Source organism: Lactuca virosa, chromosome 7 (assembly GCF_052849685.1).
Source record: "Lactuca virosa cultivar CGN04683 chromosome 7, Lactuca_virosa_CGN04683_v6, whole genome shotgun sequence".
Classification (NCBI taxonomy): domain Eukaryota; kingdom Viridiplantae; phylum Streptophyta; class Magnoliopsida; order Asterales; family Asteraceae; genus Lactuca; species Lactuca virosa.
The window spans coordinates 35,957,003-36,029,091 of record NC_136432.1 but is presented as its reverse complement, the minus strand read 5'-3'; the positions used below and the strand labels follow the sequence as shown (position 1 = coordinate 36,029,091).

At 35.0% G+C, this 72,089-nt stretch overlaps 3 protein-coding genes across 3 annotated transcripts; 1 reads left to right on the top strand and 2 right to left on the bottom strand.

Moving 5' to 3' along the window:
* Positions 1–26,069: 26,069 nt before the first annotated feature.
* LOC145126542 (uncharacterized) lies at positions 26,070–27,062 on the top strand. Its single transcript, XM_079061890.1, has one exon. It carries the CDS (start codon positions 26,070–26,072, stop codon positions 27,060–27,062), a length of 993 nt encoding a protein of 330 aa, XP_078918016.1.
* A 13,974-nt stretch (positions 27,063–41,036) lies between these two features.
* LOC145126171 (vesicle-associated protein 4-2-like) lies at positions 41,037–43,899 on the bottom strand. The gene is made up of 7 exons (XM_079061572.1): positions 43,483–43,899; positions 42,680–42,750; positions 42,518–42,599; positions 42,287–42,405; positions 42,051–42,128; positions 41,757–41,876; positions 41,037–41,407 (listed from the first exon to the last, which is right to left on the bottom strand). The coding sequence occupies exons 1-7, from the start codon at positions 43,748–43,750 to the stop codon at positions 41,348–41,350; spliced, it is 798 nt and encodes a 265-aa protein (XP_078917698.1). The 5' UTR covers positions 43,751–43,899; the 3' UTR covers positions 41,037–41,347.
* A 7,593-nt stretch (positions 43,900–51,492) lies between these two features.
* On the bottom strand, positions 51,493–52,783 carry LOC145127872 (receptor-interacting protein). Its single transcript, XM_079062991.1, has 2 exons — positions 52,427–52,783; positions 51,493–51,756 (listed from the first exon to the last, which is right to left on the bottom strand). The coding sequence occupies exons 1-2, from the start codon at positions 52,682–52,684 to the stop codon at positions 51,592–51,594; spliced, it is 423 nt and encodes a 140-aa protein (XP_078919117.1). The 5' UTR covers positions 52,685–52,783; the 3' UTR covers positions 51,493–51,591.
* Between the last annotated feature and the right edge of the window lie 19,306 nt (positions 52,784–72,089).

The window sequence follows — 72,089 nt, the reverse complement described above, 5'->3', positions numbered from 1 at the left end:
TAATTGGACGGGAAGGAGATATAATCAAAAAGATGTGCGAAGGCACCAAAGCTCGAATTCGCTTACTCGACGCCCCTGTTGGTACCTTGATCGCATTGTAAGTGGTTTACAAATTCTTCTCTTCAGTTTCAACCTGTAAATCTCGAATCTTTTCATTGAATTCAAGCGTTCTTTCATCTCTACTTAATTCGAGAAGCCCTACACTAATTTAGGGTTCATAATTACGCAAGTTTTACTTTCTGTATGCGAGATATAAACGTAGTTAGCCATAATACTTGTGGTTACTTCATTAGATCTTAATCTATGGCAAAGAAGAAACAGAGGCACCTCTCTCACCTGCCATGGATGCTGTAATAAGAGTATTTGTTTTTGTTTGAAATTTTGATAGAAATCAAAGGGAAGAATTTGTGTTTGGTTTGATCGTTTGACAGAAAACGTAGAAGAAGAAGAAAAAACACAGAAGTGATTCGATTTTTTTTTCTTTTTGTGTGTGGTTTTAATATTTCCTTTGTGTGTGATTTGGGTATAAGTTTTTTGTGTATGGCTTTGGTTTTGGTTTAATTGTTGAAAGTTAGGAATTTGATTTTTTTATTTCTAATTCACAGATGACATCCTTTAGTGGTTTAATTTTATTTGGGACTAATATACATATCAAAATGAGAAGTTTTTTGGCTGCATTTTATGAATTGATTCATATTTCAATTTATGTTTTTTGTTTTTTTTTTTCTGATTTAACACTTCATTTATGTGGACAATGCAGGATTTTGACAAGGTTGAATTCTAAAAAGGTATCAAGTATGTTTACGTAGATGAGTCAATGGATGATATTGGTGAGATTCCAATTCTACTGGAATGGAATCACGAATTCCAATTCTGTTGGAATGGAATCACAAATTCCAATTCTGTTGGAATCACAGAAGTTGATGCTTGAAGAACGGACCACAAAATTGAAACAGACCACATTATTCTTTTAGAATGTATTAGTCGTTGTTAGATTTTGATGTTTTCTTTCCCGTTTTGAAAGTTTTTTTAGTTTTATTCATTAACAATAAATGTAATTCTTAACGATTGTTACCCGTATTCTATAAGAAATAATGTATTTTTTGTTTTTATTCTTCAATTGATTGTTCTAGAATTTGTTATTCTATAAGAAGTTTTTAAAGTCATGATCAAGAAATAGGTTAAGAATATTTTTATTATGTATGGTTCAAGAATATTTTTATTTTTTGAATATACTTATAAACATATTCTGTCAGAATATCCGAATTAAAAGAATTATAATTCGTAAAATCAGATTTTTAAAATTAATAGAATCTATGATCCCTTAAAATATGCAATTTTCCTTTATTAAATCTATATTAATTGACTAAAATACCCTTGTAATTAAATTAGACGATATTTTCAATTATATTTAATTCAATGATATATATTAATCATTTTCTTAAAATAAACAAAATTGATTGGCCCACATTTACGCATACAATAACACAATAATTACTTTAAATAGAATAACCTAAGCCTATATATATATATATATATATATATATATATATATATATATATATATATATATATATATATATATATATATATATATATATATATATATATTTGAAAAAATGGTTGGTATTTGCATAAATGTTTCTTCTAACACTTTTTTTTTTACCTTTACTTTTCTATTTACGTAGAAATGGTTGCTTTTTTGCATATATATTTTTGTACGTTTGTAAAAACGGTTAGTGTCGGTGGGAAAATCTCCGTTTGGTTTTTCTTCTTTAAACTTTTTGCTGCATTTACTTTCTTTTCCAAGTTAAATCAAAATTACTCTTGTTTTTTTTGTACATGGTTTGAAAATTGAATTACTCTTTTTATATAGATAACTTTGCAATTTATATATAGAGTTCCATAATAGTATTTTCATAAGTCTATAAGGGTTATTTTTATATAGAGTTCCATAATAGTATTTTTTGTATATCCATATATATTATATAAAAATTAGCACTCATTTTTGTAATTGATGAAAAATTTATCGATTTGTGAAATGTTGTATCATTTTTTTTGTATATCCATATATATTATATCATACATATGTTGAATTTTGGGGTGATAATTTTCGACACGACCCGCGACACGATAAAATTCGTCACAAACATAAAAAGGTTGGGGTTGAGACTTTTGGCCCGCCACCCGCCAAAATAAACGGGTTGTGTTCGGATTAGTATTTGGGTTCACGGGTCAATCCACCAACTCATATAATTTTTTTAAAAGTTATTACCATTTTGAAGCAGACTCCTCCGGAGGTGGTTACGAGTTGGTGGTTCGTCGTATAATATTTTAGATTTATGTTATATGATTATGCATATCAACCTATGCGTGTTGCTTGTCATGAATTAACCAATCCTCATTATTATGCAAATAATATTTGAGTTTATGAGTTTAACCCACCAACCCATGACATGAATCTAACCCAAGAACTCATATACCTAAACGAGTTAGACAGATCGTGTCCATGTTCATGTCTCCAATCCACCAACATCTGATACGAATAATTATATAAGTCATGTATAGATTGATGCATTTTGACGTGTTAATCCATCAACCCGAACCCGACACAATTGTCACCACTAATTGAAATACTTTGTTAATGGATATTTCCATTTTATATGTGGAAACAAGTTTGATAACAAACTAATGAGATGTGGTGGTATAACTTATATTATATTTATTATAATATTATATTTTTATTTTCCAGTTATGACATATATATATATATATATATATATATATATATAGGTTCAAATATTGATGACGTCTGTTGTTCGGATATTTGTGGACAATATTATTCTATAACAATGATTAAGAGAATATGTTTTTTGGTAATATGAATATGTTCAATACCACATAACTATTGTCATTATCATGCATTCTAATTAATTCTTATTCTTTTTGTTCTCACACATCATTATTTGCTCGTTCTCATTCTATAAAATACGATTATCAAGAACACATTCTGTAACATTTTGACAGAATGAGAATCATAAAAAAAGTCTGTACTTCCCTTATAGACGATTTAATTAGCGAGAGTGTGTGATAATGACAACAGTTATCCGAGCTTGAACGTATTTACATTACTAAAAACCTATTTTCTTAATCATTTTCACAAAATAACATTATTCACACAAGTCCGCACAATAGATGTTCATCCACACAACCTATATATATATATATATATATATATATATATATATATATATATATATATATATATATATATATATATATATATATATATAAAGTACGATGTCATCACATGAAAAATAAAGTCTATATAGATGTCTTCCTGTAGCCTTGAAAGAATTTTTAAAGGCATATAAAGGCACGTATTTTGAGTCTTCCCTTCGTATTGTTGAACGAAATTGCCCATGTTTCATTTTAGTTATAGTTAAGAGTACATTTCTTTTATTGAAATGGTTTTACTATCTCTACCTAGATGTCCTTTTAATCCTCCTTCATGTAGATATTTGATTATCGTATCTACATGAATATTCTTTATTTTTATTAGTTTATTTTAGATTTTTAGCTCTTTTTATTAGTGTTGGATTATATATTCTTTATTTTCTTTATAATGGATCGAATGGGAGACTTTTTTATTTTGCATGAGGAATCTTGGCATATCATGCTTCATGATTGCTATAACCAATTTGGGATGAATGATAAGCTTCATGTTGAATCCTAATGATAAACACACAAATGTTCATTGTGTTGAATTGCCTTGGTTAACCAATTCTCACCAATATTTGAGCATCTCATCATCTTGCTTAATTGCAAGTTTTTTAGTTATTCAAGTCTTTTAGTTTTCAAGCAATCACAACACCCCCCCCCCTTTTAGTTTAATTGTAGTTAGTTAGTTTATTTACACTAGTTCTATTAGATTGCATTAGTAATTGAATACAACCATTTCCCCGAGGATCGATACCCCTTTTTACCATTATATTACATTTTATTTGCAAACAAAGGGTGTAATTTGCTTGGTGGACTTGACATCCCACCAAGTTTTGGCGTCGTTGCCGGGGAAATTGGTTATTGTTATTTGATTGTTTATGCCTAGGTCTACAAGAATCGGTGAACTACTTTACAATCCGGAAATTGAAAAAGAAGCAAAAAGGTTGAAAAAGTTAGCCAAACAAGCAAGGCAACAACAACTCTTTCAAGCTTCTTCATCTTCTCCACTAATCAACATAGAAGACCAAGTTCATACTTCAAGTGATACCGACACCGAACCGAGTTCTCTAATTGTTGGTCATTCCTTTGAAGACATTCCGTTTGAAAACTACATAGCCATGAATCACACTCCACCTCACAATCCCAACCCAAACCCAAACAACCAAGATGCCAATACCTCACCCCAACAACCAAGACAACAACACCAAGAACCTCTTATATATATGCCACCTTGGAATCAACCTCCTCCTCACCCAAATCAACACATTTATCCACAACCACCACCACAAAACCAAAACTTTCATCAAAACAACCAACCTCACAACAATGCTTTTCAAGTTCAACAACCGCAAGCTCATCAACCAAATCAACCTAATTACCAACACCCTCCAATGTACCAACCCCCAATGTACCCACAACAACAACTCCCTTACCACCAATACCCTAACTACTAACCTTATCCACCACAAATAAACAACCAATACCCACCCTACCAACAATATCCCAATTACATGCAACAATATCCCAATCATCCCTTTCCACCCAATCCCCCTCAAGAGTTGACACTTAGACAAATGATGGAGACGGGTGTTACTCATATACCTCTTGCTATTGTTTATCCCGCAAACCGTCGAGGAATTGAATTGAAGTCAAGTTTCATACATAAACTTACCAAGTTCCATGGTTTGGATATAGAAGATCCTCAAAAGCATTTGAAGTCCTTTCATATGATATGTGTTAGCATGTTACCCGAGCATGTGACATTGGATGATTTCAAGTTAACCGCCTTCCCGCTCACCTTGGAAGATAAAGCTAGAGAGTGGTTATTCAACTTGCCACCGAGATCTACTCACACATGGGAAGAGTTACTCAAGGCCTTCAATAGCAAGTTTTATCCCACATCCCGGATATCAAGCCAAAGAAGTGACATTTTGGGGATTCGTCAAGGGGAGAATGAGACTTTTCATGACTTTTGGGAGCGATTCAACAATTTGTGTACAAGTTGTCCTCAACACAACATACCCGAACAACTACTTCTTCAACAATTTTATGAGGGAATGAATGAAAAAGATCGGAGGATGATTGATGCTTCAAGTGGTGGTGACATCTTCAACAAGTCACCCCAAGAGATAAGATCACTTTTTGGAACCACTTCTCAAAATCAAAGGAACTTTGGAACTAGAAATGAAATGAAGAGAAATTCTCCACAAGTGGTTGGTGAAGTTAGCAACACCCAACACTTGGAATCAAAGCTCTTGGATTTGACTAATGTGCTAAGTCAAATGGTGGTGGTAAGTGGTCAACAATTAATGGTGGGTGGTATTTGTGCAATGACGGGACATTATACGGATAAGTGTCCCTCACTTTGTGGCAACCCGATATTCCAAGTCAATGTAATGTTCAAAAAGTCAAATATTATAATCTATTTGTGGAATCAATAAAAATAGCGTCAAAAATGAAATGTTCAAAAGTCTCAATTGGGATACATAAAATGTGTAGATATTGTGTCCAGGTTTTCATATATATAAAGAACACTCAAATCCGAGTTATAACGAAGAAGTTATGATCAATCAAAGATCCGCGACAAAACCGGTAAAACACTGTTAAGCGTAAAAAGTGAAATTTCAATAAAATACTTTTTAGCCTTAACTATCTAAACGAAAGTCGTAGATAATAACAAACCGTGAGCGTACATCAAACGAACGTCCAAATCTGACTTCGTATGAGGAAGTTATGATTTATCTAAGTTTCAGAACGGCAGTAGACAGCTAAAAACTCGAAATAAAGATCGAACGATTTTTAGCCAACGCAACCTAAACGAGAATTGAGGGTCTCGACAATAGTAGTACAACGGTAAAAAGACAGACGAAAATGGACATCAGATGAAGAAGTTATGAAGTTTTAACGGATTTTTCCTGTCCCGGCCTATTAAAATTATATACTGAAAAATAAAGTCAAAATTTTCCGATGAAGTCTAAACGAGAGTTGTAGAGTATATTCTCACCTACGCGTGGATATAAAGAACGTCAAAAACGGAGCTCGTATGCGAAAGTTACAGATTTTCAAAGATTTGGGCACACACTTCGAGGCTTATCCGAAGGATTATGCCCCGCGTACGAGGGTACGCCCAGCTTATGCAAATGCAAGGCTTCGGATTGGCCACGTCTCCCCTATGCTACTCTACTCCCGTCCCATCCGAAGACCGGCGAGCGATGATGTCGTCATCGCTGACGTACGTCCCGCGTACTTCGGAGTACGCCCAGTGTACGAAGCCTGGCAGCCCTCCTATAAATAGCATGCGAGACTTCCAGGATTTAATTGCTCATTCACCATTTTCTCTCCCGAGTCCCATACTTCTACTATCTCGAGACTACCCCGACACCCCGGTTTCATATCCAAGCTCCGACGAAGGTCCGAAGCTCCGAGATTTCCGAGAAATCGACTTCTTTCCTGTCGAAGTGCTGCCCGAGCAAAATCTCCTTTTCTTCAAATCACCACACTTTCCAGGTGAGTTCATACCCCTTTCTTTTCACGTTTTTACTATACTTTAGGGGGGAAATACAAGTGAAACACAAGAAAAACTTATGTGAAAATACAAATCGTTACATAGGGTTCAAATGCTTCGTCCACATTTTGTTTATAAATGTTAAACAATATTACGACTAATGTCACACTTTACATGTGAAATTAGTAATACACCAAGTTTTATCATTTTAATGGAACGCATTTTCGAAAAACTATAATAGGTATAGTTTTACAAGTTATTCATGACATTTTACATACTATGAACACTATAAAGAGGAAATACTTACATTTACAAGGAAAATGGACTTTTCATTTCGTAAATCTATTGATACTAAATTTTGTGAGACATTTGGCTTCACCATACTTTCAAGTATGCATTTCAAGTCCTGTATTATAAACCATAATCTCTTGTAGGGAGAGCGTGATACTTGTGTATAGATCTATACGGGATTGACAATCCCGCACCTAAACTGTTAGCTACAGTTAGACCGGCAGGTCTGGGGTGACAAACGTCATAACACTTCAACGCCTGAAGAACATTGTTACAGGCAGTCTGGGTCAATAGCATGGTTATAAAACTCACATGGAGTATCAAAACATTTTGATTTACGGGGCTATCAAATGCATTAGTGATTATATATATACATATATATATAAACCTACTTACACTATTTTAGGTATGAAAAATACTTATGCATTTCAGTCTTTGGAACTTTTCAAACTACCACACATACATGGAAAATATTGGATTTTCTAGAAACAAGCTCAGTTATTTTATACAGAAAGACATACAATTCTAGTACAAAAACACTTAGGAATTCACCAACTTAATTGTTGACACTTTTTCAAAACTACTTGTATTTCTCAGGGATTCAGTAATACAGGTAAAACATCAGCTTTTGGAGAAGGGACGCTAAGGCGTCAGTTTTCAAACTTATTAAATCATCATATTGTAATTTATTTTTGAGACATGTATCTCATGCAACAATGTAACTTTTTAATTATATTTATGATGGTTGTGTTTACTTTCTTTACAAATATTCAGCTGTTATGATACTACATGAAGTCATCCACCCCCGAATGTTTCCGCCATTCTGGTTTGGGGGTGTGACAGATTGGTATCAGAGCATTGTTTATAGTGAATTAAGTATATCGAACCACATAAGATATACAAACTATAAATGCAAAGGGACTAAAACCCTCTGAGAAAACGTTTTCACAAACTATACTTTTAATAAATTAAAATGCTAGTTTTATAAAAGTATAAGTACATGCATACATCGGTCTAGTATCATAGTCAAAACTATACAAAAGTATTAAGACAAGTTGGACACTACGTTTAGGCCTCGGGGTATGTGATCAAATCAAGAATGAATATAGCCTGATCAACTATATTTATCCAAGATGTGACCAACGGATGTCGAGGAATAGTCATAGTGAGCAACAAGTCAAAAACTTACCAAAGAAAATACTAGAATCAAACTTACAAATTTGAAATACTATAGGAGTATTTTATAGAACTATAAGAACTGTAATAATCGTGCGAGCCTCAATATTTAGTTAGAAATAGGAATCGTCAAATAAGTAGAATTATGCTTATCAAAAATTACCCTTTTTACTCCCAAGTTTTATATATAATTCTCTTACCTCTATTCTCGATCAGACAAAATGGCAGGATTTCACATTCCCGGGGATCCCTACTACCCCAGGGAAATGGAGGCTGGATCGAGGAGGACCCAGAAGAAGATCCCGAAGAGATTCCCGAGGAAGAGCCAGAAGAGGATTCCGAAGAGGATCCCGAGGAAGACCCAGACAAGGATTCAGAAGAGGAAGGAGATGGTGGGAGCACTGACTCGAAACCAGAGGTCTACAATCCTCCCCGAGGAGCAACAAATCCCCAAAGGAACTTTCAGGGCCCGGCGCCCCGCTGGGCTGTGGATCTGAAACGATGGAGCAGGGAACAAGGACAACGCCCACCCTACGGCATGGGACGAGGCTTTTATAACCTCAGAAACAGATGTTCGGCTGACAGGGCACTCCCTGTCATGGTTCGTCGCATCGCCAACCAAGGCAAGCAAGCAAGAGTGAACGCCGACCGACTCTTGGACATTGGCGCCACCGCTGTGGTCACTGCAGTACGTCTTCGTCGTCTGGACGAAGAGCATGAGCGAACAATAGAGCACACCTTTTCCCTTCAGAAAGACATTACCGCTGCTAGGGCCGAAGTGAGGGAATTCCGTAAAAGCCAAGCAGCAATGGAAAGGTGCGTCATCGAGGCTGAACGTCAAGTAGCCTGAGCTCAGACTTCCACGACCGCATACCATGGTCCACAGTGTACCACCCGTTCGGAGTAGAACGCGTACTACTTGCACTATGTTATAGATTAGACTTATCGAGTGAGCGTTGGTGCTACTCTTTCCTTTATGAATGTAAACCCGAAGGATTGTGAGTACACATTTCGGGGGTCTGAATGCTGTCAAATTTTCCCACTTTCATTGATGTACCCTAGACCTATGTAAGGTCAAATTTTCCTGATCGTTGTATCTAATATTAATATCAATGAGATTGACACACATTATTAATTCACTGGGTATTTTCGTTAATGTCTAAAAATACTAAGAAATCATGTACTTATTTTGTAAGTTTTCCATCTTGGCAATTAACTTAGGAATTCAATAATGTTCAGAACATAAGGCATATAATACTAGAACTCTCTATAACCATTTCTGAAGACTTATCAAAAATTCGACTTTTCACTTATGGCAGAATCATGCCGCCAAGGAGGAATCCACGACGCGTCAATACTACAGGAGCACCACCTCCACCACCACCACCTCCATCAATGGATACTGCTACCTTTCAGGCTGCTGTAACAGCTGTCGTAACCGCAACAATGGCAAAAATGAGTAACAACGGATCAGGAGCAGGAATAAATAGCTCTACTAATGGCCAAAACCAGGGTCGTTCCGGGGAATGTACTTATAAGGACTTCACCAACAGCAAACCCATACCATTTAATGGAACTGGGGGAGTAATGGCTATATCTCAATGGATAGAGAAAACAGAAGCAGTCTTTGAGATCTACTCATGTCCAGAAGGGAGCAAGGTGAAATTTGCTGCCTGCACTTTCTCTGAATGAGCCCTAACATGGTGGAATGGCCATGTTAAGTCACTAACTCTGGTGGTAGCTAACTCCATGGGTTGGGAGAACCTTAAGCAAATGCTAATGCAAGAGTACTGCCCAATGGGCGAGATTCAGAAGCTTGAACAGGAGCTTTGGGGCCTTTCTATGGTGGGCTCGGACATCACAACCTATACAAATAGGTTCAGTGACTTGACAATACTTTGCCCGAGATGTTGGCACTAGAGAGCAAGAAGATAGAAAGGTATATCTGGGGACTGTCACCCCAACTTCGAGGGAGTGTGCTAGCTTCCAAGCCGGTTACGTTCGATAGTGCCAAACAACTGGCACAGTCCCTTGTTGACCATGGAATCTGCCAAGACGTCATGACCATCGTCCCAGAACCAACCAGAGGAAGCAACAACAATAACAACAATGCCAACAACAACAACAATAAGAAGTTTTGGAATAAGAGGAAGAGTCAATCTTCACAAGAATCTTCCAAGAAACAACAGATAGTGGCAGTCCATGCCGCTACTGCCCCCACTACTGTTCCCGTTACCCCTACGCCGGGAAAGCAATATGCTGGGAACCTACCAAAGTGCGACAAATGCAATTACCATCACAACGGAAATTACCGGGAGATGCACTGTAAAAACTGCGACAGGAAATGGCATACTGCTCGTTTCTGTAAGGCACTGGCGCGACCAATCACCCAAGTTCCTGGTGCCGGAGTGAGCCAGGCATGTTATGGGTGTGGGGAAACTGGGCACTACAAGATGGATTTCCCTAAGGCAAAGAATGATGGCGGCGTAGGAAGGGTGCTGGAAATAGGGCAGAACGAAGCAATAGCCGATCCCACGGTGGTTACGGGTACGTTCCTCCTCAACAACATTTATGCATGCATACTCTTTGACTGTGGTGCAGAGAGAAGTTTCGTGAGCCATAACTTCAAACACTTACTTAATCAAAAACCCTAATCACTCAATAAGATATTTACAGTAGAAATGGCAAACGGTAAAACATAAAACAAAAACGATTTGTATGTAGGCTGCACACTAGCTCTAAATGAACACTTTATCCAAATCGATCTAATGCCGATCACTATAAGAAGCTTTGATGTCATCATCGGTATGGATTGGTTAAGCCTTCACCATACCGATATACTGTGTCACGAAATGGCCGTTCGCCTTAATCTGCCAAGTGGCGAAACTCTTGTCATTTATGGTGACAAACCCGGTACCAATTTACAAATCATCTCTTGCGTCAAAGCCCGAAAATATCTGCGCAAGGAATATCATGCCTTCCTAGCCCACATAGTAGATAAGAAACAAGAAATGAAAGACATTAAAGACATTCCAGAGGTCTGCAACTTCCCCGACATTTTCCCCAAAGATCTTCTAGGAGTCCCACCAGAACGTCAAGTCGAGTTCAGAATCGACTTGATTCCCGGGGCTACCCCCGTAGCAAAATCGTCATACCGTCTAGCACCAGCAGAGATGCAGGAATTATCCAGCCAGCTGAACGAACTTCTAAGCAAAGGATTCATCAGACCGAGTTTCTCACCTTGGGGAGCACCGGTTCTGTTCGTAAAGAACAAGGATGGATCTTTTCGCATGTGCATCGATTACCGGGAATTGAACAAGCTCACGATCAAGAACCGATATCCCTTACCACGCATAGACGATCTGTTCGACCAACTACAAGGAGCGAGCTACTTCTCAAAGATCGATTTAAGATCTGGGTATCACCAGTTGCGAGTCCTGGAAGGAGACGTTCCCAAAACGCCATTCCGAACTCGCTATGGTCACTACAAGTTTGTAGTGATGCCCTTCGGATTGACAAATGCACCGGCGGTGTTCATGGACTTGATGAACCGAGTATGTCGTCCTTTCCTGGACAAATTTTTGATTGTGTTCATAGATGATATACTCATCTATTCAAGGAGTAAAGAGGAACATAGCCAACACCTCCGACAGGTCTTGGAAACATTAAGGACAGAGAAGCTATATGCGAAATTCTCAAAGTGAGAATTTTGGATTCGGAAAGTACATTTCCTAGGTCACGTGGTCAGCAAAGAAGGGATACACGTGGACCCTTCCAAAATCAAGGCAATCGAGAACTGGTCAACTCCAAGGACTCCAACGAAAATCCGACAATTCTTGGGACTTGCTGGATATTACCGAAGGTTCATACAAAACGTTTCGAAGATTGCTAAACCACTTACCACCCTGACTCAGAAAGGCGTAACCTTCAGCTGGGGAGAAAGACAAGACGCTGCGTTCCAAACACTAAAGCGAGCTCTATGTAGCGCACCTATATTATCTTTTCCAGAAGGAACAGAAGACTTTGTGGTCTACTGTGATGCGTCAAAAGGGCCTTGGATGTGTCCTAATGCAACGAGGAAAGGTCAGTGTATACGCCTCGAGACAGCTCAAGACGCACGAGGTCAACTACACTACGCATGATCTCGAACTGGGAGCAGTCGTTTTCGCTCTAAAGATCTGGAGACACTATCTCTACGGCACGAAATATACAATCTTCACCGATCATAAGAGCCTTCAGCACATCCTCAATCAAAAGGAACTCAACATGAGGCAAAGACGATGGGTGGAACTACTAAACGATTACGAATGTGAAATTCGTTATCACCCCGGAAAAGCTAATGTAGTAGCTGATGCCCTCAGCCGAAAGGAATACTCGGGCCGCCGAGTGAAATCCTTAACCATGACGATCCATTCACACCTATCAACACAAATCAAGGAAGCTCAGATAGAAGCTTTAAAACCCGAAAATGTGGCGAGTGAAGCCTTAAGAGGGATGGATAAGAATCTTGAAGTCAAGGATGACGGAGTTCGTTACCTCATGAATCGGATCTGGACGCCGAAGTTTGGCGGATTCAGAGACGTTGTCATGAATGAGGCCCATAAGACTCGATACTCCGTACATCCTGGTTCAGACAAGATGTATCTGGATCTCAAGAAACTGTATTGGTGGCTAAACATGAAAGCCGAAATCACTACCTATGTAGGCAAATGTATGACTTGCGCCAAAGTCAAGGTAGAGTACCAAAAGCCCTCGGGATTGTTACAACAACCGGAAATACCCGAGTGGAAGTGGGAGCGGATAACCATGGATTTCATAACCAAGTTACCCAAGACAACGAGTGGACTTGACACCATCTGGGTGATCGTCGACATGTTAACCAAATCCGCACACTTCCTACCAATAAAGGAAACGGACAAGCTGGAGAAGCTAACTAGAACATACATCAGGGAGATTGTACAAGTGCCTGGTGTACCAATATCCATTATCTCGGACCGAGATAGTAGATTCACCTCGCGGTTCTGGCAGTCACTACAAAAATCTCTAGGAACGAGACTAGACATGAGTACCGCCTACCACCCACAAACCGACGGACAGAGTGGGAGAACCATTCAAACATTAGAAGATATGCTAAGAGCTTGTGTGATCGATTTTGGTAAGGCTTAGGATACCCATTTACCATTGGTTGAGTTCTCGTACAACAATAGCTATCACACTAGCATCAAGGTTGCTCCATTCGAAGCCCTCTATGGCCGTAAGTGCAGATAACCTCTGTGTCGGGCTGAAGTGGGTGACACGCAACTAGCTAGAGGACAAGTACCTAACAACACTCTCACTGGCCTGAAAATCATAAGGGAAACAACCGAGAAGATTGTCCAAATCCGAGAACGATTAAAAGCTTCAAGGGACAGACAAAAGAGTTATGCGGACAAAAAACGGAAACCCTTGGAATTCCAGGTTGGGGACCGAGTACTATTGAAAGTCTCCCCTGGAAGAGATTAATACGTTTTGGAAAACGTGGGAAACTAAACCCAAGGTATATCGGACCCTTCGAGATCCTTGCTAGGATTGGCCCGGTAGCATACAAACTTCGATTACCGCAGGAACTCAATAACGTACACCCTACCTTTCACGTGTCAAACCTAAAGAAATGCATGTCCGATGAGACCCTCGTCATCCCTCTGGACGAAATTGAAATCAACGAGAGTGTCCACTTCGTAGAAGAGCCAGTAGAAATCATGGATCGAGAAATTAAAAGAACAAAACAAAGTCGCATACCCATTGTGAAGGTCCATTGGAATGCCAAGCGAGGACCTGAATACACTTGTGAGCGCGAAGATCAAATGAAACAAAAATACCCGCATCTTTTTCCTAGTCCATAAATACTTAATGTAGAATTAATTTCGGGACGAAATTGCCTCTAACGGGGGGATGATGTGGCAACCCGATATTCCAAGTCAATGTAATGTTCAAAAAGTCAAATATTATAATCTATTTGTGGAATCAATAAAAATAGCGTCAAAAATGAAATGTTCAAAAGTCTCAATTGGGATACATAAAATGTTAGATATCGTGTCCAGGTTTTCAGAAATATAAAGAACACTCAATTCCGAGTTATAACGAAAAAGTTTTTACCAATCAAAGATCCGCGACAAAACCGGTAAAACACTGTTAAGCGTAAAAAGTGAAATTTCAATAAAATACTTTTTAGCCTTAACTATCTAAACGAAAGTCGTAGATAATAACAAACCGTGAGCGTACATAAAAAGAACGTCCAAATCTGACTTCGTATGAGGAAGTTATGATTTATCTAAGTTTCAGAACGGCAGTAGACAGCTAAAAACTCGACATAAAGATCGAACAATTTTTAGCCGATGCAACCTAAATAATAATTGAGGGCCTCGACAATAGTAGTACAACGGTAAAAAGACAGACAAAAATGGACATCGGATGAAGAAGTTATGAATTTTTAACGCATTTTTCCTATCCCGGCCTATTAAAATTATATAATTAAAAATAAACTCAAAATTTTCCGATAAAGTCTAAACGAGAGTTGTAGAGTATATTCTCACCTACGCGTGGATATAAAGAACGTCAAAAACGGAGCTCGTATGCGAAAGTTACGGATTTTCAACGATTTGGGCACACACTTCGAGGCTTATCCGAAGGATTACGCCCCGTGTATGAAGGTACGCCCAGCGTACGCAAATGCAAGGCTTCGGGTCAGCCACGTCTCCCCTATGCTACTCTACTCCCGTCCCATCCGAAGACCGGCGAACGATGATGTCGTTATCGCTGACGTACGCCCCGCGTACGAGAGTACGCCCAGCGTACGAGGTACGCCCCGCGTACTCTGGAGTACGCCCAACGTACGAAGCCTGACAGCCCTCCTATAAATAGCATGCGAGACTTCCAGGATTTAATTGCTCATTCACCATTTTCTCTCCCGAGTCCCATACTTCTACTATCTCGAGACTATCCCGACACCCCGGTTTCATATCCAAGCTCCGACGAAAGGTCCGAAGCTCCGAGATTTCCGAGAAATCGACTTCTTTCCTGTCGAAGTGTTGCCCGAGCAAAATCTCATTTTCTTCAAATCACCACACTTTCCATGTGAGTTCATACTCCTTTATTTTCACGTTTTTACTATACTTTAAGGGGAAATACAAGTGAAACACAAGAAAAACTTATGTGAAAATACAAATCGTTACATAGGGTTCAAATGCTTCGTCCACATTTTGTTTATAAATGTTAAACAATATTATGACTAATGTCACACTTTACATGCGAAATTAGTAATACACCAAGTTTTATCATTTTAATGGAACGCATTTTCGAAAAACTATAATAGGTATAGTTTTACAAGTTATTCATGACATTTTACATATTATGAACACTATAAAGAGGAAATACTTACATTTACAAGGAAAATGGACTTTTCATTTCGTAAATCTATTTTTACTAAATTTTGTGAGACATTTGGCTTCACCGTACTTTCAAGTACGCATTTCAAGTCCTGTATTATAAACCATAATCTCTTGTAGGGAGAGCGTGATACTTGTGTATAGATCTATACGGGATTGAGAATCCCGCACCTAAACTGTTAGCTACAGTTAGACCGGCAGGTCTGGGGTGACAAATGCCATAACACTTTAACGCCTGAAGAACGTTGTTACAGGCAGTCTGGGTCAATAGCATGGTTATAAAACTCACATGGAGTATCAAAACATTTTGATTTACGGGGCTATCAAATGCATTAGTGATTATATATATACATATATATATATATAAACCTACTTACACTATTTTAGGTATGAAAAATACTTATGCATTTTAGTCTTTGGAACTTTTCAAACTACCACACATACATGGAAAATATTGGATTTTCTAGAAACAAGCTCAGTTATTTTATACAGAAAGACATACAATTCTAGTACAAAAACGCTTATGAATTCACCAACTTAATTGTTGACACTTTTTCAAAATTACTTGTATTTCTTAGGGATTCAGTAATACAGGTAAAACATCAGCTTTTGGAGAAGGGACGCTAAGGCGTCAGTTTTCAAACTTATTAAATCATCATATTGTAATTTATTTTTGAGACATGTATCTCATGCAACAATGTAACTTTTTAATTATATTTATGATGGTTGTGTTTACTTTCTTTACAAATATTCAGCTGTTATGATACTACATGAAGTCATCCACCCCCGAATGTTTCTGCCATTCTGGTTTGGGGGTGTGACACACTTGGCAGTGAACCGGAGGATGTTAATGCAATGGGAGGATATCAAGGTCAACCAAGACCCATGGGATTTCAAAACAACTACAACCCAAATTGGAGGAATAACTCAATCAACCCATACCCACCAAAGCAAAACCCACCACATGTTATGATGAGACCCCAATTTTCTTAATACCCATCCCAAAAACCTCCATATCCCCAAACATCTCATTCCACTCCAAATTACCAACAACCTCCACAACAAGGCCAATCAAGTGGAAACCATCAAATGAGCCTTTAAGAACTTGTTACTTCTCTTGCTCAAAGTCAAACTCAATTTCAACAAGAGACCAAGAACACTTTCTCCAACATTCAAGCACAAATTGTAGACTTGGCCACCGCTCTTAACAAGATGGAACAAAGGGGTAAACTTCCATCTCAAACCGAGAAGAACCCCAATGTGAGTGCAATAACCTTGAGAAGTGGGAAAACACTTGGAGAAAGCAACCCTAAAAGAGTTTCAAGAGAAGACGAAGATGAAGTTATTATTGTTGAACCTTCGAAAGTTGTAGTACCTCCAAAGGAACCGGTTGTTCCAAACATTGAGCAACCCGAATATTCCAACAACCCTATCAAGCCATTGGTCATACCACCACCCTTCCCTTCTCGGTTAGCCTTTTCCAAGAAGATAGAGGAAGAAAATGAATTATTTGAAACTTTCCGCAAGGTCCAAATTAACATTCCACTATTGAATGCTATTAAGCAAATTCCCAGTTATGCAAAATTTCTCATGGATTTGTGCACCAAGAAGAGGAAATTCAAAGCGAATGAAAAGATTCAATTCAATGCAAACGTGTCTGTGATTATCCAAAAGAAGTTACCTCCCAAATGCAAGGATCCGGGAATATTTTCTATCCCGTGTACCATTGGTGATTTGCATGTCGAAAATGCTATGTTAGATCTTGGAGCCTCGATCAATGTGATGCCATATTCGGTTTTTCAATCTCCCAATGTTGGACCTTTGGAAGAAACTAGAGTAATCATTCAATTAGCGGACAAGTCAAGTGTGTCTCCAAGAGGAGTGTTGGAGGATGTGTTAGTACAAGTTAATCAAATTGTTTTTCCCGCTGATTTTTATGTCATTGATCTTGAAGAGAAGAATCCTTCCAAATCATCTATGATCCTCCTTGGAAGACCTTTCATGAATACTGCTCACACGATCATTGATGTCCATAATGGAAAAATTACTATGGAGTTTGATAGAGAGATCATTCACTTCAACATCTTTGAAGCAATGAGGTACCCTAGCAACATTTCTCCATTGTACCGGGTTGATGTGATTGAGCTAATAAACGAGATAAGCCCTAATGTATGCACACACAAGATTCTGATGGAAGATTATTGCAAGCCTAGGAGAGAAGCTCAAAAAAGATTGAATCCTCCAATGATGGAAGTGGTTAAGAAGAAGATAATTAAAAGGTTCAAAAGATGCAAAGAGAAGAAAAAGGCATTTCATGACAAGCACATAACCCAAAAAAACTTTATTCCGGGTCAAGAAGTTCTTCTTCATCATTCACGCTTAAAGATATTCCCGGGAAAATTGCGATCTCGATGGCACGGACCTTTTATTGTTATAAAAGTGTTTGATCACGGTGCGGTTGAAATTAAGAGTTTGGAAACAAATCAAATATTCAAAGTGAATGGAAATTGTTTGAAACCATTTTATGAAGGCTTTGACATGAGAGAATTCGACAACGTAACATTGGAACCCCCGATTTATGAAGATTGACGGAAGCGGGGCTATGTCTTGGCAAAGACGTTAAATAAATGCATTGTAAATAAATAATCTCCGCTTGAAGTTTTGATGTTTCTAGGCTTGAAGTTGGTCTAAAATAAGCATCTTGAGGTTTAGCAATGATCTTGGTAAAGTATGGAAGAAAACCGGAGCTTGTGGAGCGAAAAATTGAAAAAAAATGTCAAAATCTGCAACTTGCGCGGGTGCCCGCGCAAACGTTACGCAACCCAACCCTAGTCGCGCAAATCCGAGCTCAAAAATTACCCCAACACGGGATGTATTCTGATGTGTGTGCGCGGCTTCCCCCCACCCGCGCAAAGTTTGCGAGGGTACCCGCACAAATATGCCACTTCATAAGAAAATTTCGAGCCATTTTATATGCTTCCTTTGCGCGACCAAGCTTTCACCCGTGTGTATTTAGGAGGCCAAGAAATCCACCACACATCATTGTACGACCCATGTGTTGCTTCCGTACCGTCCTCATGGGTTGCTTCCATACCGTCCTCGCGGGCCTCCTCCACCTTAATCCCGGTACGATCCTTCCTTACTCTCATCCTAAGCATCGAGGACAATGCTTAATTTTAAGCTCAGGGTGAGGTATTCTTTATCTTTTATTTTTGATTGAATTTAGGTTGTTTATAGTTGCATTTAGAGTAAGTCATTTAGGTCATTCATAAAAATTGCAAAAAAAAAAAATTTCAAAAATATTGCATATTTTATTTCTTTCTTTTCTAATTTTCATACTTTTTAGATGCATTCTAGTTTAAGTTCATGCATTTTTGTTCTCTCTTGTCTTCTCATCCCTACAGGTACCATAGCGTTGAGTCATAAGTATTGAATCATAGATTGGTCCCGGGTCTTGATATGGAATTCCTTGTATTCGATAAATGAGACACGTTTTGAGCCTCACATACCACTTTGAGACCGCTTGTGTGGGGGTCAGATGCATGTAGCTTGATTGGGTCTAGGTGCGGAGGGATGTGGTTGGTCATGCCAATGTGTGCGAGCAAAGATTAGCCCGATAAGGTATTTTGAAGACATTGAAGATATTGAATACTCGCATCTTGGTTTTGGGGGGAGTACCCCTTAGTACTCCCGAGTCTCGTCCGAGCCTTACTTAGCTAGATTCTCACCAGCTTTTTAAGATAGGTTATCCTTTTTCTAGGGATCTAGAGTAGATAATTAGATAGATTTTTTTATCACACCTTGCATTGAGGTGCTTGATGAACTTTGAAGTGGGTCCCCCAATTCACATCTTTTGGGACCAAGTCTTTTCGGTAACACCCATTTTTGAGTCATTCCCCACCCTTTTTAGTTGATCTTGGCACATCGTCAATGATCATTAGGTGTTCATGTTAGCCTCCATCCTATGTTACATGGTGAAATTCCTTAGACCTTCAAAGAAGAAAACACAAAAAAATGAAGAAATTGGAAAAGTGAAGAAAAAAAGAAACAATGAAGAAGATTAAAGAAAAGCAACAAAAACAAAGAAGAAAAATGAAAGAAAAAGAGCAACACAAAAAGAAGAACAAGAATCCAAGTTCAAGGCTTTAGTTCTTAAAAAAAATGAAGATTTAAGAAGACTGAATATCAAGCAACAAAGAGGCTGAAGACCAAATAACAAAAGTTCAAGATTGAAGATTTAAACTGTTAGGTTTAGATTTAGGTTAAGTAAAATTTTTATTATTTTATTTTATTTTTGATTTTTGGTGAGAAAATGCCTTGACGATGAGACTGTAGAATGTAAAGGACAGTACAAGGGATAAGCCTCTGAAACCGGATGTTTTCCCGGAGGCCATGCTGCAAAACCCTATTTCGTACTATACACTTTAACCTGACAAATGTAGGAATCATAGTGTGTGAAGGGGCGCCTTTCCTTCGTGCATTATGATCTGCATTGGTGATTTAAAGTGCCCCCACTAGGCGCATCTCTGTTTCCTTTGTCTTGCACACCGCGACTACATCCAGCCATGATCTATTCGCCCATCAAGTGGTTAAGAATGTGGTTTATGGCTCTAAAGCGGGGAACATTTTGAAGATGCGTAAGGTCCATGAAAGACTAATTCTGATCATGTGGACTGATGTTGACCAAGTTCTATGGTATCTTTCTTTTTCCTTTTTAGTTTAGCTCATCCCGAGCTCATTTTAGTTTCGTTCTAACTTGAGGACAAGTTAGGTTTAAGCTTGGGGTGATTTGATAGCTTATTTTATTTCCTTATTTTTATTAGTTTATTTTAGATTTTTAACTCTTTTTATTAATATTGCATTATATATTCTTTATTTTCTTTATCATGGATCGTATCGGGGACTTTTTATTTTGCATGAGGAATCTTGGCATATCATGCTTCATGATTGCTATAACCAATTTGGGATGAATGATAAGCTTCATGTTGAATCCTAATGATAAACACACAAATGTTCATTGTGTTGAATTGCCTTGGTTAACCAATTCTCACCAATATTTGAGCATCTCATCATCTTGCTTAATTGCAAGCTTTTTAGTTATTCAAGTCTTTTAGTTTTCAATCAATCACAACACCCCCCCCCCCCCTTTAGTTTAATTGTAGTTAGTTAGTTAGTTTATTTACACTAGTTCTATTAGATTGCATTAGTAATTGAATACAACCATTTCCCCGAGGATCGATACCCCTTTTTACCATTATATTACATTTTATTTGCAAACAAAGGGTGTAATTTGCTTGGTGGACTTGACATCCCACCAGCAGGGAAGTCCATGTGAGGCAAAAGAAATTCCACCGAATAGTTACCTCTCTAATATCATGCTATTTCATTTGTGTTGCTTTGCTTTATGTTAATTTCTTCCTAGGTTACATTGAAATCATCATAAATATTCATATAGTTCTTTCAACAATCCCAACCCAAACACTTTTATTATTGATTGTGAAAAGGTTGTATCATAGTAAGTATATAAGCAATCAAGTTGGAAAGTCCTAATTTGTGCTCGAAAACATAATTGACTTTTTCCAAATCCTAGCATATTTTGCATGTAAATTGTTCAAATGTTTTCGGGGCACCTGTACACCCCTTGATAGGGTGTATTTGAAACCATACTTAAGAAAAATAGTTTTGGGAATTTCCCAAAACTTCATAGTTTATGTTTGCAAAAAAGCATTTTGGTCCAAAAATAGTACACTTAATCAAGTTTAGAATTTAGCGAGGTTGTTAACAATAAACATATCAAAACAGGGTTCATTCTCACCACGCAGTTCGTGGCATTCTAAAAGTACAAGACAATTTCTAAACCAAGCTAGCGTCTTCAATTTGAATACACAACAAAATAAATTAGACAATGAGTTTGACTAGTGAGTTACCCGATGGTTGATTCATTTAAGAGTAAGGGACGACAAACCAACTAACACAAATCGATCCATAAATAAAACAATAAAAAACACAGAAACACTTAGGTTCAATAACCCCAAATCAAAACAAAAGACCGAACCAATCTATCCAAACGAAAACCCCTAATTTCAACATGTTTATCTTAGCTAACATTTCTTTAATTATACTTATATGAGTTATTATAGACAAACAAGCTTCAATAGCTCACTTATTCAAGTAGTTTTGTCAGGCATCTGTTTGCATTTTCTTTTAAGTAGTTGTCATTCTAGAAATAATTTATGAGTGACCCATCTCTAACAGACGATATGGCCCAATACCACCCCCACTCCCAGAATATTTATTGTGGATTTCAAGAGCGGATTTCGGCTAATTTCCACTTCAATTTTTCCAAGGACTTACATGATACCAAGACACAACAAAACAACTTCAGAAATATTTGGTAGCCTATAGAAGGTATAAAATAAATTTGTATAGTCCTGAATCGTATTAGAGAAAAGTAAGCTTGTGTTACTCAAATACTAACATTTGACAAAACACATAGCCACACGAGCGAAAGTGACCGGAAGAGACGACATCCTACAATGTTTTAAAACAGGGGATGACCTGGTCGATCGAACCGATTGAACCATGAACCGGTGAAGAGATCAGATCAACTAAGAGCGGGTTTTTGTCTATTCATGAACCGGGTGGTTTTACCATAAAAGCATTGAACTCGTGTTGACCCCACCCATTATAAAAACCTGGTTTAAACCTAGTTAAAAAACAATGTTACGACGTTACATATTTATATTTATATATTACTTTCATAAAGGATTGTACATATACATAACTTATATTTAAAAAATGTTATGAAACAAAACATCAAATGATTTTGATTTAATATTCGATTGTCTTTTATTTTGATTTACCATATCTTATGTCAACATTGAGCCCAATGTTCATTGTTCGCATCAATCTTTTCATGTTAAGTAAAAACTTTATTAAATTTGCATATTTTATTTTAGTAAATAGTGGAGATTTTATGGATTCAAAATGTTAGGTATATTTCAACTCGAAAGCATCTTGACATTCAATAGGGATAAGTCTTGTACTTTTTGAACTAATACTACAACTTTTTTTTGTCTTGAAGAACTCCAAAATAATAACTCATATTTGAAAGATTTTCAATAGTTTGAAGGTCCATTAGGACATACACCCTTACGTATGGTAGCTATAGAATATTTTATAAACCGGGTTGACCCGGTGGTTCAACTGGTTGACCCGTGAGCTGTGCGTCACATCGGGTCAATTAAAAAGTCGGGTTTTAAAATATTAACATATTATCCTCCCTAATAAATGAAAATAATTTTGTCACTTGTCAAATTTTTATGCATTATGTCACATGTCATTTTGTGATAAATTTAGATTAAATTATATTCATCGTGTGTCATTTTGTGGTTTTTTTTTCCATTTTATTAAATTTCATATAATACTTAAATGTAATAAATGTAATAATAAATGTATATCAAATTCATTAATGCAACTTTCCTTACAATTTATAAATTTCATATAATACTTCAATTTTAATAATTAACATTTTATTTTTTTCTTAAAAATTTAAATTTTCTAAATTGTCAGATATTAAGATATTAATGTTTGTATACTTTTTTTAAATAAACTCATATAATACATGGGTCTCACAACTACTATAATTTAAAATGAAATTGCCATTTAAGATTGTAAAATAGTTGTGCAAATGTTTTTTACTTATAGAAGTTATATATCGTGTTGACTTCAATAATTTATTAGCAATTGTTATTCGAACTTTTTAAGTTACTAAACTAGTTGCTCATAAGGGTGTTACATCTCATGAATTGATCAAGACAAACTTCAAACAAGAATAAAATCTAGCATCATTTATGTGCTTTCTTGTTATCATCACTTAATCAAGACAAAATTTGATAAAATCTGATGTCATTTAGTATTCTTTTGAAGTTTCCAAAGTACATAGTTGTAACGAATGCTTGATGGATGTGTTTGTAATTTTATAATTGATTTCATTGGTGAGGTTAAAACCGAGATTCTTTTTAGATGTGTATGTTTATCTCGTTGTAGGAAATGAGTTCTATAAATGAGGTAACATTCACCAAGCCGAAATCATCACTAAAAACTTATAAAAGCAATAAGGTTATTGGTATCATGACTAAGATCAATAACAAAACAGTTGTGTGCATGCTTTTCATGATCTTCCTTTTTGCTGGTATCATGACAACCGAAGGCAGAACTGTTTCTCTTGGTAAGTCTATAACACTAATAAATAATCCATATGTGATCTAAAAGTTCCTAATCGTTAATTTTCCATTCTTTTCATCCTAAAACAAAGTGTAAGTTCGAACTAAGTTTATAAATTATAAGAAATGATAAATATAACTACTTATCATGTTATTTTCATCTTGGTGCTAAGGGCAATCATGTATCTCACTTAACCATAAAATATTTGGTTTTCAGGACCAACTCCTCTTTGTTCTTCTGTAGTTGGCGTAAAAACTGGTGATACATGTTTTGACATAGCTCAAAAGTTCAAGTTGAGTTCAGGATTATTTGACTTCATCAACCCGAATCTGAATTGCAAGAAGTTGTTTGTAGGCGAATGGATTTGTGTAGATGGAATATAACTTCAAAATGACGCTATGAATGATCCAACCAATAAAAGGATATGTGAAAACATTTATGCATGAAGGAACTAATATGCATGTATAAGTGATACACCATCAATAAAATAAACTTGCAATATCTTATTCTCGTTGGTTAATTATTTGGAGGTCTACTTATTGAATGTAAATTGAATTATTATAGGATTAAGACAAAGATCAAATAAGAATAAAATTTTGCATCATAACGTTTCTAAGTTTCCCAAAAATCCAAGTTCTTGACGAAACCTTACTAGATCTAGATGGTTGGTTTACCAAGTTAGTTCATTTTGGTGAATTCCGTACTTCGATACCTTGGCATCATCTCAACGAGCCTCTCCCACGTGGTATATTACATTTTTTTTATTAAACAACAAACTTTATAAAGGGACTAACAAGAAGCAAAATCCCAAAAAAGAAAACATGGCCAATTACCAAAGAGAAATCGCAATATCAAATCATATTCTCCAAGTCATCGAGTCTATTTTAAACACACCGGCCGGTCACTGATCAAATGCAATAGATAACACCGAGTCAAAGAAAGACTCCCTATTAGGTTTTACATCTTTAAAAACCATACAGGGTCGCCACAACCTGAACAACACCATCAAAGCAGCTTCTAGGATGACACATGAATTTGGAGTAATCCGCTAAATATTACTATATGGTTTGAAAAGACTCAAGATTGATTTCATTATGCATCGATCAAGAATATAAAAATACAAAGGAAAATAACTACAATACCGTTACACCATTATACAAGGAATGGCTATAAACGAATCACGGATAAAACATCCATAATGCAATGATGAACTGAATGAAGTTTAATAGGTTGATGTATCACCATTTCACTTTTTATATAACTCTACTATTCTTTTTCAACATTGAACAGTTTGGTAGTCTTTGAACTCCATATTCATGGAACAGCCAATATAACATCATTTCAGGGTTGAGGTATTGAATATCAAGTAGGCATTCCACCTCGTTCAACCATTTCATAAAACTAGGCATCGTGGATGCTATAAGTGTTGGAACTTTGTTAAATGAAAACTTTCTCCATGGGACTTGTCCCACATTGGAAGAAAGAGCAAACTTTTACTCCCTTAAAAAGCCTCCTACTAGTTGTTTACCAATTAGAAGAAAGGCTTGGACTAAAGGGATTGGGTTGGATTTGGTGATTGGGCTAATCAAAAGATTGGCCTTGGACCTTGGGGTCTCATTGACTAGTTACATTATTTTATATATATATTAATTCCGATTTTGACTTTTATTTTTATATTAAACAAATCTGTTAAATTCGTTTTAACTGTCTTGACAATTATTTTCGGTTTGCAGTTTTTGGAGGGAAAAACAGTCAATGTTTATCTATAAATAGATCACCAAAGACCAGATTTCGGGTTCAGAAAAATAACACACATATTCCTCATATAATTTCGTATTCCACAAACAATGAAGGGAACATAGTGAATTTCGTCAGAATCAAGAGAAGATCTTGATTGATTGTTGTATCCTCTTGACAGATCCCTACCAGGGAAATTTCTGTCTTAGGACACTACAAAGCAGGCCTCAATCTCTACAATTTTGTGATTGTATTTTCTGTGTAATCATCATACAAGTATGTTTTCAGTAAATTAATTCTTGTATATTATATATATTTGAATTTCGTTTGTTTTATTTCAATTAGTTTTGTTGATTGTACACTTTTGTAATAACAATCTAAGACAGAAATCAAAAAGTGGAAGAATGGATCAACAATCCATCATCAAAACACATGTGGAAAAGCCTGAGAAATTCAAAGGCTCAGATTTACGGAGATGGCAATAGAAGATGTTGTTTTATTTGACAACTCTTCATGTTTCCAATGTTCTCACTGATGATTCTCCCTCTCCTACCACTGGTGTAACCACTGCAGAAGGAGTAACACCACCCACTGCAGCCCAATTGGCAGAACACCAAAGGGCAGTGGAAACTTGGAACACAAATGAATATAATTGCAGAAATTATATTCTGAATGCCTTAGATGATTCCCTCTATGATATCTACTATACCATTCCTACTGCAAGAGAGGTATGGGAATCACTAAAAAAGAAATACAAAACAGAAGTGGCATGTTCCAAGAAATTCGTGATTGGAAAGTTCATGAATTTCAAGATGGTGGATACCAAATCTGTCCTCAAACAAGTGGAGGAAATTCAAGTCATTGCACATGATCTTGAAGTTGAAGGTATGGGTATAAACTCTAACTTTCTTGTTGGTTCAATCATTGAAAAACTTCCTCCTTCTTGGAAGAATTTCAAACTATATCTTAAGCACTTAACTGATGACATGAGTTTTGAGCAACTTGTGTTGAGAATTCGTGTGGAAGAAGATAACATATTGAATGAGAATGCAGATGCAAATTCCTTGGACACAAGTGCAAACTTTGTTGGAGAAGCAAGTACTTCAAGGACAAAGCACAACAACAAGAAAGGGAAGCAAGGCTCCAAAAACTCTTCCAAAGATGGAAAAAATCATGGCCCTAACAAGAAGAATTTCAAGAAGAATTCTAGTCCATGCTATGTTTGTGGAAAAATTGGACACAAGGCCAAAGATTGCAGATTCAGGAGGGGTCAAGGAGGAAACAATGGAGGAAATAATGGAGGAAACAATGGAGGGAACAATGGAAACAATGGTGGTAATTCTGGTGGAGGAAATTCTGGTCAAACCAACATCGTTGAATCACTAAATCAGTTTGTTGCTGTGATTCAAACCAACATGGTTAGCAATTGTGTGGATTGGTGGATTGATACTGGAGCCGCAAGGCACATTTGCAACTCTTGAACCATGTTTTCTACATACCTGAAAGTCTCAGATTCTGAACCAATGTTTATGGGGAATGGCTCTACTGCAAAAGTTGAAGGAAAGGGAAAAGTGAAGCTACAACTGACTTCTGAAAAAGAACTTGTTTTATGTGATGTATTGCATGTTCCTGAAATTACTAAGAATCTGATTTCTGGTCCTATTCTTAGTAACAAGGGATTCAAACTTGTATTTGAGCCTGATAAGTTTGTTCTCACCAAGGGTGGGTTGTATGTTGGAAAGGGATAACTTAGTGAGGGTCTCTTCAAAGTCAGTGTCTTACCTTTGTACTATGGTGTTGAAACACCAAACAATGATGTAACCAATGTTAATGCTAATGCAATAATGGGCACTACTAGCCCCTCTTCTATGTATTTGCACGATCCTTCATTTTTGTGGCATTCTCGATTGGGACATGTCAATTTTAGCTCTATTCAAAGAATGGCAAAAGTTGGCATGTTACCAAAATGTTCATTAGATAAAAACATAAAATGTGAGGTTTGTGTAGAATCAAAGTTTTCACAACATCCTCATAAATCAGTTGAAAAATCTAATGAAATACTTGGCTTAATCCACTCTGATTTATGTGATTTTAGAGCAACACCTACAAGAGGAGGAAAGAATTATTATATTTCCTTTATTGATGATTGCAGCAAGTATTGTTATATTTATTTGTTAAATACCAAGGATGAAGCCTTGAATTCTTTTAAGAATTACAAGGCTGAAGTTGAAAATCAACTTGACAAAAAGATCAAAATTCTAAGGTCTGATCGAGGAGGAGAATATGAATCCAAAGACTTTGCTGAATTTAGTTCTTTAAATGGTATTATACATCAAACAACTGCTCCATATACTCCTCAACAAAATGGAGTGGCAGAAAGAAAGAATAGAACATTGAAAAACATGATTAATTCAATGTTAATTACTTCTGGAGCACCACATAATCTGTGGGGAGAAGCATGTCTTGCAGCAAATTCAATACTTAATAGAATTCCTCATAAAAAGAGTGATAAATCACCCTATCATCTATGGAAAAGGAGGTTACCCTCTTATAAAAGGATGAAAGTGTGGGGTTGCCTTGCTAAGGTACAAGTACCTCTTCCTAAGAGGACTAAACTTGGACCAAAAACCATAGATTGCATCTATATTGGACCTGCCATGAATAGTGCAGCCTATAGGTTTCTTGTGTATAAATCACATGTTGATGATATCCATAACCAAACCATCATGGAATCAGCAGAGGCTGAATTCTTTGAAAATATTTTTCCTTTTAAGGATAAAGGGAAAGAGGTTACCTGCTCTACGAAAAGACCTCTAGATGATGGACTGAATGATACCATTCCAGACAAAAGTTTACAATCAAATGAAGAGAATTCTTCTAAGGTTCAAGAAGAGAACTTAGAACCCAGAAGAAGCAAACGAGGCAAAATAGCCAAAGATTTTGGACCTGATTACATGACCTATGTACTGAATAAGGAACCGCAAACTTATAAGGATGCTATGGATTCTTCTGAAGCTCCCTTTTGGAAAGAGGCAATCAAAAGTGAGATTGATTCCATTATGCAGAATAACACTTGGAAATTGGTAGATTTGCCACCTGGGCAAAAACCAATTGGGCACAAATGGATATTCAAGAAGAAGTTTAGACGTGATGGTACCATTGAGAAGTACAAAGCTCGTTTAGTAGCTAACGGGTATCGTCAAAAAGAGGGTCAAGACTTCTTTGACACCTATTCACCTGTTACAAGAATTACATTAATTCACACATTAGTAGCAATTGCAGCCATTCACAATTTGGAAATACACCAAATGGATGTGAAAACTGCCTTCTTGTATGGTGAACTAGATGAAGAGATATGTATGAATCAACCTGAAGGGTTTGTGGTTAAGGGTCAAGAAAACAAAGTCTGTAAGTTAGTTAGATCACTTTATGGACTAAAACAGGCTCTAAAGCAATGGCATGAGAAGTTTGACAACACATTACTCTCTAATGGATTTAGAATTAATGAATGTGATAAATGTGTTTATGTCAAACAATACAAGAATTCTTGTGTCATCATATGCTTGTATGTGGATGATATGCTTATAATGGGTACTAATTTGGATGTGATCAATCAAACCAAGAAAATGCTACACTCCTCCTTTTCCATGAAGGACTTGGGAGTAGTAGGTGTGATCCTTGGTGTAAGAGTTCAAAGAAGACCAGACGGTTATACTCTTACTCAGTCCCATTATATTGAAAGTGTACTTAAGAAGTTTGGACACTATGATGACAAGCCGGTAGTCACCCCTTTTGATCCTTCAAGTCATCTTAAGAAGAATAAAGGTGATAGTGTAGCTCAGTTAGAATATACTCAAGTTCTTGGTAGCTTAATGTATATTATGAATTGTACTAGACCGGACTTGGCTTATAGTGTAAGTAGATTGAGTCGATACTCCCACAATCCCGGGAAAGATCATTGGTATGCATTAGTAAGAGTGCTTAGATATTTAAAGCATACAATCAATTATGGATTACATTACACGAGGTATCCTCCTGTACTAGAAGGATATTGTGATGCAAACTGGATTTCCAATACTTCTGAGGCAAAATCCACAAGTGGATATGTGTTCACACTTGGTGGAGCTGCTATCTCTTGGAAATCATCTAAGCAAACTGTGAATACTCGTTCTACAATGGAAGCATAGTTTGTTGCTTTAGACAAAGCTGCTGAAGAAGCTGAATGGCTTACAAGCTTCCGAGAAGGTATTCCTCTGTGGCCTCAACCTGTCACTGCCATTGGCATACATTGTGATAGTATGGCTGCTCTCACTAGAGCACAAAGTCATATATACAATGGCAAGTCGAGACACATTAGGCGCAGACATATTACAATAAGAGACTTGCTGAAGAATGGAATCATTTCCATTAGTTACATAAAGTCAAAGGAAAATATAGTTGATCCCTTGACAAAAGGCCTTAGTAGAGAGCAAGTTATCTTCACATCGAGGGGAATGGGCTTAAAGCCAACACAATGAGTCACCACCTGGCGGAAACCTAACCTGGCAACATTGGAGATCCCATGGTCTAGGTTCAATAGGATAACTAGCTGGGGAAGACTCAAAGAAGCACTAACACAAAGGTATGCTCACTCCTATGATATTTATTTTGTGTTTTTCCATTGATGATATAGGGATTAATTCTTTATTCTTAATAATGCTGATAGCTTTTATAGTGGAATAGTACGGATTGTTCCAGATTAGCATTACCTATGTGAGATGGATGTGAGGTCGCATCTTTGGGAGCTGATATGGCTAAGCTCTCTAAAAGTCTCATGAAGAAAGGATTGTTCACGACCGAAATGAACACAACGGTAAGAATTGATCTATGCTTAGATATGATATGTGTGATACTTCTTGTTTTTTTATTCTACTATAAAAAGTGGTTAGTTCAAGACTGTAGTTCACTACCCACAAAGTAGATCCAAGTAGTACTCACTATGAAAGGTTCAAGTTTTACAACACCTATTCAAATGCATGTCATATCTTCTTTCCCTGATTTGAATATCAAAGTTCAGTTATTTTCTATTCAATGTGGGGTATTCTTGGAGTTTGAATAGAAAATGTGAGGTATTGTTGGAACTTTGTTAAATGAAAACTTTCTCTATGGGACTTGTCCCACATTGGAAGAAAGAGGAAACTTTTACTCCCTTAAAAAGCCTCCTACTAGTTGTTTACCAATTAGAAGAAAGGCTTGGACTAAAGGGATTGGGTTGGATTTGGTGATTGGGCTAATCAAATTGGTCTTGAAATTAATTAGATTAATATATATATATATATATATATATATATATATAATGGTCAAAAGATTGGCCTTGGGCCTTGGGGTCTCATTCACTAGTTACATTATTTTATATATATTAATTCCGATTTTGACTTTTATTTTTATATTAAACAAATCTGTTAAATTCGTTTTAACTGTCTTGACAGTTATTTTCGGTTGGCAGTTTTTGGAGGGAAAAACAGTCAATGTATATCTATAAATAGATCACCAAAGACCAGATTTCGGGTTTAGAAAAATCACACACATATTCCTCATATAATTTCGTATTCCACAAACAATGAAGGGAACATAGTGAATTTCATCAGAATCAAGAGAAGATCTTGATTGATTGTTGTATCCTCTTGACAGATCCCTACCAGGGAAATTTCTGTCTTAGGACACTGTAAAGCAGGCCTCAATCTCTACAATTTTGTGATTGTATTTTCTGTGTAATCATCATACAAGTACGTTTTCTGTAAATTAATTCTTGTATATTATATATATATATATATATATATATATATATATATATTTGAATTTCGTTTGTTTTATTTCAATTAGTTTTGTTGATTGTACACTTTTATAATAACAATAAGAATACACCATTTATACATAGAGAAAAGATGGATGGTGGAGATATGATGAAATCATTTCCTTACTCCCCTCAAGTGGAGCATGAAGATCGTGAAACAATCGTATATAAATTATAACTGTAGTAAAAGGAAATCAAAATACAATGATATAACAACAATAAATGAAAGTATAACGTCTTTTTATTTTGCTTTCCTCGTTTATTTTTTCATCAATTAATCAAGATAAAGTTCGAACAACAATGAAATCTGACATCATTAGCATGCTTGATATATCTTTGAAGTTTCCAAAGTCCGTATAATTTTAAAAAATACTTTGTAGTTTTGCAAGTGCTTTCATCGGTGAGATTAAAATTAGACAAGATTCAACAATGCTTTTTTTGGATTTATTTGTTTATCTTGTTGTGGAAAATGAGTCCTATAAATATGGTTACATTCACCATAACTGAAATCATCACTAGAAACATATAAAGCAATAGACTCATTGTTATTATGGCAAAAATCAATAACAAAACAGCCGTATGCATTCTTTTCATGATCTTCCTTTTTGTTGGTACCATGGCAACAATTGAAGGCAGAGCTGTTTCTCTTGGTAAGTCTAGCAATTATCATTCATTTGTACTTGATCTTAAAAAATAAAACTTCTACATTTGAACTATTTCAAAAATAATCATAAGTATGTTTCATGATATGATTTTTCATCTTGGTGCTTAAGATGAATCATGTATATATCTCACTTAACAATATGATATTTGTTCAGATTTTACAATATCAGTCCCTCTTTGTTCTTCTGTTGTGGGCGTGAAAAGTGGAGATACTTGTTTTGGCATAGCTCAAAAGTTCAAAATGAGCTCAGAATTCTTTGACCTCATCAACCCGAATCTGAATTGCAACAAGTTGTTCATAGGAGAATGGATTTGTGTTGATGGACTATAATTATAATCTTCAAGATGAAGCTATGAAAATTGTTCCTATCTTCTAGACGTGCAACTACTAAAAGGATTTGTAATATAGTGTTCTTATATCATCAATAAAGAAAGTTGTTTTATTAATTCTCCTTGGTTAATTATTTGCAAGTTTACTTACTTGAAAGAAAAGTGAGAGCGTAAAAGAAATATGTTTTTCTTTTGATTTTTAAACTGAATAAATCGTTTGAATGAGACTAAATAACTACTTTACCACTTACATTCTAAAATTAAATTTCACAATAACATGAGAGATTTGGGAGGAAAAAAATCAAAGGCATTAAGCAATTTTTTTTTTTTTTGGGTTTAACTCATTAAGGCATTCCGTCATTAATAAAATCAAAAAATAACACCCATGTAAAGTTGTACATATGAAGTGCTTAACCCGTAAGCTAGTTAAGTCAATTAAAGCAATATCATCCATATACAAAACATTTTTATTGCTTTATTTGGATAGACTTTTCAAAGTATAATGGTGTAACAAGAACAATATTGAAAGTACAATGCTATAATTGGGTAGATTTCTTGAAGTACAATACCTTATGAGAAAAAAAAACTTTTAGTACAGTGTAGTAGAAAATGAAAGTAAGATGCTATAATACCTTAAATAAATGAAAATATGTTGCTATTCATCGGATACTAAGAGGGATTGGACATCCAACATCTAGGAAAACATCTTGCAGTATCTGTTTTGTAGCTACTAAATCTTTTTGCTCATGAAACTTGAGTCGAGATATTTATCTAGCAATCATAATTTCTGGAGAATTTATGATTTAGATGTTTATTTTTTAATTGATGGACTTTATATGGACATGACTTTATCAGGTAATATACGTGTTGGTGCTTCTTATTTATTTATTGAAGAAATAATGATTGTTTTCCCCCATTAAGTCCTAACTTTTTATGAAATTTTCCTCATTTTCTTTTTCCTTCTATTTCCCGTAGCACTGATTTTGTTGGATAAACAGCCCAGAAAAAACAGAACATGCAGAAATGATTTCTGTGCATACATAGGAAGGAGAGAAGAAGGATTCTTGTACACAAACTAAGACATTTATTCAAATGATAACCTCTAAAGGTTAAGAACCGTAGGAACCACTTATTTTGGTCTATTCTTTCAAATATGTTTTGCAATAAAACTTTTCCAAACCCTCTCAAACTCTCCCGACAACACAAAACCCAACATCAGCTCAGCCACCGACCTCAGCCACATGCCGCCTATTGTCGTCGTCATCTACCGCCTTTCGTCGCCGGAATGTCGAGTAGCCAAGGTTTTCACTTAAGATCCACCGTCCACAGCCACTGATCTCAGATCTGGAGTGAAAAGCTCCATCACCAAAGGCCACCACCGACAAAGCACTACTGCGTTTGATCTAGTCAGATCAAATCTGGTCGGATCTTCACCGGAAACCTTCAGATCTGTCGTCAACAACTACCGTCGTTACATCCTTCGTCATCCTCCGCCTCTACTCTGCTAGATCTACAACCGCATCCAACTCATTTTCTCTCTGATCTCCATAGAACCACCAGATCTGATTTGTTTTTTCTTTTTCAGATCTGACTAACCACCATCGATGAACCATCATTTCTTTCTCATATGATCGGCACACTAGATCTCGAGATTAACGAAGTTCCGAACGCCAGATCTACTACCTAACACCAGATCTGCATCAAATCTGATATGTACGATGCATTTCTGTATGGATATGGTGTATCTGGTGTATTTCATGTTGGCTTGCATCAGATCTGATTTTTGAAGATAAATCTTCAAACTAAATCAGGTATGTTGATTTTTATAGATAAATCTTCTTTAAGTTCTATTTTCTACTTGTTTTTCTACTTACATCTGTTGTAGATCTCTATGATAAAGTTTTTTTTTTCTATTAAAGTGTGATTTTAATGTTTTAATATCTCATTTGCCGTATAATGATTTTAATCATAGTTTTAACTGCTATTAAGTTGTGAATGTATAATTTTTTTTGAATTAAACTTTGAATTTATTATACTAGTCTGTAAATTTTCTATATTAAATTGTGTATTAATTGTAATTAGAGTTTTAAGTTGATAATATGGATGTGAATACTACTTTGTGTTATTAAAATGTGAATTTAGTGCACTAAGTTGTGATTTTTGTGTGTTTAAACTGTGAATTGACTGCATTAAGCTCTGAATTTTCTTTTAAACTACGAATTAACTGCATTAAATTGTGAATTTTCTGTTTGAACTATAAATTGACTAGATTAAGCTGTGAATTATGTTATTTAAACTATGAAGTTATTTGTATTAAGCTATGAAATTTGTATATTAAACTATGAATTGATTATATTAAGAGTGTTAGGTTGAAAATATGGTTGTGGATACATACTTTTTGTGTATTAAACTTTGAATTTTGTGTACTAAACTGTAATTTTTGTGTTTTAAACTGTAAATTAACTACATTAAGCTGTGAATTTTGTGTATTAAATTATGAATTCATTGTATTAAGTTGTGATTATTTTATATTTTTTTTGTTTGCTTTTGAAATACTGTAAATTTTATTCACGACTTAATATATTAAATTCACAATTTAATACGTAGAAATGCCTCTATATATTAACGTAAAATGTAAGTTTTAATTTGAAAATATGGATGTGAATATATATCTTTTGTATTAAATTGTGAATTTATTGTATTAAACTGTGAATTTTGTCTATTAAACTATGATTTGACTGTATTAAGAGTTTTAAGTTGATAATATAGCTATGAATTTATACTTTTTGTGTATTAAACTATGAATTTATTATAATAGCCTGTGAATTTTATGTATTAAGCTATGATTTTTGTGTTTTAAATTTTGAATTAACTGCATTAAGCTGTAAATTTTCTATTTAAGTTGTGAGTTGACTATATTAAACTATAAATTTTGAGTAATAAACTTTGATTTTTGTGTTTAAAATTTTGAATTAACTGCATTAAACTGAGAATTTTCTGTTTAAACTGTAAATTAACTGTATTTTGCTGTGAATTTTTTATAATTTGTATTAATATATGAATGATTTATGTATATATATTTTTTTAATTTTCTTCTGAATATATTTATTTTTTGTGTTGTATAAGTATGTAAGAATGTATTAGTTTTTATAATAGTTTTGCATTAAATTCAAAATGAGTGAAATAAATTGTTTTATTAGACTGTGAATGTAGTATTTAAGTTATTAACGCATGACTTTATTTACAGATCTGATTTAGAAGAAAATGATGGTTGTGATGCTGGTAAAGGTGGTTGGTAGCAGCGTGTGGTGGTGGTAGTAGTAGAGTTTGAATTTTTGATTTCTTTGAATTTGTGAATTATTGTAAAATGGTTTGTATTAAGTTGTGAATTTTATGAATTAAACTATAAATGGACTGTATAAACTTGTATTTTATATAAATTTTGTGTTCAAATATGAGAGCATATAAGAATGAAAATATTATACTGCAAAAATTACAATTTTGCCCTTTTTGTATCAAAAAGAGAAAAAAATCTGGATTTTCACATGTTTAATAAGAGTATCATATAATATTTACTAACTAATGGGGGTTCTTAGGGTTCTTAATCTTTTGTGATTCTCATTTGAATCACTCCCTATATATATATATATATATATATATATATATATATATATATATATATATATATATATATATATATATATATATATATATATATATATATATATATATATATATATATATAACAATTACAACTCTTGCCAAACGACATATTAACTAGAAGTAACTGTTCTAGTGTAAGTGTCACACATAACTTCCAGAATCGTTACACCCTTTAATGGCATTGGTTCAAGAAAAACATCAATTACTAAATTAACCCCAAATAAAAACCAAATAATTAAGTCTAGCTTTCGGTCTATTTGTGTTCCCTTGAGGGTTAACAAACTTGAAAACTAAAAAAAATATATCGCTAAGTGAAACTAACAGGGCAATAATCATACGAATAATATTGCCTGGTAACATTTGACTTTCTATTCCCTATGACACTATTCACAGAATATAATAATATACGAGAGAACAAGATGGCATTTGGTGTTCATTGCATTGAGATGTCAACAAAAAAAAAAGTTGCAATTTCTTACCCCATCCATAACACATGAATGTTTTTCTCATCCTCATATATATCCCTAGAAAAGTTTATCTCTTCTCTCTTTGTGGTTGGTTATTTTCTTATTGCTTATGTTTTGGTATGTATTTGTATTGGGGTTTGGAGCATATGTTCCTTTCCCTTTAAGTTTCTTTTTATGAATTTTTAGGTTATTTTGATTCCTCGCCTGTCCTAGAAGTCTTTTCTTTTCTATAGGTAGGGAGTTTATGGCCTGCAATTTTATTAATTTATCTATTAACAAAATTTTAACGGATGAACATCATTTGTATTCCTCCTTTAAAAAAATAATGAAAGTACATAGTTACTTTTTGTATTCAGTCCCCACTTGTATCATCAATTTGTCAAACAAAGTTTGAACAACAATAAAATCTAGCATCATTTGTATGCTTTATGTATTTTGAAATTTCCCAAGTCCACATATTTTTAACGAATCCTTGATGTTTGTGTTTGTAGCTGTTGGAAGTGATTTCATTGGTGAGATTAAAATTAACCAAGATTTAACAATGTTCTTTTTGATTTATTTGTTTATCTCATAGTAGAAAACAAGTCCTATAAATGAGGCAACATTCTCCAAACTAAAATCATCATTAGAAACATCTAAAGCAATAGGCTCATTGTTATCATGGCTAAAATCAATAACAAAACAGTCGTGTGCATGCTTTTCATCTACCTTTTTGTTGGTATCATGACAACAATCGAAGGAAGACATGTTTCTCCTGGTAAGTCTAACACTTATCAATCATCTATATTTGATCTTAAAAAATCAAATTCTTATGTTTGAACTATTTTTGAAGTAATCATGAATATATCTCACTTAACGATAGGATATTTTTTTTAGATCTTACAGTAACACTCCCTTTTTGTTCTTCTGTTATCGGCGTGAAAAGTGGAGATACTTGTTTTGACATAGCTCAAAAGTTCAAGATAAGCTCGGAATTTTTTGACCTCATCAACCCGAATCTGAATTGCAACAAGTTGTTTGTAGGAGAATGGATTTGTATTGACGGACTATGATTATACATATAGTCTTCAAAATATGGTTATGAATGATCTAAAACAATAAATTGTTCCACCTTCTAGACCTTCAACCTACTAAAAAGGATTTGCAATCAATGAAGTTATTTTGTTTGGTTCTCGTTGGTTAATTATTTGCAAGTTTATTTACATGAAATAGCATTGAAAGTCTTTGCAATATTTTGTTAAGAACATAAAAGGTAACAAACTTTTAGGCCCTTTTTGTTTTTTTAAACATAACACAACAAATAGTGAAACTAATGTCAATGAGACAATGAGTTAACAACTTTTTGTCCCACGTAAGAAAATGGGATGAAGACTCTCTTCTCAGTTTGCGTCTATACAAAAGACACAAATGTCCTCCTCACTTTCATCCTAAAAAATAATCTTATGAGTTGTCTATTTAATTATTTCATGTTAAGTCAAAATAACCTAATGAGTTGTGTATTTTAACTATTTCCTATTAAGTCATGTACATGTAAAATGACTTATTGGGTACGTAATTATGTTTGATAAGTATTGTTTACACAAATAGTCTAATTTTAATACAAATTAACCATCATACTAAGACCATTTTATCCTTATATTCAAAAAATCAAGACTCGAAATACGAACCGGGAGAAAAAAATAATATTGAATATATCAAGGGTTAAAGGTTTAATGCATTAACCCATGTTTTTTTTTGGCTCAACTCATTAAGTCATTATGTCCGGATAAAATCAAAAGCAACATCCACATAAAGTTATCCGTATTAAGTACTTGACTCATTAAGCTCGTCAAGTCTAAAAGAAACAACCCTTAGGCCGATAGGTATTTCGGAACCACCACCACGATGTGATGAGGTGTCACAATGGCGGTGTATGCTTTCTTCCTTATTTCTTCCTTAACCGGTATAAACAACTAGTTGGGATTTTTTTTCTCTTTTAAATTTACTCTATATATACCACACTATCTGGTATTTATTTCACACAATTACTACACTTTCTACTACTTATTTCACACAAATGTTACATTTTCTACTACTAAAATGAATCCAAACAATCTCACCCCAAGATTCGGTCGAAACAAATCGTGTGGAAGTGGTTCAACAACACCGATTTGAATAGTAATGGTTTTTATTATTAAATAAATGGAATATTCCTCTTTTATTATCTTAAATATTTGGAAAATTATTAAATTATAATTTTATATCTTTAATTAAAAAAAAAAACAAAAAGTAGGAGGTAATGAGATGGGACAATTTCCTATCGATGAGGGGGGGGGGATGATGTGGCAGTAAAAAATGAGAGTGGGTGAGAGGACACTATTGGGCGCAAGTCCAGACAGTACTTTCTGTTATTTCGACTTGTACCTCCTGCAGCTAACCATCAACAGATTAAATACATGAAGTAATTTACCTCACAAAAGATTTTTACTATGATAAAAAATGTAAATAGAATGCAATAAATGGTATGACTTTTAAGAACAAAAGCATTTTTTTTATCAAATCGAGCCTTCTCCTTCAACTTATTGTACCTTCTACTTTCCGTTATTTCGACTTCTACTCCTACGGTTAACCACCAACGGATTAAACACATGTAGTAATTTATCTCACAAAAGATTTTTTACAATGATAAAAAAATGTAAATAGAATGCAATAAATGGTATGATTTATAAGAACAAAATCATTTTTTTTATCAAATCGAGCCTTCTCCTTCAACTTATTGTACCTTCTACTTTCCGTTATTTCGACTTGTACTCCTACGGTTAACCACCAACGGATTAAACACATGTAGTAATTTATCTCACAAAAGATTTTTACAATGATAAAAAAATGTAAATAGAATGCAATAAATGGTATGATTTATAAGAACAAAATCATTTTTTTTATCAAATCGAGCCTTCTCCTTCAACTTGTTGTCGACTCAGGTATTGCGTCTCTCTTTCTGCAAGAAGCACTCATATATTAAAGCATACGAAGGGAAAATACAGAAAAGCACAATGTACTTTCACTATTTTATCAATTTAGACACTTAACTATTTTCTATAGTGATTAAACATTATATATTTAAAAACAACCATTTTTCTAATTTACCAATTTTAAAAAATGGAAATGTACACAAAGAACAAGGTACTTTCACCATTGTATCTCTTTGGCTACCAAACTAAAAAGCAATAATCATACTAATAAAATCACCACATAACATTATACTTTCTATTCCTTATGATCATGCTCACATAACAAAATATGACTCGACTGAACATGATGGTTTTGTATTGTGTTTGATGTGCTTTGGACTTAGACCGGGACGACTGATATCAACAAAAAAAAAGTTGCAATTTCTTACCTCATCCATAAGACATGAATGTCTTTCTCTCGTCCTCATATATAGCCCTACAAAGTTTGCCCTGTGTGATATCCCGTGTAACAAAAATAAGAAAATACGTAGTTACTTTTTGTATTCGGTCCCCACTTTTTTCATTAATTTGTTAAACAAAGTTTGAACAACAATAAAATTTGGCATCATTTGTATGGTTTATGTATTTTGAAGTTTCCAAAGTCCATATTTTTAACTAATACTTGATGTTGTGTCATGATGTTGTGTTTGTAGCTGTTGGAAGTGATTTCATTGGTGAGATTAAAATTAACCAAGATCTAACAATGTTCTTTTGGATTTATTTGTTTATCTTATAGTGGAAAACAAGTCCTATAAATGGGGCAACATTCTTCAAACTGAAATCATCATTAAAAAAACATCTAAAGCAATAGGCTCATTGTTGTAATGGCTCAAATCAATAACAAAATAGTCGTCTGCATGCTTTTCATGATCTTCCTTTTTGTTGGTATCATGACAACAATCGAAGGCAGAACTGTTTCTCTTGGTAAGTCTAACACTTATCAATCATCTATATTTGGTCTTAAAAAATTCAAATTCTTATGCTTGAACTATTTTTTAACAGTATGATATTTGTTCAGATTTTACAATACCAGTCCCTTTTTGTTCTTCCGTTGTCGGCGTGAAAAGTGGAGATACTTGTTTCGGCATAGCTCAAAAGTTCAAAATGAGCTCGGAATTCTTTGACATTATCAACCCAAATCTGAATTGCAACAAGTTGTTTATTGGAGAATGGATTTGTGTTGATGGACTATGATTATATATAGTCTTCACAATAAGGTTATGAATGATCTAAAGCAATATAATGTTCAACCTTCTAGACCTCAAAAAGGATTTGCAACAATAAAGAAAGTCGTTTTACATTATTCTCATTGATTAATTATTTGCAACTTTACTTGTAAGTATTGTATGCATAAAGTCTATAAATGAAAATTTACCCTTAGATTCCAAAAAACAAAACTCCCAATAAGAGTTGGGAGAAAAAAGAATATCGAATAGGTAAACAGTTAACATCTATTGCATTAACCAAAGTTTTTTAGCTTAACGTCATGCTCTCCACATAAAGTCAAAATAAAAAAGAAACAACCCTTATAAAGCTTGTCCAGTGTAACAAACACAGTCTAATTTACTTATAAATCACTAATCACACACGAAAATCTTGTATACAATCTTAGTCTACCCGATGAAAGAACTATCGGGTGCAAGTCCAAGCGGTACTTTCCGCTGTTTTGACTTGTACCTCCTACAGCTCACCACCAACGGGTTAAATACATCCCTCACCAAAGCTTTTTACAACGGAAAAAAAAAAACATAAAATAGAATTCAATAAGTGGTATATGCTTTTTCAGAAAAAAAGGAAAAAAAAAAAAAAACTTTTTATTATTAAATCGAGTCTTCCCCTTCAATTTGTTGTCGCGCTAGGTATCGCTCACGTCTCTCTTTCTGCAAAAAAGCACTCATAAATTAAAGCATACGTAGGAAAAAATACACCATTTTATCAATTTAGTCCCTTTAACTTACCATTATATCAATTTGGTCCCTCTTCCATGTAATACGATTAATTTTGGTCCCAAAGTATCACTGATTTTTGCGATTTGGTCCCAAAAATAGTCTTTTTTTTTTGGAACAGAGACCACAAACGTTACAAAAACCTCAAATCATAACCAAAATTGAAACAAGAAAACATTTTGGGACCAAAACTGAAATAATCAGCTATACTCAGGGACCAAAAATGTAACTTGCTCTATTTTTATGATTATAATAAATAATAATAATAATAATAATAGCTCACCCATTCATCTATGACAAGGCCATCACCGACAACTTTTGGTCCGGTCTCCTCTGGAGGTTTCTTGCGGGTTTCAAGAGCCGCCTCAGCCTCCGCTAACTGCCGCTTCAATTTTTCCAATGCCTTGCAAGAAATAGCAACATACTTTGAAAAATCTACCCAAATATATCAATAAATATAATTCAAATACAAAATATTTTCACTGCTATATTTTGATACATTTTTTCAATGTAATAAAAAAAAATATTGAAAGTAAATAGACAAATAAATGAAAGTACATTGCTATTTATTACTTACTGGGCTTGGACGTGTCACATCTAGAAAAACAACTTGCAGTATCTGCTCCACAGCTACTAGATCTTTCTGCTCATCAAACTGAGTAAAGAAATTCATTTAGAAAAGGACAAATTTAACCTCATTGACTTTTTCCATGCATTACCCTTATTGTGTTGTCATTTTTATTATATATTTTTTAAACACCATTTATCCAGACAACACTTAATGTAAAAAAAAAAAAAAAAAAAAGGGCTTACTAGATCGGGTATGTAGTCAATCACTCCTTTGACTTTCAGACTCATGATTTTGAATTTCACTTTTCTCTTTGTGTCTATTGGCTTCTCATTGTTCTCCGGAGGTTCCACAAACTTAAAAACTATCACAATAAAACCATTAGTGAAAATTGTGAGCAATAATCACGTGTGTAAAAGACATGAATGCCCTCCTTATCTTCATAAATATCCCTAGAAAGTTTGTAATGATGTTACCGGTTGCAATAATGGTCTCGCCTGGAGCTAGAATGGCACCTGGAGGACGCATGAAACAACTTTTTGGTGCAGTTGTTTGAAACTACAAAAAAAAAAAAAAATAAATAAATAAAAATTGTGATTTTTGATCCATTAAAGGTTAAACAAGGTTTATAGTCATACCTTGAAGGCTGCATGAGACTTGCTGGTGTTTTTTATCTTGATAGCACTTTGAACTTGCTTACCAGGTTCATCTACAAAGTTCAAGAAGAAAATTGACATGATTTTTCATTAATCATAACATAATTAAGTATATTCATAAGTTCCTAATTCAACCAATTCATGTTTTAGAGATATGAGAAATAAAAGATAACTAACGAAGTTAAAGTATCAATGTATCATGAATTCATGATCTATAATCTATAAAATCATGTTGAAATCATTATAATTTGGTTAAGCTAATGAGGCAATTGTGTAGAAGGTTGTGGTGACCTCTAGAAGCATCCACAAGGTTGTAGCCTCTTTAATTGTGTAGAAGGTTCCTTGTAAATATCTAGATATTTTATTTGAAGTTTTGAATGGGAAATCTCAACCCTTGATGTAAAAGAATCATAGTCGTCCATTGATGAGTACAAGTAGTATGAACAGAGTTGTCCTGTATTTGGCACAACACACCTTGATGTTTTCTTAGATGTTATTAGCTTAGGGTTTCCTAATAAGAAAATTCTAATGAAAGAATGAAAACTGCTCCCAAATCACACTGCAAAACCTAATGTGGATCCATTTCGCTTAATTCAATTCATAAACACAACATGAGCAAGTTTCTAAAGATAATAGTAAGAGAAACATAAAATCAATTTATATTGAGAAGATTATCTGGATCTATCGAGTTAAGAAACAGATAATTACTACTCGAAAAATCAGGAATGATCAGTTTTCAAACAGAAATAACAATAATGGAAGAAAATAATGCAGTAAGTTCATACATGGAAAGTAGAGTTTATTCCGCGGATCAAGCCGGAGACGCCGCCGCGTCGGAAGCAGAGATCTAACCACCGATGAGACCGAAGTAGTGGAGCTTGAGCTATATTTTTCGTTTTTCTTATGAGCGTGAGATCGTTCGATTTGGTACGAAGAAGATAACGTTGTTGTATGTGGAGTAGTGTTACGTGAGCTTCGAAACGGTAACTTCAATATCCCCCAAAGTTTACTGCCGCCACCGTCAGACGGAGGTCTATCGTCGACGATTGGCATCACCTGCCAGTAAATAGCACCGGAAGTTTTTCAACTATTGAGGTGTGTTTCAAAAGGTTCTCTTTTTCTCTCTGAAATTCATGGACTCTTGACTCCTGAAAATCCAACAAACAAGTCGCATCGTGTGTTTTTGTCCCTTCCAATACGCATATTTTACACCCTCTTCTTAGGGGGTGTGTGTGGTTTTTTTTTTTTTTTTTTTAAATGGAGAGGGGGTAAAGGGAAAGAAATGGAGCATATTTTACACCCTATTTTCAAGTTTTTTTTTTAAAAGAAAGGGGAAGGAAATGTGTATTCTTGAGTTTTTTTTAAAGAGAGAAAGAAAATGAAAGGAGGGGTGTCCTCGAGTTTCATTTAGGGAAATCTTCGGAAAAGTCTTTTTAGGTCAGTTTACGTTCTAGTCCCAAATTAATTTTTATTTACAAAAAAAGACAAAATGTCAGATAATTTATTTGAATCGACCCATTTTCACCGGTACAACTATTTTAGTCGGTCACCTTACTTAGGTGGCCTCATTTGTATGATCTGGAACTCGATCTTAGTTATTCACTCGTTCCCCTTTACTTCTAACCCTATACAAAGTGAAAAAAAAAAAAAAAAAAAAAAAAAAACCCTCTGGATTCAAGCAGTCAATTGTTTGAAGGAAGTAAAGTTACTGGCACCAAAGTAGCAAACGACAGTCTTCAAACGGTAAGAAATTGCGAACGCATCCACGTAATCTTCCATTTTCTTGCATCTTGTGCTTGATTAATTTAAGTTAATTTTTGTTTAGTGGTGATAATGGAGACCACTGAAGACTTTGACACGATAGACGTGGAACTTGATGAGCTATTCATAAAGAAACAAACGCCTAGATGCAAAGACGGGTTCTTGAACACATTCTGTGAAGAAGGCCTGGAAGATTGCTCCATCCCCGACGTTGAAATCGATGAAAGCGATGGAGATGACTCCTTTGATTTGAACCCTGAAGATGAGACAGATGATGAAGAAGTTGATTCGCAAAAAGGGTTAAGTGAAAAAGAGGATGAAGACGGTGCTGATTTCCAATACATTATACTAGATCCAAAGGTGAAATGGAACAAAATGAGACTAGTTTTGGGAGAGAGGTATGAATTACCACAACAACTTGAAATCTGTTTAACCAACCACTCAATAAAACAGGATTATCAGATTAGGTTCGAAAAATGTTATAGTGTTGGGCTTTTAGCTGTGTTTGCAAATGAGCAAGTAAAAGTTCAATGTCCCTTTCTGGTTAGGGCTTCCTGGATGAGCACTAAAAGATCATTTCAAATTAAGAATTTTTTTGTACCATTAGACAATCAAATAAGGATTGGCCGGGTGAGAAGTGTCGGAGGACAGGACCATTTTAGCATATAATCGTTCTGAAATCCAACAACCTAAGCGACCGTTCATAAGATGTATAATTACAATAGTGCTATAGGTTTGGCTTGATAATTGAGTTTCTTCAGAGGCTTTCCATCGGTTCCTTAGACCAGTCGAGGTTGTAATGAGTTTCATCAATTTCCTAGGAATATATGTGAATTTCAAAGGTCAACATAATATTGGTGAGTTCACAGGTTTTCGATAATGTATAAAATATGTTAGTGTCTTTGAGAAGGATCTTTCTCTTATGAATATAGTGATTCATTTTCTTATTGTATTCGAGTAATGTCTATACCTTAACTCTTTTTGTTTGGGGTGTCCTAAAGGTACTTGATGTGGTATCCTATAAATATTCTCGGTTCTATATTTATATCTTTCTAGCATCTCTTTGATTGTGTGCTTATAATGTATCTTCTTGGGATATTTGTACCATTGGATTTCTTGACTTTCATTCGTGATTCTGTGTATGTTATTAGGTTTTATAGTATTTATAAGTACTATTAGTGGTCTTGACTCGTATCCTTGAGTTTGTGTATGTTATCACTACTTCTTCGAGGCGTCTTTTTAGAAATGTGTTGAATAATGTTACGATGAGTTCCTATAATCCAGCTTATGACTGTTGTATTCCCCGAGATAACGCTTCATTGGACGTCGCCATAGTTTAAAAAGTTATGCTTACTTCGACTTGACCATCAGCATGTAGCCAGCAACCGCATGTGGGGGTGTCAACCCCATATAGATCTGTACATATCTTTCACGCTCACTTAAGATTTAATGATTATAGGTCTGAGCTAGTTATAGGTCTTTTAGCTTATATTTATTGACTGTTATGATTTTATAAAATTCATAACTCTCTCGTATGGTTTCCAATTTAGGTGTTCTTTGTCTTAAAATTCCTACTTTGATAAACACTATGATTCTTCTTTTGGTGGCTTTAGCTATAATTCGACCGTTCTCTTGTAGTTTTTGACGTTGTAGATTCTTGTGTGCGGTAGATATTTAATTACAATAATTATCGTATCTTTTCTGCACTAAGTCGGATTCCTAAGAACTGTATATTTTCGGAATTGTGTCGTCATGTATTCTTTAAATACGTTAACCTGTTTGTGAGGAGACTCTATTTTTTGTGCACTTATTTCTATGTCCATCCGTCCTAATGAGCGCGTTTGATAATTGAATATATTTCTTTTATTATATTATTAACCTATTACAACCATTTGTTGATTTTTAACGGCGGTTGGTGACGTCTTTTGTAACGCCCATAAATACAGGCTACACATAATAAGTAATAATTATTAAAATTAAAATCCTTGAATATGATAATATATTGTCGTGCGCGCTGCAGACTATATAATAAAAGTTTCGTATTAAGGAAAAATAGGAAAATCAGCCGAATTGCCTGTAAATCGTAAAAATAAGTGCGCCAAAACATATATATTATTATATATTTAGAAAGTACATGTTGTCCCGATCCCGAAATTATAAATTCCGTAAAATTTTGATTCTGTATGAGTTAGATGTGATTTTTATTAGATATAAAAGTCAGCCGCGCACAAGGAATCTGTGACGTAAAAAGTTACGAAGAGAGTTGTTGACTTTTAGCTAAAGTCACCAAAAAGAAAATCATAGTACTCTTTAAGATAAAATTTTTGAGAAAAAGAATACTAACACGAAGTCTATACCAGAGAGTTATGATTTAACAAAATCATTTAATCATACAAAAAATAGAGACGAAAAATAAAGTCAGAATTAGTCGATGGAGTCTAAAGGAAAGTTGTAGATCTCATCGACGAATTTCCGAGGATATAAATAACATCAAAAACGGATCGTGTATGAAGAAGTTATGAAATTTACAAAATCTGTGTTTTGCGCAGTGCACGCCGGGTGCGCGGCATGCGTTTTTAGAAGGTGAAAACGTGGACCACAGAGAGGCTGACACGTGACACAAAAATGGTTGGGGAGAGTTCGCCTTAAAATGCACGACATACACCCCACGTGCACGCCGTGCACCTCAAAATCGACTATGAATAGGTTAAACCTCATTCTTTCTCCCACAACTTCCCAAACACACACACACACACTCTCTCTCTCTCTCTCTTTCTTTCTTTCTCTCTCTCTCTCTCTCTCTCGATTTCTTTCAACTTTAGCCCATTTTCTCTTAGTTTTAGTCTTCGTCGAAGCCATGTGATCCCTGAAATAGTAGTAGCTAGCGAGTAGAAGCTTTGCCAGTGTAATTTCCTAACTTTTTTCAGGAAGAACCTTTAAAAGTTAAGCTATACTCTAGTCTTTTCAGTGTAACTTATATTTATAGTCATAAGTCGTTATTATGAACCTATAAATAAGATTTATCAGTGATTCCAAGTCATAATACTAATTGATCTACTTATAGGAGAGGTGTCTAGAATGGTTACGTTGACTTGGTTGTTGGATTTTAGAAAGGCTATACGCTGAAATGGTCCTGCCTCCCAACTGTCCTGCCTGGTTGATCCTAACTTGATAGATATTGATGTAGACATTGTGATTAGTAAGGAATCTAGACTATAATTATTATAGTCATCGGGATTACGAAGTGAGGCACTGGCGAAATCTCTAGTTACTCACCTAAGTCAAGTGAGTGCATAGTTATTTTCTGCTTATACATAAATACAAGTATTATAAATGCTTAATTGTTATGTGTGTTGTTTAGATGCGTTCAATATATCTGTGCAATATGATATAGCTATTACTTGATAAAACCATATATAAATTATTATACTTAAAATGCGATTGTGTAGTAAATGGTCGTGTGAAATAATATAGGAGAGCTTGTGATAGGGTTGTGTGAGCTAGTGATTGTGATAGGTTAGTGAGAGATGTGCAAAATAACAAGCCGAGACTTACCGTGTTTATCCAAAAGTACTATCGTACTGTCGTGCCTAGCAAAAGTACTAATTGTACTGTCGTGCCCATCCAAAGTACTATGTGTACTGTCGTGTCTGTCGTGTTTGTCAAAAGTATTATTGTACTGCCATGCTTACCCAAAATATCATCATATTCCCGTGCCTAATCCCTCGAGATCACCATACTAGTATTAGAAAGTGAGGATGACAATAATAGGGTAATTGGAGTATTTGAATGCTAAAAAATATATAATTAAAGATTATAATACTGTGGGTTGAAAACTCTATATACTCACCAAGTTTCCCAACCTGACCCACTCATTTTCTTTGTATCACAGGTAGCGATATGAAGGTACTGATAGATAATATAATTATCTGCAGAACGATTTAATAATCAATGAAAAACATTTTCTTCGGAAATACATTTTATGAGACAAACTCCGCATTTATAAAGATCACTCTGATTTAAAATAAGCAAAAATAAAAAGTTTTAAAATGGTCGTAAATTTGGGGATGTCAAATCTTTGCCTCGGTTGTCACATTTGACCCCTAACAGTTTACTTATAGGTTGCATATAGAATCCTAGAAGGATTCAAACTCTTCAGGTTAATCTTTATCTTATTTAAACATGTCATATCCATATCTAATGAGTCTACCAAAATCATTCATATGCACTCTCCAGGAGCTTCTAGAATATTTCAATTAATCTCTAAGATTTAATTAATATTCAATCTTTTTAATCAATTAAAATAATTTAAATAATTACGAAAATAATTTCCACTTAATCTATCAATTCCTTAATTAATTAATAATTTATTTTCTCAATTTCCTTAATACTATTTGTCATTAGGTCACTATCAAAGGACTCTGCTATTATTAGAAATATTACCAAAACAGTTGATAATCTTTGACACTATTTTCAACAATAAAGTCATAAGGGTATACTTACCTTTCACCTTTCATTTTTTCTATGTCATAGCATTTTTCTCTTCACTCACTTTGTGTCATATCATTTTTCTCTTCACTCACTTTTCACTCTTCATAACCTAGGAAATTGTCACTTTTACTTCTTTTCATTTTTTTCCACAATAACTTAATTTAATTTTAAAACGTATTATTTAAAAAATAAATATATTTAATTAAAAAATATTTAATAAACAAAAAAATATAAAAATTAAAATATTTCATTAATTAAAAATAAAAATTACATAACAAAACCAAGAAAACATAATTAAAAATTAAATAATAAAAATATTAAAAAATTATTAAAAAATATTTCATTCACTTTGTGTAATATCATTTTTCTCCTCACTCACTTTTCACTCTTCATAACCTAGGAAATGGTCACTTTTTACTTCTTTTCATTTTTTTCCACAATAACTTAATTTAATTTTAAAACGTATTATTTAAAAAATAAATATAATTAATTAAAAAATAATTAATAAACAAAAATATATACAAATTAAAATATTTCATTAATTAAAAATAAAAATTACATAATAAAACCAAGAAAACATAATTAAAAATTAAATAATAAAAATATTAAAGAATTATTAAAAAAAAAACTACATCACTCCCAATTGTCGCCCGAGTCCGAGTCCTCAACGAACATATCTGAATCTTCATCTGATTCATCAAACAAATCATCGTGTCAATACTCGACCTCGGACTGTATGTTAGCCTTGTAAATATGCTCCACCAAATTCGCACGAAGGGAGTGATGAACTTCACAATCATGTACTTCCTTCTATTTTACCCAATACTCTTGCGTACCAACAACTACTCGTTCAACATTTGGTAAAACTTCGTTTTCGTCTTAGCGGAATATCGGTTTTCTTTTATCTTCTAGAATCATATTATTTAATATGATGTACACGTACACAATGTGTTGCAACCTTTTGACTTCATATGATCGTGCCTCGACTTGCAATACTTGTGAACGCCTCTAAAGTACACAAAATGTTTGTTTCATGTCCTTTAGCTGATTCTTGTGACTGCTTAAACTTTATTCTTTTTTCGTCGTTTTAACATGTGAACGATTTCAAAAAATAGATAAGGTAGGATATATCCCATTAGTAAGATAGCCACGCTTAAATGCTACCTCTTTTTCTTGAAACGGTACATCGTGCGACTTTCCAAGATAAATGTCGTTGAATACCGAAGATTAGTCAAGAAGATTGATGTCGTTGTTTGCACTAGCTAGACCAAAGAATGCATGACATATCCAAACATTGTGTGACACCATTTCTTCTAGTATAATCGTCAAATCTCTATGATCGGTGGACATCATTGATTGTTGGTTTGCACAAATATAGTTCGTGGTAAACCAAAGTATAGCTTTCGCGAACTTGTACACACTTTCTCGTGTGGTACACTCAAACATCTTTAAATACTCATCCCATTTATCTGTTCACATGTTGTATGCTAACTGACGAATTTCACCAATGCATTTTTGAATTGGAGAAAAATATTTTCTAATCGCATCCCACTTCAATTGAAAATATAGAAATTGACCCTCTAAGTCGCCATCAATACGTAAAAATAACTTTTTCATCATCCGAAATTGTCGTCGAAATGTACACGACGTCATCTACAAAATAGTTTTCTATAAGACGATTGTACTCGACTTAACGATTTCTGTTTAATGGAGGTCTTCTTGTTCGAAAACGCGAACTTTGAGCTTGTCAGTTTTGGAAATACACAACTGATTTGCCATGACGGAACCGAAAAAATGTCGTTTCTTCTTGTTCCATCTAATCCGACGACCGAGATGAGGATGACGACTTTGTGGTTGAATGAATTTTTGAGAGAAAATATAGAAATTAATGTGAAAAATATGTTGGATGTGTTTGGTATCTATAGAATGGTAAAGTTAAAAAAATTATATATATATATATATATATATATATATATATATATATATATAAAGGAATAAAAAAAGAAAAAAACTAAACATTTTACAACAGAAGAATCAGGCGAGGAAGGAAGAATGGGAAAGAAAACTCGCATACTTGCAAATTGCAGGTTAAACCGCACGCAGAATGTGGTGTTCCTAAATACGGTTCCATATGGAACCGTCCACTACATCGTGCGGCCTAAATGCATAAACAAGTTCTGAAGATTTGATATCCAAACGGACAATGATCTATGAAAATGACAAATAGACCCTCGATCGGGTTATAAGTTGTAACTTAGGGTACAACTCAACTAATTTTTGTTAAATTTCAACCATTTGAATAAAGAGTTTTTTTAATATTTGGCCTACAGACATATATAAAAACATTATTTATAAGAAATATTATTATAATTAAATATGGAATGCATTAATTATATGGAATATTTTGCATTGGAGAATGTGAAGTGCATTAATTATAAAAAAATATTTCTCATAATTAATGCATTTCATATTTAATTATGATAATATTTCTTATAATGAATGTTTTTTATATGTGTTTTTAGGAGCATCTTTGAACCTTTGAATAAACCAATCGACAATAATTTCCCAATTGACAAAACTACCATCCAATTGGTAGTTGTAACATAGAGTATATGTGTGGAAATTTAGGGTCAACAGGTCTTTTATAGTTGGAAATTAGATTCATCCCACTCAAGAACAGCATCCAAATTCTGCTCTCTTTTGAGTTTGTCTTTCAGAAACCAATCACACACTTTCCCTGCGTTCAATTCCTCAATACTACACCCTTCTTGCTCTCCTATCACCCTCAAAAGATTTAGCGAAGATATCTGTATAACATAAAACCATCACAAAAAACTTGTCAATCGTCGTAAAGTACAGAATTTTCATTATTTTGTAATATGCTTGATTATTGATAAAAACTCGAAACTAATAAACAATTATCAACTTTTTTAAATAACCTCTATAATATAATGCTCGTTTAACTAATAACCTCAACAAGATACATTCGTCTATAGATTAATGGTTCGTTACATATATAGGGCATTTTCTGGATTAACCACCCTCGAAAAACATAGATTTCATTCCATATACAAGTCAGAACAAATTACATAAATATGATTATACTTAGAGATATATTTTGGGCATTTTCTTGATTAACCACCTTATGTTTGACATCTTTTCGGGCCTTCTTATCAAAGAAAAACCAATTGTACCGGGTGTAGAAGATTAAAATTAATAGACTAAAAAAGGTATTAAAGTTGTTTGATTTTGTAAGAAAATTTTTTAAAAAAAATGGTTAACTCGAAAAATATGTCTGCAGACTACAATATAGTGATTTTTATATAATTGGCCAAATAAATTAACTGTGTCGTTTATAAAAGAAAATATAAAATTTTCTTGATCATGGTCACTTGTTATTAGTTTTATAAGACACTTTATATACCAAAAGTTCAATAAAAACAAATAAATTACAGTTTGATTAAAACATTAACATACCGTCAATCGACATAAAAATCCTTCATGACTGCTTAAACCCGACATTTCAACAAGACCAGCTTCTTCTAGGGTTAGAAAGCTTCGTTTCTCTGAACTCTTTTTCTCTTCTTGTTCATCAACACTAGCTCTCAATGCCAATCTTGTTCTTTTACGAGGTTTAATACTAGCATTTAGATTCTTGATATAAGTATTTGTCAAGTCACGAGAGAATAAAGATGAATGAAAACATATAGTTTCACTAAGTTTGAGGGCATTCATGGTGGTTTTTGTTCCAAAAACACCCTTCAAAAGACGAGGAAGATGACACAACCAAACCGGTTGTAATGCCAGAAAGTTTTCTTTTTCAATTATTTGATTTTGTGTATGTGGTGCATATTGAGATATGGATGTGGATAACCCTACATACGCCCTCTTTTTCCAAATAATTATAGGTTTTCTCTAAAATTGCTTTATTTAAAATATTTAATATAATATTGTTAGAAGAAAACGTCCATCACATTAAGTACTTTAATGTTAAAACTCATATATTTCGTAAATACTCAACTCACACTTGTATATTTTTGTTGAATTAAGTACTTGATTAAGAACTATTAATGCAAAAATATAAGTTAATTATAAGTCATACTGGAACTTTGTATAATCATATGGACTATATACACAATACATCACCGCTCTATTTTCATGACAATTGAACCATTGATTGATCTACTTCTTCTAAAAGAATATACCAATTAACCCCATCGGATTAAAAAATATATTTTACCCCTTGATGATAAATGATACCCATTTGGAGGAAAACCATTTGACCACCCTCACGATCTCGATGATACCCTATTTACAAGAACATCATTTTGGCTCTAGATCTATCTCTCAATCTTGATCATACCAGGTTGGTAAAAATACCATTTTGCCCCCTTCTCAAAATCTTCATGGTTGAGGTGCTTCAGTTAAGTCCCCAACAGCTCAAATACATGACAGTACGAAGAGACTCTTCAGTTTGATTCGACTTGTCGTCCAACTTCTTCAGACCAGTAGTGGAATCAAACCCATGATCAGAAAACACCATTGCTGCTTGCTTTTTGTTAATTGCAGCTAAGTCCCTTAAGTTCTTGATTATGACACTCTCACACTTTGTAGAAATTTGATCTTTCTGCTTCATCCTCAGCTGGCCTTGCCTTCACCAACACCGTAATGCACCTCGAGTGTGTTTCTTACCGGCTTAAGAAAACTAAAGAGATGACCAAGATGTACTGGAGGTGTTATATATGGCAGAGTGGTTAAGGCCTTTTTTTAATCAATTTTCTCTCTGGCTACATGTACTTTTATCGATTTGCACTTCTAGCCTATAAGTTTCTATGTTGTGCATGCGGCTCCTTGAACTTGTTATAGGGTAAATGTTGATGAATAGTAGTTGTTTATGTGATTTTAATTGCTTCGAGTTAACTGTAACACTATTAACCTTAGTTCGCTAATCACTTTAAAATTAAAAGTTATAATCAAATTTCATATTGTTAGTGTTATTGAATATAATCGCTTGCCAGTTTATTAATATGACCATAGCTTAAATAGTTTGTTGATAATCATGGGATTGATTATAGCTAATGACCCAATAATCAAGGGATTAATTATAATGTAATATCTTTAAAATGTTACACTATCGGCCTCCCGCAGTTTGAGCGAGAGGAGGACAAACACTGACACTCAAACTGATGCAGAAAGCTTCAAAAAGTAATTTATTGATTTTGAAGAGTAGAAACTAAATCTTGACAGTTTTGGTGGTCTTGAAACTCTTGAGCTTGTAGTTGTAATCGATAAGCGTAGTTGTATTTTTGGAGAGGAGGAGGAGCAATTGTGATTGCAACGAGAAAATAAAAAAGAGGGGTTGTCGGAGGGACCATAAGGAAGTGTTGTTGAGGAGAAATAGAAAACAAGAAAAGAATATAGCAAAAGAAACAAAAAAAATTTGATGACTTCCACCCAACGGTATCAGGTCTTGCACTCTTTCTTTGAGGTTGAGGGTTCAAGTCTCATTAGGGACATATGTGGTATTTTGGTGTAATTCAGGAGTATTAGATTACATTTGTCGTTTAAAAAAAATAGAGATAAACGTTGGTGTTCGTGACCGGCAATGTAAGAGAGCAATCTAAGAGACCGAAGAGGGTATCAATTTTCTTAAAGAAGGGTGGGATAGAAGTAGGGGTGTTATTCGGTTTGGTTTTCCGGTTTTCGGTTAAAACGGTTCGGTTTTATCGGTTTTTTTACATTTTAAATCTAACCATAACCAAACCAAATAAGGTTCGGTTTAATCGGATATGGTTTTTTCGGTTATGGTTTATTCGGTTCGGTTTAACAGTTAAACCGAATAAAATTCAGCACGTAAAAATAAATATTAAACTTCAAGAAAAAAGGACTTACCAAAATATTACCAAACAAAGAAACTACATTAATATATAAAATATTATATTCAAGTTTTCGAAATAGGTCAATATAATTTTAATTGTACGACTAAAGATTATTTGGTTAATTTGTTTTTGCTTTTTAATACAAAATATAGAACAACTATAACTTTATAATGGTTAATAACTAAAAAAGTCATGGAAACCTTAGTAACTAATCAATAAATTTATATATATATATATATATATATATATATATATATATATATTATTCGGTTTTTCGGTTTAACCAAAACAATGAAAATTTAACCAAAAGCCAAACTGAATAAGATATCCTTATTCGGTTAACCAAACCAAATTAATCGAAAACCAAATAACCCGAACCAAATAAACCAAACATCATTTGGTTCGGTTTGGTTATTCGGTTTTGGTTTTTTATGACACCTCTAGATAGAAGTGACGTCGATGGATAATTGTCTAGGTGAAAGATTTATCATAAAGCGATGTGGTCAGCAACATAGGTTTTAACTTAAAATGATGATATCATGTTAGTGGATATAATAGCTGTCATTTTATGAATATCATCTTAATTTAGATAATATGAATACAGCTAATATCCTGATAATAAAATGATTGATTACAAGCAAATATCTCTAAAATAAATGTTACGCTAACAATTAGATGTTATTGCTATCTTGTAGGTTACTAAAGATACAATGATATATGATTATAAAAAGTTTACATATGATTTTTCTTTTTGATAAAAACATTGAAAAAAAGGGTAATTCTCCTTTTGTTGTTTTAGTAATTCATACATGTTCATCATTTATAATGATATAGGAGGTTTTTAGTATCAACTTGGATTTTAAGGGTTGTGGATGTAAATAAATGGTCACCGTGTTCTAGAAATGGAAACTGTGGACTGAAGACGAAGGTTTGGAGGAAAACCACCGGCTGCGAGAAAAGGTTACCGGCAGAGAGGGCAAAGAAAACCGGGGGTGGGTTCCATTCTGGGAGCTCAAACAGCCACCTGTCAGTTTCAGCGAATGGCGTGTAAGATAATGACAAACACCCAATCCTGTTTCAGTGTATCTTCGAAGTTTTTTTTATCTTCGGCAAAATGACAAACTCATAAACCATTTACATAAGGATTGTTTTTAACAAGTTAAATTATATACATATACACAATACTCAATGTTTTAAAAACCGGTTTTTTAGTTGAACCGATATGGTGGTCGATTTTCGGTTCAACCGGTTGGATTGACGGGTCAACCGATTTCTATAAGTTTCATTTTTTTTTCTTATTTTCCTAAACATACATACATACATAAATCACGAACTTAACGTCTAAAAGTTCAAACATTAAAATAAACATAATAATAAGTTGTAGATTAATCCAAATAGATTAAAATAACATATAACCAAAAGTTTTACATCAATCCAATACGTCAAAAAAAAGTATAATACCAAAACAAAATGTAGTTTTAGATGAATACAAACGCATCAAAAACTTCATAATATACCATATGTTTTTATTTAGAGATATCTAAATAGATATAAAAATAGACCAACAAAAATTATTATGCAAAATGGTTCTTTTTCATTTGTTTTTTATTCAGTTGAACCGGTTCAACCGGTTTATTTCACTGGTTCAACCGAGTTTTTCTAAAACCGGCCGGTTTAAATCTGGTCCAGAAATAAGTATAAAATCGGTGATTGTTAAACCATTCCCTTCCCAGGTTCCTGGTTCGACCAGCCGATTCAAACCGGTTTTTTAAAACACTACATATACATGTCGTTCGAAGAAAAAGTTATATATAAAAAAGGGTTAATTTCAAAAAAAAAATACTTATATTTTGTGTTTTTTTTATTAAACCTTAATTTTTTTTTGTCTGAAAAAGACTTTGTATTTTTTTATTTTTCCCGATCTGACTATTTTAGTCATTTTTTTCAAAAAAAATTATAAAATGTGAGGGTTTTTCGAGAAAAATTAAAAAAGTTAAGGGTTTATTTGGAAATATTGTAACATCCCGTTTAAAATAGAATAAGTAAATAATTAATCCCGAACCCCGAAATATAATTTTACTACTATTTTATAGCCAAAATTAAATAATGATTAGCGGGGTGTTGGTTTCGGGGAGCCAAATGTCACGATTTAGAGTTTTGGGGGTTAAAGTGTAACTTCAAGATTTATTTTGCAAAGGATTTTAGAAGTCAGGGGGTGTTTGGTAATTAATGGACTTAAATTGAAAGGATTTGAAGGCTTAAGGGGGGGGGGGGGGCGATTGGTAATTTCAAGACTTTATTTGTAAGGATTTTTAGAAGGAGAGGTTTAAATGGTAAATTAAGGATTTATTTTGAAAGAAATGGGGGAAGGAGGGACTATTTATGTTATTATGGGAATAAGTGGAGACCCGAGTATATAACCGTGTTATCCCCTGTAACCTTGCAACCCTAACCCTAAATCTAATGTCAGCCGCCACCCTCTCCATCCTCCTTCTCCAGCCGCCGCCATCTGTAGTTGGTCGGACGTCGGGTGTCGCCGGGAGAAACCACCAAGACCGTTGTTGTATCAGGAAGGACCGATCGAAGGTGCTGGGTCGAGCCTTGTCGCTGCCACTGCCGCCATACGTCTGTTTCATTGAGTTGATGATGCCACCTCCGTTTCTACGATCTCCGGTGCCGCCACCACCAGTGTTGAGGTCCCTAACTAACCACTGGTGACTCCTTGTGACTCCAACGACGGGCCTGAAGGCTGATACCGCTACTATTGTTGCATTTTCCTTCCTCCGTGTCTTCTTCTTATCTTCTCTCTTCTCCATTCGACTGCCTCACGCCACCACAGGGATGGCTGGGATTGGATGCTTCTTCCGTTAAGAACTCACTGTGGTTAGAAGGGATACGGGTGTAGGTGTTCGTTTGGACAGAAAAAGACCCGATAAAAACCACCATGGTTGCCGGCCATGGTGGCTGCCGTAGATGATGAAGTTGTTGCCGCCAATGGCCACTGTTGCTGCCCGTTTTCTTGTGCTGCTCCCATCGCCACCCACCACAGGTGGGTGTTGGGTTTATTTTCCGAGCAAAAAAGGATGTGTGTGCGTGTTGTGGTGTTTGTGCTCGTGTCATGTGATGGTATAAGGCTGCCGGAGTGTCCCTTGGCCGGAGATCCGAAGAAAAACCCCACCGCCACCACCGTAGGGTGGTGGCTGCCACCGTGTACAGCCGATTGCCGCCCCGAGGTGGGTATGTGTGTGTGTGTGTTATTTGTATATTATTGTAAATTGTATTGTAATCGGTATAAGAATAATAAAAGGAAACTCATAACCACCACCGTGAGGTGGTGGCTGCCGCCTCCTGCCACCACCAGCCGCCGTGTTGGGTGGCGGTGTGCTTGTTGTGTTTGATTCATTTGGGGATACTTGGACAAAATGGGCCCAATGAAACCCTAATGGGCCCAATGAAACCCTAGTGGGCCCAATGTAATCCTATTGGGATCAATGAAGCCCAAATTGACCTAAAATCCCAACCATTTGTTTAATGGGCTAGTATTGGGTTGGAAACCCTAATTAGGGTTTGGAAAACCCTAATGCCTTGAAACCCTAATTTTGGGATTTATCGAGACCGCACGAGAATTATTTATTAAACTTAAAATAGACAAAATTGGAAAAATGGTCCCTGTGGTATGCATTTTTTTGGGGTTTTAATCCAAACCCCGACTTTTTTGGCTTCATGGTCCTTTTGCGCTAGTTTCATCGCAGATTTGGTCCCTTGATAAACTGAAATGACTTTAATACCCTTGGGTATTTATTTTCTATTTCTAAATTCATTTTTTTAAAGTTTTAATAATTATTTATTCATTTTAACAATTAAAAAATGAAAGGGCCCTCTCTCTCTCACACACACACCTGGTCTTCTTCTTCTTCAAGAAAACCCACATCTCCATTAACACCGGAATTCATCTCAGCCTCCGCCACCACTGGCGACAACCGCTCACACACACACACACGAGAAAACCTCTATACACTTGACTGTTTCCTCTTTTACAAATAATATTCTATGAAAATTTAACCAGATCATCATTAACCAGAATATAAATTCATATAAATATAAAAAGGTGAAATAAACATGATGGAAATAGTGGAAGGAACAAATCGGGCTTGAAGTTCATTGTTGCTGCTACAACTTTTTGATATTTAAACAATCTACAACTACTCGACTATTTTTCATGAAGACCCTTGAGTTCTTCAGGTAAGCTTATCTACAACTACACTATCACTCAAATCCGAGTTTGTAATTTGTAACAAATTTCTAGAGGGAAGCAACATAGAAATGATGGGCTGGTGGTGGTTATTCATAATGATTGGGATGGTGTTGATGAAGACACCATTAATAATTTCAGTTGCTAAAAAATCTGCCATAGATAATCTTTGAAAAATAAAGCAAAATCCCCTTAGCTGCTACCTGAATCATCAGAGGAAGAAGATGATGGCAATTGAGATTATGATTCCAACTTTATAAGTGAAGCCTCAATATTTCGAAATGATGATCGTGATTCTGATTTCCATTAAACCTTAATCAACCATAAATCTACTCCTCTGATTTATTGCATTTGATAAAACTTTTGCTTATGCAGGGTTTGGAAGAAAGCAAGAAGCAGGAGAAGCATGATTCAATCCCCATTAAAAAAAACTCTAACTGACTCCCTCATAGATCCACGCCTCCACCCCTAATTTCATTTTGCAAATCGAGTCAGATCCTTTCCTTACCGTTATCTGATTCATCAGAAGAAGAAGATGGGAGTTCCACTGTTCATCGTCCTCTTTGTGAACCACACCTTCATCTGTTCTTGATTCTTTTTTTACCAGCCATAGATAAAAGATGGAAACACTGTGAGTTGGAGAAGAAGAACAAGGATTGGAGGTGGGTTTTTTTTTCTTGAGAGAGAGAGAGAGATGAAGGTGGGCTCCTTCTTAATTTATTAATTATTAAAATAAATATATTAGTATTAGATTTAAAAAGAAATGAAAGAAAAATGAAAAATAAATAACCCAAGGGTATTATAGTCATTTCACTATTCAGAGGGACCAAAAACGCAACGAAACTAGCTCAAAGGGACCACGAATCCAAAAAAAATCGTGGTTTGGACTAAAACCCCAAAAAATTGCATACCACAGGGACCATTTTTGCAATTTTGTCCTTAAAATATTAATTAATAATTATTGGCAAATTAACCTAAGGCAATATTGGACTTAATGGATTAAGTCCTTAATGGGTTAAGTAATAAACACTTAACCCTAATCGTCATTTCATGTTGAAACCCTAATTTCACTTGGGCCTTGAGTTGGGCCTTTCTATTGGGCTTTGGTGATTGGACTATTAATGGGTTTTCCAAGAATAAGTAAATTGACTAAAAAATTAAATGGGTATTAGGATAAGGCCCATGTGAGAGTCTTGGGCCCAATTTGGAAAATTAGGCCATAGATGGGCCATAATTGGGCCTTTATGATTATGTGATATTGGGCCATGGGAATACCAAGAGTTTGGACTAGAATAATTGGATGAGCCTTAAGGAAAGACCATGTAGAGGTCTGGGCCCAATTTTCCATATGTTGGGCTTTAGTCCATTGGTTGACTATTGGGCCTTTAGAGTGTGAGTTGGACCTTGGGCTTAGAACCCACTTATTAATTGGGTATTGTTTGATGTTGGCAGTTTGGGAATCTGTCAACCAGCAGCTGGAGTTTCATCTGCGGGACTTCAACAGTGCCAGGTGAGTTTCGCCTCACTATACCGTGGGTCAAAGGCACCAATGTCAGCCCACTAGTATTGATTATATGCTACTAGTGGGATGCCCTAGGGAGTGTATATAGTCATGTAGGATAGACTGAGGACTCTTGATCTAAGCTCTCTTACCTGTTCCTTGTTTGGTTGTGGTTTTAGAGTAGGATCACCTGTCCGAGTGACTATCTCACCTCTGGGTATATACAGTTATGCCTTCCTTGGATTGATGATATTCAGTATGTTGTTATGCTATAGTGATCTATTAGATCTGTGTTCTGATATTTGAGTATGCTATTATGATCTGTTAGATCAGTATCCTGGTAGATAGGATGTTATTATGCTGTTATGATCTGTTAGATCGGTTGTCTGTCTATAGACTGTTATGTGATTATCTGATATATGTGCACATGTTTGATTAGTGGTTGAGGCTTATCTGCTTTGTGCGAGAGCCAATAGACCTGGGCATTCCAACCAGATGGTTGTGGGCCGAGGGTATTCCATCCCGAGGATGACTGGACCCGTTATATATATATATATATATATATGCATTCCAACCTAGGGTATTCCATCCGGAGGGATGACTGGATCCGGAGGTTGATTGGGCCTAGGGTATTCCAACCCGATGGTTGATTGGAGCCGACATATTTGTCATTGTATACGGTGAGACTGGGTTGCTTCGTGCATCAGTCAACATGCATGGGGTATTCCATCCCGATGGATGATTGGACCCATAGTATGTTGGCATTCCAACCCGATGGTTGAGCTCCTGGGGTATTCCAACCCGATGGTTGATTGGACCCACAGTATGCTGTTGTGATTATATGTGTATTATTGTGTGTATGGGTATTTTCGGGGAACTCACTAAGCTTTATGCTTACGGTTTCAATTTATTGTTTCAGGTGCTTCAGATGTCTCGGCAAGGCGAAGGCGTGACCGTACACGTCTTCGTGTTTTGGACTTATGGTTTCTGGGATACTCTGATATTAAACTATTTTGAAAACATTTTGTAATAATTAATGGCTTTTGGATGTTTGAAAAAGTTTTAAATTGGCTTGATTTTATGGGTGTTACAAGTATTTAGAAGTTTGAGGGTTTTTTTTGGAAAAAAATACAAAGTTGAGGGTTTTTTCAGAAAAAATAAAAAAATAAAATGTATTTTTTTATGCAAAAAGTAAATTTGAGGTTTAATCCAGAAAAAACACAAAATATAAGGTCTATTTTGAGATTAACCCTATAAAAAAAATTAGTAAACTGTTAGAAAAAAATGAATAATTACAAAAATGTTGTTTGTTTTCGAATAAGAAAACGTCTAAAATCTACCAAACCATAAACCATATGTTTTTTTTGGTAGAACCCTCTTGTTCTTAAGAAATACCTGATAAGAGAATAAAAAAGAATCCAAACTTTATGTTAGATATCTTCTTATTTTCCTGGGATTATAGTTCAATATGTAAGAACACCGACGTGTCAAAGCAGACGTCGTGGGTTCGAGCCCCGTCAGTCCTGACGGATCCAATAAGTACATCAATTCACATCTCCATTTTATATGAAACGAAAGAAGGGACATAAATCATAATTTAATTCCAAAGGGGCTTCTCCTCTTTTTTAGGATTTTGTTAAAGAAAGAACAAACCCTAATCTAAAATAGTGATGTTCATGCGACTCCTGTTTTTCATACTTCCTTGTCTTCCAAAGAAAATTGGATCATTCAAATTTACAACCTAATTCCTCTCCTTTTCCACTTTGCTTGTATTTTTTGTGGGCGTTTTGTAGTTAATGGAAACAGACGAGGATACTTTATTTGATGGTTCTATACGGAAGACCTAAGGTAGGTTATTGAAAGAAAATAAGGATAAATAAAGGAATTTTTGATTGGTCCGGGAATCCAATCTTTGACTCGATATATATATAAAAGATCTTCGTATGTTATACTATTTAATTCTCGACGACGAATTAATTTAATAGCTCAAATATTGTTATTCATGATATTGATCTGATTCAAGATGGTCGATAAGTAATGAATTCATTGAATTAACATGTGAAAGATATATCATCTCCATGGGATTAAATCGTGAGTTATTGTGAAATAAAAAAACGATGAGATTAAGATTATGAAATTAAATATTTTTGCATTTATTGCTATTGCATTGTTCATTTTAGTTCCTACTACTTTTCTATAAGTTGGGGCTAGCCCACTTGGCTAACAAGGTGTCTAACAAAAAGTTACTAACAAGGAGGTCATGGGTTCTATCACACTGTCGTTCTAAAAAAATCTATGTACAAACAGTCGGTCAAAATAATTAATTATTTGAAATGAAACTTGACTTCTTAGTTCTTATCAATAGTTGAAGAAATCAAATCAAAAGAACTATTTTTTGCGTCTTAAATGAAATCAACGGGCTATAATGAGCGGTATTTCATGAGAATAAGATGTTAACTAAAATATAATTGCAAGTATGATGTAAACTAATATTATGATTGTTTCGATTAAACCGATAAAAAAAGAATTTGTTGACTTGAGACAATTATGATTTATGTGTGATGTTGAGCAATCCAAACAAAGCGCTATGCAAAAAAATGGTATTTTTATAAGGAAGACGTAAATGCAATTTTGAAAATCATTCAAATTTGTATTGCAAAGCGGTTAAATTTGGTTTGGGGCATTATCAAGCAACAATGGCAAATGATGTTATTTTATGACATTATGATGCAAGTTTGGTTTGGGAAAGAATGGAAAAGTTCGTGGTTCAAGAGAGTATGTCTTTTGACGACTTTGACAATCTGCAATTAACAAAACTCATCCAAAAGCTATTCAATTGTGTTGTTAATTTATTGTCGTGTAAGTTGTTTTTTAGACGCGATTGCATAAATATATGGAAAATTGCTAGAAATAAAATGATTTTAGGATTTCAAAGTCTAAAAACGGAGAAATTGCTAAAACTAAAATGACTTTTCAATACAATGAAATATCTATATATATTTATATATCTCTTATAAAGAAGGTCATCTAAATCAATATGGTTCAAGATAAATCATCTATATTGAACCATATTCATTTGAAACTTCCACATTTTCAACTTATGCTAATTAATTACATGATTAATTTAAATATTTTTCCTATATAAAAAGATTAATTCATGTTTGGTTACTCACATTGAAATAAAAAGTTTGAATGATGAAATATGTCTGAAAGAACTAAAGGTGGATATGATAGAAAAGTTTTGAAATCCTATAAAGTATTTGGGTGATTTTCTTAGTTTCATATTATATTTACATATTTTTAGTTCTACTTTTTTTAGATTTTAAGAAAATATTTATGGTTGTTTATTTGGAGAGAAAAAAGAATTTATTTGTTACAAATAGTTGAAAATGCATGTTCTTAGTTTGCAAAATCCTATATTTTTTGTTTGACTAGGTTTCGTCGTCGGATATGTAACTAATATAATTAGAAAATGATAATTATATTATTGATGAATATTTTACTCGAATATATATGTTTCATCTTAATAGAATCGAGAAAGTCTTTAATAGTAAGATGAAAAATATCAAAATTATGTTTAGTCATGTTCATAATTATATATTTCTATGGATTAAAACATGATTAGAAATGATTAGGCCTCTAAATATGATGAATTGATGTAGCAACCCTAAAATGAATGTAATTTTATTTGCAACATTTTAGTGTCTCACTGGTTTGCTTTAATAAATTTGATTTGATGTTCAACTAATTTTTCTACTTTGTTTCGTTTGTTTCAAACATTTTCATACACTTATGAATTATTTTGTCATACCTACAAATTATATATAAAAAATGAACAACCAAGGTTGACACAACTGACCACCATAATCATTAGAAAATTTTGACAACATAATGAGGTGTTTAATTTTAGTGTAAAAAGTGCAAAAAAAAAAAATGAACAGAGATTTTAATTTTAAAATCATCCTTATTAGTTTGTATTTTTTTGTTACTTTCTAAGCATTTGTTAATAACTTATGCAAATGATACACCTATATGATGAAGGTGACTTTCATGTAAATGAGAAAAGATGCAAGGTGACTACTACAAAATAACATAATAGATGCATATGTATAACAAAAAAAAAACAAATAACAACATCTTAAACTTAAAGAATAGTATACTACAAAATAACATAATAGATGCATATGTATAACAACTTACAATCATGAAATTGTAACAACTAATAAGTGCCCATTTGTATTTCTTAAATCTATTTATATATTTATAATCCTTATCTTTATAAATCTTATAATAGAGGTCATCCAAGTTAATATTTTTTAAGATAAGTCATCTATCTTGAACAATATTTATTTAAAACTCCTAACTCTTCAACTTCCTACTAATTAACCAAAAAATTAATACATTTTAATACAAAAACTCTTCAATTTTCAACTAATTAACCACTACAACTCAAAAGTTTTTTAACTTATGGAATTTAATTGGTACTTAATTATACTCTATTTTCCTTAACAATAAGTTTTCCAAGTGATATTAAACGCTTGTCTTGTTCTGGTTCCCACGGCGTGGCGGTATTCTGGCCACGACTTGGCGACCGCCTGATGGCTAAAACCCTAATTTTTTGGGTTTGAACCCTATTTAAAGTAAAGTGAGGGCTATGGTTTGCTCATCCCCAACCTCCATCATTATCTAGACTCATAAACCCTAAAGCTAGCATCTTGTGGTGATTCTTGATCCACTTTTGTGACATTCCCAAATTTCTCGGCCATAAAAGACCGATTTGTTTATGCTTTATTTGAAAATCAGAGTATATATTTAAAGAAATATATTGCGGAATTTGTTCCCAGAAAACATGATAAATATATTATCAAAGCATTTCTGAAGAAATGTATTTTGTTCATATTAAAACTTTGGGATGTCATTGTCAATACAAAAACATAAGCATAAACAAAACTTACATTCATTTACACTAGTGATCTACTTCTCTTTTAATCTCTCAGTGTAAAGCAACTTCGTATTGATACCTGTGATACAAATAAACTGAGTGGATCAGGCTTGGGAGCCTGGTGAGCATATAGGATTTTCAACCCACAATAAATAAATTTATTATGTTTAAACATCAAACAATCAACCCAATTTCTCATCCCCATTATCTCCTTTATTCATAAGGACCCACCCTAAGAAATCAGTTATTCATCGTTCATTCATTCCTAAGGATTAACCTAAGAAATAAGCACGAAGTCAACCTTTGCCTATGGCGCAGCTGCCAATGTTATTTATTAGGCGCAACTGCCAACAACATCATTTATTCTCTAATTGGTTGTTTATTAGGCGCAGCTGCCAACAACATCATTTATTCTCTAATTGGCACAGCTGCCAATGTTGTTTATTAGGCGCAGCTGCCAATAACATCATTTATTCTTTAATTGGTTATTTATTAGGCGCAGCTGCCAACAACATCATTTATTCTCTAATTGGCACAGGTGCCAATGTTGTTTATTAGGCGCAGCTGCCAATGTTATTTATTAGGCGCAACTGCCAATAACATCAATATCATCTTTCATCCCTCATTCTTTATCTACCCAACATATTCGTAGATATAAAATACATATACAGTTTAGAATCTGTATAAAACAATCTTTCATCTACCCATGTTTTACCCAACATATTTGTAGATATAAAATACATATGCAATTTAAAACTTGTATAAAATATCCATTCATCATCCATTTCAAAAAACAAACAACATATATACACATAGCACATATTTTTTATAAAATACTTCATATATATATATGTAAGATGAAAGTGACTATACACTCACTTGTTAAGAAGACGATTGGACAGTACTTCAGCTCTATAAATAATATTCTTCGATGAAACCAGGATGTTTTCTAAAAAACCGGGCTTCACGCGGGCAGAGTTTCAACTCGAAAAACTCTTTTTCTCGGGATCTTCGGGGCGTCGGGACTTGCTTCGGGTGTTATGGATGATACCTAGCCTTCGGGGGGTTAAAAGTAGGCTAAAAGGAGAGTAGAAAGTGAAAGGAAGCTGAGATTGTAAACAAGATACGACAGGCTTCGGTTTCTATTTATAGGGTGCAAATTCGACATTCACGTCGTGAACCAGGTATATTCACGTCGTGACTTTTGATCATGGTCATCCCCTAGGCTTGTCGTGTGTCTTCTAGGCTCGAAAGGTGTCGTTCACTGAGGTCACGTCGTGAACACAGTCAGGTCTCGAAGTTTGTGCTCTGAATTTCAGAAATTCATATCTTTCGCATACGAACTCCGTTTTTGACGTTCTTTATATCCACACGTAGGTGAAATTATGCTCTAAAACTTTTGTTTAGACTCCATCAGCTAATTTTGACTTTATTTTAATATTATATTTTTAACGGGCCGGGACAGGAAAAGTCCGTTAAAAATTCATAACTTCTTCATCCGACGTCCGTTTTCGTCTGTATTTTTACCGTTGAACTACTATCAACAAGATCTTCGATTCTCGTTTAGATTGTTTCGGCTAAAAATCACTCGATCTAAATTTCGAGTTTTTAGCTGTCTACTGTTATACCGAAACTTAGAAAAATCATAACTTCCTCATATGAAGTCAGATTTGGACGTTCTTTTTACGCACACTCTCAGTTTAACGAACTCTACGACTTTCGTTTAGATCACTAAAGCTAAAAATCATTCTATCGTAAATTCACTATTTACGTCACGTAGTGTCGTGCCGGTTCTGTCGCAAAACTTCGACAGGTCATAACTCCTTCGTTATAACTCGGATTTCGGCATTCTTTATATATTCGGAATCCTTGTAACATATAATACGACTTTTATTGAGACTATTCATTCTAAATAATCTTCTATCAAAAAGTCGTTTTCGACACTTATTGTCTCTTAATTGACTAGCCCTGATCTATGGGTGTTACAACTTTGGTTCTTTTGGTAGTTTGAGGAAAATGAAAAAGGTGCTCTAGATTATGGATTCATCAAGCAAGCCTCACCATTCTTCTCTTGTGCATTCTGTGGACCTTTGTAAGTGTCCAAGATCCAATTTTTATGTTACTTACTTCTAGATCAAGGCCTTTTGTCCCTTAATCTTCATGGGTTGGAAGTTTGGAAGGTTAGATTCCATAAAGTTGGCAACTTTATGGATCCTTGTGGTCATCTTAGTGTTATATGTTCCAGATCTGAGGATCCTTGGAGTTTGGTCCCATGCACAAGCTTTAAGTTTATATTTTCCATGTTTTTTTACCTAAAATGGAAGGGTCATGCATTGGACATGCATGTCCATAAAGCTATGATTTTTATGGTCCATTAGGTGTAGGAAACATTTCTGTAAACTTTGGAGGAGTAACTCTAGTGATTAAGTTCTTAATGGGTGTTTTCATGCCTTGAGTTGCCTTTAAGGAATTAGGGTTTGAGATCCTGACTTATTAAGATGTATTAATGGATAAAGTTGGAAACTCTATCCATCAAGACCTTGAGAAGGACCAGATCTGATATTTGGAGCTCTTGGAATTGTTGGGAAACAACTTAATAAGTTAAGTTGTTCAGACCAATCCCCACGGCGTGGCCTTTAGGCTGTCACGGCGTGGAGACTGGGTAAGGACCCGATTGTTCATCCTTATGCTGCCACGACATGGCTGATGGATGGCCACGACATGGTGACTCGCTGATTTGGGTTTTTGGGTTGTTGACTTGACCGTTGACCGTGGGGGTTGACTTTTTAACTTAGTTGACTTTTTGGTCAACTTATGGTCTGAACTTTAGGTTGATGTTGAGTTTCCTTGCGTCTTATATGTGAGTCATTGAAACATCCCAAAAATACGACCCAAAAATTTTTGTTTCAATATTACTAAAAACCCACAATATCATATGTCATACGATAAAAACCATCAATCGTGTATCTCAAATGTCATAATAAATTATCAAATCAAAACCAGTATCAAAATCATATCCAAAATATCAGAGTCAATCTCCCAGGCTAAACTGTAACTGTGGTGTGTGCCATGCCATCATCCCGAGCTCTTCCCCTTGCTAGCGGAAATACCTGAAACCAAAACTGAAACTGTAAGCAGAAAGCTTAGTGAGCTCCCCCAAACTACCACATACCATACAATAACATATAAAGCAACTACTGGGCCTTGCCCACTGCATCGGACCGATGTCCGAAAACTGCATCGGATCGAAGTCCGGAACTAGCCAGGGCCTTGCCCTCTGCATCGGACCGAAGTCTGGAAACTGCATCGGATCGAAGTCCGGAACTAACTAGGGCCTTGCCCTCTGCATCGGACCGAAGTCCGGAGGCTGCATCGGACCGAAATCCGGAACTAACTGAACATAGCATAGCATAATCATAACTATTAGCATAAACACATATACTGCATACTGTATCGGACCGAAGTCCGGAACACATAACACAAATACATGCTTGAGTCACAAAGACATCAAGCATACTAAACTACTACATCGGACCGAAGTCCGGAACTACTGCTAACTAAACGGGCCGGCATTGTGGCCGTAGACCCGTTCCTACTGGAAGGAAACTCACCTCGTAATGCTGGCTGCTGAGATGCTAAATCTGAAACTGTCTGACTGCTGCTCCGGAACTCCCCGGCTACAAATCCCATAAACACTAAATCAGATACTGATAACTACTCTCATGGTAAAATGACTATTTTACCCCTGGTCAAAGTCAACATCCTGGTCAAAGTCAACTTTCAGTTGACTGGACTCGCCAAGTTGGGCCGCCAACTCGCCGAGTCCCTATCATCCTTTCTAATCCTCTACCCGCTTCTACTCGTCGAGTTTGGCAAAGGCTCGACGAGTTCTTCTTCGATACTAACATCTAGTTCATCTTCATCTGACTCACCGAGTTGTATGAACAACTCGTCGAGTCCTCCTTCATCCTATGAATGAGATCAGTCCTTGACTCGCCGAGTTGTATGAACAACTCGTCGAGTCCCTCCACTACTAGATCTGAGCCTTAACTCACCGAGTCCATTACCTACTCACTGATTCCACCTTAAACTCTCAAATGGGGAAAATCGGGGACTCGCGACTCGATTCGTCGAGTCTGAAGAACGACTCGCCGAGTCCCATGCATGTCATTACTAAACAGTCGGTTCTGCTCGAATCCAGTGCATTCCATTCATAGATCTGGGCTCCTAGGGCTGGTTTTTCACGTAAAGTTTCTAACTTTACGTGCATGCATGCTAATATGAAGCTCAAATACCCAAAATAAGCTAAAGGAAGAGATCTAAGCTTGGAATGGAAACTTGGCTCAATAAAGGTGGCAACCTTGAGCTTAAGAGGCACTGGAAAGCTTAGATCTGAAGTCCATTCATCATATTTAACTCTTAATTCGACCTTAAAGTCTAGAAAGGGCTCAAAATCAACAAGAGCAAACTTCTCAAGAGATCTAATTGATAATAAGCAAAGATTCGAGCTTGATACCTCAAAGGGGACTGAAATGCAACCAGAAGTCCGGATCTACTTGCTCCCCTTGAATACTTCTCTTCTCTCTTCTTCCCCAAATCCCCAAGATGCACTAAAACCTTCACAAGTGATAAAATGCTCCAAAAATGCTTAAGAACGGCTAGGGTTTCGTATGGGACTCTTTGTGGGTGAGGGAGGCTGGTCTTGGGGCACATAAGATGTTTAAATAGGGTGCAAACCCTTGAAATTAGGGTTTCATCCAGACTGGCAGAGTCGCCGAGTCCGGAAATATGGACTCGTCGAGTCGCCAACTTAAATCGCGTGCAAATCCCGCCTCTACTCGACGAGTCGGGCTACTGACTCGTCGAGTACCCCTTAAGAAATGAAAATTACTTTATTTAAATCACATACCAGAAATGGGGCGTTACAGTCGTGGTGTCGATCTTGATTTGAGGGAGTTGTTGTATTTCCTACTAGTTTATGAGGTGAGTTTTATCACTATTATTTTGGGTCTAAGGCACCAAGGTCGACCGACCTAATTATGTTATGTATACTTGTGTATAGGATGTGTTATGTAGTAGCGATATGTTAGGCAAGTAGAATTGTATAATTACCTGTATTTTCCTATTACTGTCTATATATGTTGACATGTTGGGGTCCGGTGAGGGCAACCCAAAAGGACCATGCTACTATCGGGTCAAGTACATACCAATTATAGTTATGGGCTTAGACACCTAATCCGACAACCTAGGTGAGCCATGGAGTTGCAAACTTATCTCATTAGACCAATCAAAACTCAAAAAAGGACCCAAACATGCAAAACAACCTTAGATATACTAAGAAGGAACCAAAAGATGAGATCTTGAAATCTTACAAAGGGTCCAGAAGGTGATCTCAAAGGTGGAATGATGTTGCTTGCTTGATTCTTGCACCAAATCTCCTTATTCTTCCTTTAAAGTGTACCAATACATAAAAGATAAGTTCAAATATGGGAGAGAGAGGATTAGGTTTTCTTCAAGGCTCTTAGAGGTGATAGAGGCTGAAGGTGGAGGAAACCCTAGCCATTACTTCCTTTAAATAAGGCCTTAAGCCCGAAATTTAGGGTTTTCTCAAAAATAGTCGCCACATCGTAGCCAATATATTGCCACTTCGTGGCGGCCAATTGAGATGCACGATTCATGTGAGCCATGCCACGTCATGGTAATACCTCCACCACACCGTGGCCAACAAAAATTCATAATTTACTTTAAAATTCAAACCTCATAGATCCGGATGTTACAACACTCCCTCACTTGAATCAGACTTCATCCTCGAAGTCCCTTTCCAAAAATAACTTGGGGTAATGCTCCCTTATCTCCTCCTTAGGTTTCCATGTCCACTCAGAACTCTTACGGTGCTGCCACTGCACCTTCACCAAGCCCACTACCTTGTTGCGCAAGGTCTTTGTCTTCCTGTCAAGAATCACAACTGGACTCTCTACATAATTCAGGTCCTCATCAATCTGAATGTCATCCAAGGGACCCACTGCGGAATCATCAGTCAAACACTTCCACATCTGGGAGACATGGAAGGTGTTGTGAATTTGGCTAAGCTCGGCAGAGAAAGCCAATCGGTACATAACTATGACCACCCGGGCGATGACCCTGAAAGGACCAATGAACATGGGGACAACTTTCCCCGCTTCCTGAACCGAATGATACCTTTCCAAGGTGACACCTTAAAAAGCACAAAATCTCCAACCTGAAACTCGAGGTCAGAACGTCGTTGAATAGCATAACTTTTTTGTCGACTCTGTGCAGTCTACACCCGAATGTGTACATGTTGTATCAACTCAATAGTATTGAGTAATACCTCAATACTCTCCATAACTCGATGTCCAACCTCACCCAAAAAATTGGGGTCTGACACTTCCTCCTGTACAACATCTCGAAGGGAGGTCAATCAATACTAGCATGATAACTGTTGTGTTGGATTTTGAGCATTCTAACACTCCTATGGTGTACATGCAACCCTATAAACCTTGGATCTATGTTTTCTCTATTATACATGCAAATAAGAACTTTCCAAG

Excerpts from the sequence above, each read along its gene's own strand:
- LOC145126542 (XM_079061890.1), top strand. The coding sequence starts at position 26,070 with ATGTTGTTTTATTTGACAACTCTTCATGTTTCCAATGTTCTCACTGAT.
- LOC145126171 (XM_079061572.1), bottom strand. The coding sequence starts at position 43,750 with ATGCCAATCGTCGACGATAGACCTCCGTCTGACGGTGGCGGCAGTAAA. Across the intron at positions 42,406-42,517 it reads CGAGACCATTATTGCAACCG|TTTTTAAGTTTGTGGAACCT; the intron begins GTAACATCATTA and ends TTATTGTGATAG. Across the intron at positions 42,129-42,286 it reads TTGACTACATACCCGATCTA|TTTGATGAGCAGAAAGATCT; the intron begins GTAAGCCCTTTT and ends TTCTTTACTCAG.
- LOC145127872 (XM_079062991.1), bottom strand. The coding sequence starts at position 52,684 with ATGAATGCCCTCAAACTTAGTGAAACTATATGTTTTCATTCATCTTTA. Across the intron at positions 51,757-52,426 it reads GATTTTTATGTCGATTGACG|ATATCTTCGCTAAATCTTTT; the intron begins GTATGTTAATGT and ends TATGTTATACAG.